The following is a 72089-nucleotide window of genomic DNA, read 5'->3' as shown; positions in this document are numbered from 1 at the left end:
CTTGTCATCCCTGTAAATTCTAGAGGTGATGAAATATAGACAGGAAAATCAGAATGGTGGGGGAAAGGAGTGTGTGAGTTACTTTTTCAAACGTCTGAAGAGTTTAAGGCCAGAAGGGATGATTAGATAATGTAGCATGACCTCCTGATTATCACAGGCCATTGACACAAATCCAGTTACTCCTGTATTGAACCCTGTAATTGCTTTGACCAAAGCCAAAACATGTCTTTCAGAAAGGCATTTAACCTTGATTTGAAGACATCAAGGCTATGTCTACACTGGCGGCTTCTTGCATGAGTAATATGCAAATGAGGCTAAGTGTGGAATATCGCCGAGCCTCATTTGCATACCTAATGAGCCACCATTTTTTTCAGAAGTGGCTCTTGTGCAAGAAGGAGCGTCTACACTGCTCCTTCTTGCGCAAGAAAAACCCTCTTGCGCAATGCCGTTACACCTATTACTTTTCAGGAAGAACGGCATTGTGCAAGAGGGTTTTTCTTGCGCAAGAAGGGGTAGTGTAGACGCTCCTTCTTGCTCAAGAGCCTCTTCTGAAAAAAAAGGTGGCTCATTAGATATGCAAATGAGACTCGGCGATATTCCATGCTTAGCCTCATTTGCATATTACCCGCGCAAGAAGCCGCCAGTGTAGACATAGCCCAAGAGAAGAAGAATCTACCACTTTCCTCAGTAGTTGGCTCCAGCAGATAATCACTCTCACTGATAGGGCACATATTTTTAGTTGTAATTTGAATTTATTTGTTTTCAGCTTCCAGTCATTGGCTCTTGATATGCCCTTTCTTTAGAAGGTAAGAGGCGTTTACTACTCAGCATTTTCTCTCCATGAAGGTAATTAGACACTGAAATCAACTCATGCCTCAATCTCCTTTTTGATAAGTTGAACAGATTGAGCCTCTACCATTTTCTCCAGTTTTCCCTGGAATAATTTTTGTGGCTCACTGCCCTTTTTAATATGCGTACCCCAGATTCCATTACTGGTCTCACCTCTGTCAACAGAGATAGAATCATCTCATGACTTCTACTTGCTACATCCCTTTTGATATAGCCATAGATCTCATTAGTTCTTTTTCTGAAGCATCACATGGGAAGCTCATGTTCAGTTGCTTGTCTGCAATGACCCCTAAATTCTGTTCAGAGTCGCTGCTTTCCCAGATACAGTCGCCAGGCTTGCTGACTGGTGATGGTGGTAGGGGGAGGGAGAGAGCAAAGGGCGCAGTTGCCACGGGGTCCAGCAATTCAAAGGGGCAGAGGGCTGGCTGCTCCAGCCCCACCCCTTCTGCCTGAGGCCCTTCCTCTTCTTGGGGTGTGGAGCCAGCCTGCTGCCCAACTTGCTAGGGTTTCGCAGAGGCCATTGGCACCTCTGACAGTGCTCCACTTCTTAGGTATGGGTTACATTCCTTGTTCCTAGAGGTGTAACTTTGCATTTGGCTGTATTAAAATGTACTTTGAATGAATGGGTCCAGGTTACCAAGAGGTTCAGGTTGGTAGGTATCACTGCCCAGTTCTTGGATGAATCATGGGACGTTTGAGAGCAATTTACATCAGTTCATTAGTCCTCATATTTGTCAGGTATGTTTTCATCATGGTAGTATTCCTTCATGGATGGCATAACTGGCCCTTTTTCAACAGGAGAATTACAAACAGCAATGGTGAAACAGAAAAGCCCCTCATTTTTTGTGTGTGCAAGAATATTCCTTACTTGCATTTGAAAGGAGAACAGCCACTACCCTAGAACATGTCTGAACAAAAGCCCATTGCAAGCTGGTCAGGCCAGGAAATGTGGCCTAAATTTTCAAGTTCAGCTGGTGATTTTGCATGACTCAATTCTTGGCTCCCCAACTTGAGATCTCCTGAAAGACTCTGATCTTCAGGCACGGTTGAGCGTCTAACCTACAAAAACCAGACCCCTCTAAGGTGCTTGAAACTGGGCACCCAAGAAATGAAGCATAAAGTCGCTGGTCACTTGATTATCTAGTCCCATTTCATTTTATATCCTTTTACAGCTCCTAGCACAGTGAGATCCTGATGCTAATTAGGGCTTCTGGAGACCTGAACAACACAAATAATATTAATTTGTAAAGAGCAAATAAAGAAGGGCACAATCAATCAAACTGAACAGCCTTTGGAGTTCCAGTGAATGTCTGCAAATCTTTTACAAGTACTCTCAACCAGATCTAATCATTTATTTAAAAAGAGTCTCTAACAGAATAGTCTGTCCTGGAGGATGAAAGCATGTCTCAGCATGGATTCATTTAGAAGGAGGCATAAATTATCAGGTTCGGCATTACTTAAACTCAGAGCTGCCCTTTGCCTACTTTATATAAACACTTAAGTGAAATGTATGTAGTAATCTGACTGCACAATACTTCACTTCCATTTGAGCTTATGGTTCTAAGGGAAATAAATTTGCCAGTTTCAGTTAGCAATGAGCTAATCTGAGAAGGGGTTGGAGTTCACCTGGGAATGCTACCCAACAGACTGGATACTTATGCAGAGCATCTCTGGGCTACCAGACTCTGGAACCTGAAAACATGCAGAGAAAACTCTAGAGGGTGTGTCTAGACTACAGGGTTTTATTGACAAAAGTGGACTTTTGTAATTTTGTAATTCTCCTGTGTCTACACTGCCGCCGAGTTCTGTTGACATAACGTTGACAGAACTCAGCCGTTTTGTCGACAGTGGTAAACATCATTCTACAAGGAATAACGCCTTTTGTTGACTGAGTTCTGTTGACAGAAGGCGTTATTGCATTTACACTGTCCTTTGCATCTACACTCTCATGTTGACAAAGCGGCTTGCTTTGTAGACAGAACTGGATGTAGTCTAGACGTTCTTTGTCGACAGATACTGTCGACAAAGCCTCTGTCGACAAAAGCCTGTAGTCTAGATGTATCCTATGTGAATGGTCCTTTTTACTTGTGTTTTTGGCCCTTCTAGTTCTGGTTCTGGGTAGAAAAGTCCTTGTAGATTCAACTCCTGGCCTCATGCTGGTATTCATGTTGCATAATGCACTGCTGGAACTAGGAGGCTTTCAGAATCTGTCACATGATGTTTATTCTTTTTTAACCTCTCCCCAGAGGGAGAAATTGTGCATTCAGTGTAGAGAAGACTGGTTAGAGAAAAGCATCTTGCACTTAAAATGGAAAGGGATGATGTTTGTGAAGGTTCTTACTTCTTGCTGGAATTCATTCCAGGGTCTTGGACCAGCCTGCTGAGAAATCTCAGTCTTCTGCACAGACAAAGCTTTACTCTTATGACAGAAAGTTCTCATTGTGCCTAACATTTATTTCCATAGTTCTAAGTGATCTTGAACTTGACTTAAGCCATCATGAAGAGCCTGGACTAGCCTGCAATGTTATGAACCACTTGGAATTTTCTAATGGTGGATGACTTCTTGCCCAGATATTACACCACTGTAGTATGGCTGGGAGATGATAAAGGTGACCTTCCTTGTTTTGCACAACCACTAGCTGCCTTCAAGTTCCTGAAGGCGAGTTCTAAAGAGGATGGAGACAGGCTGCAAAGGAGAATCAGTCTGTAAGTCAAACACTGTACTTGCACTGACTGGGAAAAAATAATACTCTTTATCCGCTGAACCATTCTGGTTTTGTGAGCTGTGTCTAACATTTAAGAGAGGTGATATAACATGCTTGTAGTAGAAGCAACAATCAGACCTCACACCTATGGTATTGTAAAGTCTCAGAGGGGTAGCCATGTTAGCAGGAGCAGCCCTAGACGAGCTGCTAGCAACCGGCGCCCTAAGCAAAATGCATAATCGGCGCCCCCGCCTCCAAAGCCCTCAACGGCCATTTATCTTGGCACCCTACACGACCGCCTAGTTCGCTTATATTGACAGGCCGCCACTGCATATTAGTCTTTAACTTTAGGAACACTAGAGACTAACAAAAATATATAATACCATTCATGAACTTTCATGGGTCAGACCCAGATGAATTGCTGGTTATCATGTGGCTGGCTAAAACGGCTTGTCGTTTTAAGTTGAAAAAAATTGTTTCTTTCCTATATGAATTTATTTCATGTACAAGTAACAACAGCTCTGGAGACTGAAATTTTCTAAGGGGAGGATCTTTAGCTTGTGTAAGTTCTCATAAATCAACTGACAAGTATGTGAGCATATAATTATACACAGCATCATAATTCATAGGTGCAAGAGGGCCAGTTTAAGGTTGCCATGGATGCCTTAATTTTGATTTTTGACTACTTAAATTTTCATCCTTAATGATCTTTTAAGATGGTGTGACAGTGCACATGCACCTCATTTCCAGTAAAATTCGCTTGGAGAAATCCTGCACTTGACCTACATAATGGTTACATATTTGGTTTGTGTACTACTTAGGGTATGTCTAGACTGCACTGCTTTTCCAGGATACTGGAGGTATCCCAGAAAAGCAATGAAGGAACATGTCAACTTTTTTTGGAAAAAATTTCGAAAAAGTAGACATGCTCTTTTGCCACCCCTGTAAACCTCATTTTATGAGGAATAAGGGATGTGTCGAAAGAGTACTTTCTTCCAAAATTTGGCACTGTGTAGATGCGTCAAATTTCGGAAAAACCTCTTTTGACAGTAAAGCGGGAAAAGATACCTACTTTTTCTGACTTACCATTGCAGTGTGGACCTAACCTTAGGCATTAGTGCTACCTTAGTCTTGGGGTGAATTTCTTGGAACAGGTTAGGAGATTAATTTTCCCTCCCGTGACAATTTTTCAAAAATATTTCTTGTCCTAAATTCGTCTAAAAAGTTAAAATCTTAAATTTTTGTGATCTGAAAATACAAATAATTTTGTATTGGGACCCTCAATTGAAATGGTTTGTTTCTGATCTTGAAGTTATATATATTTCTGAAAAACTCTAAATGAAATTTCTCAAGAGGGGAACTTCTGCTGGTGTGAGAGACAAGTTTTGAGTGTACACAGAGTGCTTCTTTAGGTCTGTGTAAGGGCGAAGGCTTGTCTCTCTCACCAGCACAAGCTGGTCCAATAAAAGTTGGAACCAACCTTGTTCCTCTAATATCCACGGACTGATGTAGTGTCGCAAGGCTGATACGTCCCATCACCTTTTGGGAAGGAGCATGTCAAAGCCCCCTGGTCAAGTTTAAAGGGTGCCCCACATTTCAGGACTGTACAGTTCTGTTTTTGTGTCCTTTACTATCACCTGGATAGAAGGACAGCACGGCCCACTGGCCAGAATCACCGTAATAGCCACTGCGGTAAGGGTAGTGTGGCCCAAAGGCCAGAGTCACTGTAAGTAGCAGGCTAGGCTATCCTCCCAGGATGGGTGGTGGACAGGATTGGGGGACCCAGATCTTCTGCACCAGGTCCCAGCTCAGGGCTCTGTCAGTGGTGGGTTCAGTTCCCACCAGCTTGGTGGGTATCTGGCAAAAACACATCACATCTTTATCCAGTTGGAACACTGTTTCCCCCTCAAAGTTTCCCTGAGTCATTTCCTATCTGAATTTCTGGAGTCTTTGGTGTCTGGGATCCTTTGGAGTGAGGGCAGCCCGCTCTTAGGACCTAGCGATGCGCTTCCTTCCCATCCTGTGGTCAGCCCAGCCTCAGCACATATCAAACCCTTTACACCTTGGCTCCAGCTGGCACATGCCTCGGCAGGGCTGAGCATGGCATGGCCTCTTCTGGGTTAACCTTCAGTGTACCAGTGTGCCTGCCAGACATGGCTACAAGTATATTTACATTTCTGAATAATTTCAAACTAAAAATTACAACATAAACTTGTCAAAATAGATATTTTAACAATTTCAAAACTCTTAAAAAAATTGGGACTGGAAATTATTTAAAACTGACCCTTATGAACACTCTTTGGTTTCAACAAACTGGATTTTCCAATTTAAAAAAAAAAAACTTTTGGAAAATTCTTGCCCTGCTCTAAATCTTATCTCTCTAAGGCTATGTCTACACTGCTGGCTTTTGCTGGCAAAGAGTATGCTAATGAATCACTCATTAGCAACTTCTAGTGCTTCATTTGCATAATCTCTGCCCGAGGCTTTTTGCGCAAGAGGTTTTTGAGCAAAAACTAGCAGTGTAGAGGGATCCATTTTGCGCAAAAAACCCTTTTTGCACAAGATCTGTATACCGCCTTTTTTAAGGCATAAGGATCTTGCACAAAAAGGTTTTTTTGCGCAAAACGGATCCATGTACGCGCTAGTTTTTATGCAAAAACCTCTTTCGCAAAAATCCTTGGGCAAAGATTATGCAAATGAAGCATGAGAAGTTGTTAATGAGCACTTCATTAGCATACTCTCTGCTGGCAAAAGCCTGTAGTGTAGACATAGCCTAAATGACATGTTTGCTTCTTGAAAAACTGCCCCCTAATATCCCTTTTCTCACCCACATCTATATTGCATCAGATTCATCTTGGGTTTGCTGTCATTCTAGTGAATATATTGCGTATGTTGCGATGCGTTAAGAAGGTTCGAATGGCATTTGCCTAATCTTTGCCAGCCCTATTTTCACTTACTATTTTGGCAGCTGTTTTACCTACTTTTCTTTTGTCCTATCTTCCCATTTCTATACAGGAGGAAGCAATTTACAGACTGCCATACAGCCAACTTAGATTTATTTACAGATACATTTTCTTTGATTAAATTGCAAGATTGGTTACTGGGATATTTTAGGAAATTTCTCACAGCAAATTAGTCGAATGAGTGAAGATAGAAGAGCAATTAAGGTCAAGTATCTCTTCAGATGGAGTGACCAGAGTTTAGAATTTGGCAAATCACCCTGAGAATACCAAGCAGTGAAACCATGTTCTTTTAATACAGACTCTCACTGCTCATATATAAAGACCCTACCTGCGAATCCTTACTTAAGTAAACAGCCCTGTTGACTTCAATGAGACTATCCACGTGAATAAAGTTATTATTGCATTTAAGACAGACACCTTTACATTTCTGATATGTAGCACCTGTGTATTCTGCAGCAAACAAACATTTTAACCAATAGGTGTCTTAAGGTATGTCTGCATTGCCCCATAAGTTGGATTATGGAGGGCTGTGAATAGTGGTCGCTGTAATAGTGCTGGTGATGCACCAGTACCAAATAGTGTCACACCAGTGTTCCAAGTGTCCCACGAATATATTGCAGACACAACCTAAAAGGTTGCTAGTTTATTTCTCTTCAGCTGGTCGCTATTACTATGTACTGGGAACCTTTTAATTTGTGTCCACAGAGTCTATGTGGGCATTACCATACAGCACTTTGGTATGCCCTGCTGATTATACCTCTTTAGTTTGAACTGCGGGATGGTGTAGATATGCTCTTCAATATTTTTCTGATGAAGGCTTTATAAGACTAGTGGACACTGTACCAGACTGGGATTCAGGATACATTGGTTCCACCCCTAGCACTGCCACTAGCAACCGTGTGACCTTGGGCAAGTCACGCAACCTCTCTGTGCCTTCATTTCCTCTTCTGTAAAATGAGTATAATAATAATGACTAGAACTGGGAGAAAACTTTTGGTCAAATAGTTTATTTACTGAAAAATGCAGGTTTTGGGCAAAGCTAATAGCCAACACAGATTGAATTTGGTTTGCTGAAAAAAAAAAAATAAAAAAACAACAACCCATAATGGTTTGTTTGGTATTTTTAAAAAAATACTTTGACTTTTGGTTTTGAACTGACACATTTGTTTTGAAATTTAGCTGGATTTGTTCATTTGTTTAAAAAGTTGCCTTTTCAGCAGGGTAACAAAATTAAACAACAGATTGGAAATTGAGATTTGATTTGACCTGTAATTATTTTATAATTATTTTTCAGGTTGGCCATTGAAGCAAATGATCAGTTCTTTCAATTCTAATATTGACTTCCTTTGTAAAGTACTTTAAGATCAACAGAGGAAGAATTCTATGTAAGAGCCAGGGATGATCATGATGATTGCAGAGATGATAAAACATTATTGTAAGGGTAATGGAAGATTTCTTAATGCAGAAGGATGGAGAAAGCAGGTGACAGAGTTGAGGGAAGATCTAGATTACAGAAGAAAGAAAGCTATCACGGAGTTGATGTAAGCATATTATTCCTACGGGCAAGAATAAGTGAAAAAGTTCTTTGTTCTTCTGATAAAATAATAAATCTGACATCTGAAAATGCTTTACTGCTTCAGAGTAAATGGAATTCTCTTTAAACATTTCAGCTTGACATAATCCCCTGTAAAAATATATTATTCCTGATTTGATACATTGTATCATGGCAATTCATGACATCACACTGTAAAATACACGGCTGTATAAGTCTTCCTTTTCTCTGGCTTCCTCTGGCACTGATGTATTCTGCATTATTAAGCACGTAGGGTGAAATTAAACTCAATACAGAGATCCCACATAATGCCTTCAGTTCTGCACAATGCTTGTGATGGAGCTGTGTTTGAAACCACTACTAGCGTGATCATCTATGAGGACCTTTTAACCTATTGTTCACCATTAAAGTAACTAGAGGTAAGAGCCACATGGTCCATAGTCAAAAAGTTCCATTGGTCTGAACTCCCTGTGTAAGGGGACTGCAGCTGTTTTTACAGCTTCTAGAAAAAGCTTCTGACACAAAACATGCCCTAGCCATGAGTATGGCAGTTGTACTTCACTCTCCCCAACCCTCTTGCTTCACTCATATAAAGCCCAGCTATTCAGGTACTAGGAGGGCAAAAGTGCATTTTGCCATAAAAGAATCTTCACACAGCATGGCAGACTGCATTGGGAGGGAAGCAATGTGTTTATACATTTTTTAATCAGTGATTTTCCACATTGCAATATGTGTTTTCAATTGTTTGTAATGTTGGCAAATGTAAACCATTGGGAGTGAAATTTCTCAGTGGGAGTATGCCTAAAGTATTTTGGAAAATTTCAGCCAAAACCTTCCACCTAAGGAAAATATACATCTTTTTCAATGTTTGAAAAACAAGTCACCCTTGTCTTTGAAAAGCTCTAGCACCCTGATGGTGTGGAGCAGAAAGCTGCAACGTGGCAGGAGGGGTGGCTTTTTTATAGGTCTGCCAATGCGAGGTGGGGGTACAAAGGGGCAACCGCCCCAGGTCCAGGCAATTCAAAAAGGCTCAGAGTTCCTGGCCTACTGCAGCAGTGGCCTGGGCCCTTTAAAACACTGCCAGAGCCCTGGGGGAAGTGTGGTCAAGGCAGCACTAAGGGCTTTGGGGGGCACCATATAGCACAGTGCAGGTGGCACCGAGGGCTGGCTGTCCCAGCCCCGCCCCTTCCATCTGAGGCCCCTCCCCCACTTTGCCCAGGGACCTGGCAGGTCTGTCAGCTCCCCTTACTTTAGTGTTCTTTTGACAAGCTGCTCAAATTTGGCTAAGTTACAACCTTTGAAAAGTCTCCATTCACACGTGTTCACTAAGAATTTCTGAGGGTGCATCTTCGCTGCACTGTTTTTCTGGAATAACAGCTGTTATTCTGGAAAAACAATTCTAGCATTCACACAGCAATTGCATTACTTTGAAAGAAAATTGAAATAATAGAAGGCTTTTTCTGATGTTGGTAAACTTCATTCCATGAGGAATAACGCTTCTTCAGAAAAAGCTCTTTCGGAAGAGGGGTGTGTGTGGATGCTGCACTGCTGCTATGTCGAAAGAGCTCCTCACCATAGCCATTGTCAAGTTCTTCCTCCCCAGTGCCTCCTGGGGCTCTAAATCAAGATAGCGCATCCACATTAGTGGAGCCTGCCTTGGACTAATTTGGAGGCTTCCCTGTAGTGTGGATGCTCTATTTTAAAATAAGCTTTTCCGGAAGATATCTTCAGGAATAACTTTTTCCAAAATAAGCTTGCAGTGTAGACTTACCCTGAGATCTTCGTAGCTAAAATATCCAAAGACACCATGTGCACCGAATAATCTCCATCTCCTCACATCTATGGTTGAGTAGACACTATCTGCACTATCCCCACAGAGCAACTACCATGCTCCCTCCAGGCCAGGTCTATTGAGCTAAGCCACATGTTCTCTGTAATTGGTGCTCCAAGCCCTGGGTGGAACAGTCAGCAAAATCTGTGAAATCCATTGGAAAATAGTCTCTCTCTATCCCTTCTAATTGTTTATGTATTTATATTTGGAACAGATACTAAGTGTCATGCTGGGTACTTCACTAGAGTCCCCTGCATGTTGAAAATTAGAGTTGTAAAAATACTTGCACTTGCTGCAGTTTTTTTCCTCTTTGCCATTCTTCATGAAAAACAAAGTATTTTGATGATTTTTGCCATTCTCCTCTTGCTTCCCTTCCCATGGAAACAGAGGGCAACTTTTGAATGAAAATGTTGCCAGGCTAATTTCATGGCACACTTCCTTTTGTACAAAATGACCCTACTTTGTCCACAAAGCTTTACTAGGGTATTGTGATTGGTGTAGAGCCTGTGGCATAACTGGGGCTCAAAAGGCACAGAAAGTCCACTTGCAGGGATCACAGGGCAGGGGCACGGCCTCAGAGCCATTTTGGTTAAGAAATTCTAATACGTTGCTGGCTGAATTTGTGATTTTTGATTTTGTAGAATTCGTGAAACTCCCATTTCTTCTTGGGTTATAATTCACAGTGAAAATTAATAGTTTGACATGGCTACCGAGAGGACTAGAAAAGGAAATAAGTCTTGAGTCTGATGAACGAAGGCCTTGTGTGAGGAGCAGAGCAGAGTTACATTTGACTTCTCTGAATTTGTCTTTGTAAGATTGTGTCTGTGCAGCAACGCCCCCACCACCCTGGGGCATAAGGAGGGTACTTGAACCTGGGACTTGAAGGACAATGTTCTACCACTTGAGCATACATACAAGTTGTGAAAATGTCTACAGTCATTCTGGGCTGTATTAACTGGAGTGTTGTATGTGAGCCATGAGAGATAATTGTCTTGCTCTGTTCAGCACAGGTGAGGCTTCTGCTGGAGCATTGTGTTCTGTTCTGGGCACTGGACTTTAGGAAAGATGTGGACAAATTGGAGAGAGCCCAGAGGAGAGCAACAAAAATGATAAAAAGTTTAGAAAACATGACCTACGAGGACATATTAAAATAGGTGGGCACATTTAGTCATGAGAAAAGAAGATTGGGGGTAAGGGGGAGCTGTTAAGGCTTCAAATATGCTAAGGGCTAATATAAAGAGGACCATGACTAGTTGCTCTCCATGTATGCTGAAGGTAGAACAAGAAGTAATGGGCTTAATCTGCAGCAAGGGAGATTTAGGCTAGTTATTAAGAAAAACTTTCTAAGAATAAGACTAGTTAGGTCTGGAAGAAACTTCCTAGGCTCCCCATCACTGGAAGCCTTTAAGATGGTTGAACAACCAGCTATCCAGTTTACTCATGCATTTAGTTTGGGGGAAGTAGTGGGCGCATGCCCCCTGAAACTGTAAGCCTTGGGCAGGCAAGGAACTTGCCCACTTCAAACCTCCCTCCCCTGTGCAGCACTGTTGGCCTGAATGGAGCTGTTCCCACCAATCTAGAAGTTAATCTATGCCTGTGGGTTTAGATGGTCCTGACTCAGTGCAGAGAGACTGAACTGGGTGACCTCTCAAAGTGCCTTGTAGCCTGACATTTCTAGAGTTGTATAAGGATCTGATTCAAAGCACATTGTAAATAATGATATTCTTTGCATTAACTTCAATGGACTTGGGATGAGAATCTGTCTGCTGGCTTTGAGCATTACCAGGCTCAATTTTCTATAGATTCCCACCACAAATAGCACAATTGAATAGTCAACATTATCCTTTTTGGTTGTGGGGATATTCTCAGCATTACTATTGCTATCGTAGGGCCATGGCAAGAGGTGATGGGAGTGCTAGTGTAAACCAGGCACTTGTGTTCTTGTGATGTTAGTTTCTAACCAGTCAAACTTTTTAGACATCAAGATGTAAGGATCAACATCACATAAACTTCCACTCTTCTGAGTGCTTCTCTGGACTGATCTCAAACCCCTCATCTTTTGAGATTTGACCATCACTTCCTGAAGGATGATTTCTTATTTAATAAGCTTTGCTATTAGTACCTGTCATACTTTAATTTGTATTCAATTTATCAGCAAGATAGAACCAATTGCACATACTTATTGTAAGAGAGAGCAATATTAAATCCTGATTATATTTTATTGTTCAACATGTGAATGTGAGGCTCTATAAGATCACAGCTCATGATGTAAACATCCAGGGAATAACAGAGTTGTTTGCATCGCCAGCTTGCTTTCTTTGAAGACCATTTTTAGGGGGGAGGAATAAGTTGATATTTGTCAGACACCTTTGAATTGCAGGCCTAGACTGTTATATTTCTTAGGAGAGGGGGTAATGCACTCTCTAGACTCCTATACCAGTTTTTCTTGTGTTGGAAAAATTAGTACAATTTTAAAAAAATCACTGATATCGCTGAGATTTTTTCCATGTGCGTTAATTCCCAGTATCTGCTACTTAAAAGGCACAAAGTTTCTTAATCTTACAACAAATGAAGTGTTATTAGTTTGACGTTTTGCAAGATGGCAAGGTTTCTCCTTTCTTGTAGTTTGATTCAGGGGAAACTGGGAGGAAGGGGAAATCAAATAGGTTGAAACATTTGAAATCTGCATATGCTTGTATGTGTAGTTTTTTTCCCTCTGTGTCAGGCGTGCAGTAGGTAAAGGAGCAGGGCAGAGCCATGTTAAGTGTCAATCATCCCCAGAGCCTCCAACAATGAACAAGGATTAAGCAAGAAGCTGGGGAGGAGAATCTGTACAGTTTTTAATAATTCATACACATTGCATCTATTTTACTATTCTCTGCATCTAAAAACAAGACCCAAGCTGTGCCTGCAAGCACAACCACCCTGGTGTAATAAGAGGGAAAGTATTTGTTATGAGTAGCTGCTTTTTATATCGTATTTAACACTTTCCCTCCTTGGACCTTCAGTCCTCATCAGTGCTTAGCGATGGGCCAAAATCAGAACCTTTTGTCAAGACTGTTCAGAACTTTGGTAGCTTGGAGTAAAGTAAGGACCTGGAGCTGAAGGCCTTCTGAGCCTGCAGAAGGATAATGAGGTATTGCAAAATGACCTCACTCCTTAGTTTTCAGTCTGCTGAATCATAGCAGATGGGCTAAACCAGAACCATATATTAGCAGCCTCTGCTGTATCATTCTCCTTTTCAAGAGTAGGCTGAGGCTAGTACTCCAGTAAGTGTAAATTAAAGGTAATATAATTGAAGTTGGTGGTATTATGATGCTGTAGAACTGAAGTGAAAGAAGAATTAGAATCTCAACTTTCCAAAAAGTGGGAGCATTGAGGTTAGAGCTTTTGGGCCCCTTTTATGGATAAATTCAGAAATCACCTGAAATGTTCAGTGTAGTGTAGATGCTTTCATGTTCTAGATTTCTCAAAGCACTTTATAGTGCAATGATAGTTATTGGTAGCACCATGATTGTACGCAAATGCGGCAGGTATAATGCACCTTGTTCTTTTACAATCTTGGATAAGAGAACTTGATTCATTATTGAAAGAGGGAATGTCGGTCAATACACCAATCTCTTCAGGGATTACCATAGGACCTTTAACTGCCACTGTGACAGAAATCAGCCAGGCAAAAGAATCTCAGTTCAACATATCATCAATTACACCTCTCCCTGACTAGATAGCTGCACTAGCTATATCAGGTGTATGAACTTAAATTCTGTTCAAAAGCTTCAGAGGGATAGCTGAGTTAGGGTACGTCGAGACTACAGGCTTTTGTTGACAGAAGTTTTGTCGACAGATATTGTCAACAAAGCTTCTGTCGACAAAGAGCGTCTAGACTACATTCAAAACCCTGTAGTCTAGACACAACCCTAGATGCAATAACGCTTTCTGTCGACAGAACTCTGTCGACAGAAGGCGTTATGCCTCGTAAAATGAGGTTTACCAGCGTCAACAAAACTGCTGAGTTCTGTCGATGTTATGTCGCCAGAACTCAGCGGTAGTGTAGACGCAGGTATAGTTTTGTCGACAAAAGTCCACTTTTGTCGACAAAACCCTGTAGTCTAGACACACCCTTAGTCTGTAACTGGAAGTGAAACTTCAGTCTAAAGTCTATACGATGGTGTTTCCTGCCAAATGAGTTATATGAACATCTGAGTTCTCACCCAAAAGTTATATTCTGGCATTTCACTTGCTCATGAATAAATAGGACCAGGTACCACTCAGCAGAGCAGTGTTGCAAGAAGCAAAAAACACTTGATACTTCTTCAAAAATTAATAAATGCAAAACTACTTGGTCAATACTATCATTCCAAGAAATGGAGTTCCAGCCTTGATTGGTCCTCATAAGCCAACAAAATAAATAGTCAGCCAGACAAGGGTGATAGGAAATATTTACCATGTAACTTGAAAACGTTCAAGTCTGAATTTTTCACTTCATGTGTTGTGGCTATTGGAAAATGGTCCAATCCTGTGAAATATGGGAATTGTCCCATATAAAAATCACAATGCTGTATTTTAAAATTTACAATTTAACTGTAATTGGGTTAGACATTTGTATCCCAATACCTGAAAACTGAATGTTTTGCATTGTTTGGTTTGTAACTCCATCTCACAAAGTATTTGGTACAACATGGACTTGACTAAAAACAAATCACATGGGTATTTTTCACAAAAGAATAAATTTGTCGGTCTGTGTTTCATAGTTTCACACCATCCTTTTGCAAATAAGCTCTCATAACATAGCGATGGCACTATAGGGTGAGGTTTCAGACACATTCACTGTTGGCCTGTTTTATTATTTGTTTATATTGCTATTACACAGCGGAGCTCTAATGATGAACCTGGACCCCACTGTGCTAGGTATTGTACAAACACAGAACAAAAAGCCTTTTAAGACTGCACTTGAAAGGGAATCTTCTGAACTGTTATTCATGCTAAAATTTGACACTTTACGCCGGGGTCTTAACAAAGACTCTAGTTATCTTACCCATTACAAAGATAGCTTCCCCAATTATCACCTCTAATATCATTAGCTCACAGGCATTTACCTTCCCCCCACCCCGCATCCCCCTTCTGTTCTGAAATTTGATTTGTCCTTTTCATATGTGTTCATTTTTTTAATTGTATCCTTTGGTATATATGGTTGTGCCAATTTTCTTCCACTATTTGATCTGAGGAAATTGGTCTGGCTCACGAAAGCTCATCATCTAATAAACCATCTTGTTAGTTTTTAAAGTGCTACATAGTCCTGTATGTTGTTTCAGCTACACCAGACTAACACGGCTACATTTCTATCACTATCCTATTAAACTAGTAATACTAGTGACTAATGACCTACACCTGCAGATTTTTAGGAGAATTTCTACTGGAATTACTCATATATTCGATGATTTTTTACACATGCACCATTTTTATATACACATATAGCCCCCACAAGGAAGCCTGGAAGGAACATGGAATTCTGTTTAGAGAAGGTTAATGATTCATAGAATCATAGAGCTGGAAGATACCTCAGGAGGTCATCAAGTCCAGCCCCCTGCCCAAGGCAGAACCAATCCCAACTAAATAAACCCAGCTAGGGCCCTGTCAAGCTGAGACTTAAAAACCTCTAGGGATTGAAATTCCACCACCACCTTAGATAACCCATTCCAGTGCTTCACCACCCTCCTAGTGAAATAGTTTTTCCTAATGTCCAACCTAGACTTCTCCCACTGTAACTTGGGACCATTGCTCCTTGTTCTGCCATCCATCACTACTGTGAACACTACTATGGCCTCTCTCCATCCTCTCTGTAACCTCCTTCTCAGGTTGCCAGACGGTTTAACTAAAAATAGCAAACACGCCCTGCTCTCCCACAAAAAAAAAAGCACCAGGGAAAAAATTCTGTTGAGGGGGAAAAAAGGGGGGAAGACCAAAGTTGTTGAGAGAGAAAAAAGTATCATGAGAGTTATTGAACAAAAATAAAATAAAATAGCATTAAAACAGCATGGCCCCTTGAAGTGCGAGAGGCGAGAGGTTGAGCACTAAGACCCAGGGAAGGCATTGCTTCCCCTTGCTTCCCCTTGCTTCAGGTCTTTAGGCTTTTTGCCAGTGGCCATCTTGTTTTCTTGATTGAGCCCCCCCAGGTAAGGAGGGAGCCCGGGGACAGAAGGGGGCCAGGCGTGGTGAAGAGGCCAGAGGCTGGGCCAAGTTGCCGAGTGTGTCATAGGGTTGCCAAGTGTCTGGTATTTTCACCTCCTGGCAGGGAAAAAAAAATCAGAAAATAAAGCGTCCGGTATTTTCTGAATTTTTTTACTGGACAGAAGGCCAAAATACCGGACACCTGGCAACCCTATTCCCTTCAGGAAATTGAAGGCTGCTATCAAATCCCCCCTGTGGATTCAGGTTCAGGTCACTGTTCATTTAGCACAGTTTAAATGGGAAAACTAACTTTTTCTCACATATATTCAGTTCCACAATCCCTTGGAAAGAGTGGAATGGAGATTAGAAGGCAAAAGAGTGAGTTAGATCAGAGTTGGCAGAGAGCTACTAGCAGCAAAGTCTCTTCATTTTTTTGTGGTGTATCACAAAGAAGGTTCTTTGCAGCCACAGTGGGTCAGTGTTTGTCTTCGTCAGGCCTGGGCAAAATATAACCCGTCGGCTGGATTCAGCCCACCAAGCCACTGGATCCAGCCTGTGGACGCTGCAGGGAGATCCAGGCAGGCTCCTGCTTTCCTTGACCTTCCCGCACGCTGCTCAGATATGTGCCTGCTGGGCGGTTTTGCCTTTAAATCTATGAGACTGGAGGGGACGGGGTGAGGCTTTAGGAGCTGCTTCTGCCCCCCGCACAATCCTATTGGCCTGTTTTGGGCCAGAAACTGGCCAATGGGAGCTGCTTGTTTCAATAACAGGCAGCCAAGAAGCACCATGCCCCCTCCCCTCTGGGGCTTGTAGTTATTCACAGAGCACATGGGCGTAGCCTGTGCAGGGATGGGTCAGACAGGGAGACTGCTTCAGGAAAGTGCTGGGCTGCTAGCTGGTAAGTCTCCTGGCCAGAGCCTGACCCTGGCACCCCAGTTCTTCCTTCCCTCAACCCTCTGGCCCCCACTTCTGCCTCCTACTTCACATACCCAAATCTTCTGCCCCCCCAGCCTGCATCCATATCCCCCTCCCAGATCTGGCACCCCAACCCCTGACCCAGATCACAGTCCTCTCCTGCCCTAGCTCACAACCCAGACCCCCGCACCTCAATTCCCTACACCCCCTCCTGTACACCAATTCCCTGCCTTAGGTCACAATCCAACCCCCTGCTTCGCAATCCAGTGCCCCAGATCAGAATCGCCTCCTTCACCCAAACTCCCTCCCTTACCTCAAGCTCCCTTCTGCACCCAACCTCCATCCCAGACCCCACACCTTCTCTATTAATATCCTGGAAGAGTGCAGCGCTCAACCACTTTCCAAATTCTTGGAGTGCCCCCCCCTCAAATATTATTGCCCACCCCTGTTCTAAACAGAAGCTCTTGAGGGTCTGAAACTATTTGTATAATGGGAGTGCTGAAAGCCATTGAACAAAACTGCAAGCCCGGTATATGATGGAAACCACTTCAAATGGGGGGCGGGGGAAGCAGCAGCAGCCTTCGCTCCAGCACCTATGGAAGCTTGGCATGGATCACTGCATAGGAAAATGGGTAACGTGTTAATATATGTACTGATACCATGGAAGTGGGGGACTGGTGCCACTGGCTTTCACCAGGTCTGGGGAAACAAAGCTCCTTCCCCTTCTAGCTGTGTCAATCCACTTCATTTCTGACCTGTTCTCATTGTAGTTGTGGGCTTCTACAAAGAAAGGTTGGGCAATTTGTGCTGAGTTGTGTGACTCATACGAACACAGAAATGGTTACATGTCCATTATTACAGTATGACTGTCAAGATCACTTTTGTTTATATATCTGTAATAAGCCATGATTTCAACCCAACATTTAGCAAGCAAAAAACAGTGCAAAAATAAACCATCCGGGTCAATCTGTAAAAGTGACTTGAACAGGAGCATTATTCTCCACTGAAATGCGGTCCAGCAGTGTTATTGGCTAACTGTATCTTGAGACAGACCAGGTACATGAGGTACTACCCTTGCTTGGGCCAACTTCTATTGGCAAAGAGCTTTCTCTAGCCCTAAAATGTGTACTTTGTACCAACAGAAAAGATACTAACTCACCACCTACCTTATCTCTCCATTATTCTGAGACCAACACTGCAAACATTCTGGCTACATCTAGACTGGCATGATTTTCTGCAAATGCTTTTAACGGAAAAGTTTTCAGTTAAAAGCATTTGCGGAAAAGAGTGTCTAGATTGGCACGGATGCTTTTCCACAAAAGCACTTTTTGCGGAAAAGCATCCCTGCCAATCTAGACGCGCTTTTGCACAAAAAAGCCCCGATCGCCATTTTTGCAATCGGGGCTTTTTTGCGCAAAACAAATCTGAGCTGTCTACACTGGCCCTTTTGTGCAAAAGCTTTGCGCAAAAGGACTTTTGCCCAAACAGGAGCAGCATAGTATTTCCGCAAGAAGCACTGATTTCAGACAGTAGGAAGTCAGTGTTCTTGCGGAAATTCAAGTAGCCAGTGTAGACAGCTGGTAAGTTTTTCCGCAAAAGCAGCTGCTTTTGCGGAAAAACTTGCCAGTCTAGACACAGCCTTTATGTATCTTGACAGAAAGGGAAGAGAGACTCCTCGAGGATATGCAAAAGGAAGATCCTTCAGCACAGATGAGCTAATGGTAGTTTAAATCAGGATACTAAGGGCACATCCACCCAGCAGGGCTAAATCCGAAATAAGTTACACAACTTCAGCTACATCAACTGCGTAGCTTAAGTCAAAATAGCTTATTTCGGCTTTTAGCGCTGTCTATACAACAAGAAGTCTGAGGTAGAGCACTCTTCCTCCAACTTCCCTTACTCCTCGTACAATAAGGCTGTATCTACATTGGCACCCTTTTCCGGAAAAGGGATGCTAATGAGACACTTCGGAATTGCAAATGCTGCGGGGATTTAAATTTTCCCCACGGCATTTGCATGAACATGGCTGCCGCTTTTTTATCGCTCGGGGCTTTGCCGGAAAAAAGCACCAGTCTAGACAGGGATCTTTCAGAAAATAAACCCTTTTCCGGAAGATCCCTTATTCCTCTTAAAATCAGGAATAAGGGATCTTCCAGAAAAGGCTTTATTTTCCGAAAGATCCCTGTCTAGACTGGTGCTTTTTTCCGGCAAAGCCCCAAGCCGGAAAAAAGCGGCAGCCATGTTCATGCAAATGCCGCGGGGAAAATTTAAATCCCCGCAGCATTTGCAATTCCGAAGTGTCTCATTAGCATCCCTTTTCTGCAAAATGGTGCCAATGTAGACACAGCCTAAGGGTTACAGGAATCGGAGTAAGAAGTCCCCCAGCTCAACATTATTTTGACATTATATTGCGAAATAACACTGCTGTGTAGATGTTCTCTAGGGCTATGTCTACACTACAAGGTTATTTTGAAATAACTCCCAAAATAACTATTTTGAATTAGCATATCCACACTACAGGGAAGCCTTGAATTTAGTCCAAGGCAGGCTCCCATAATGCGGACAAGCTTCCTCAACTTAGAGCCCCAGGAATCACTGGGAAGTAATTACTTTGAATGACTCTGGGCGTAGTTATTTTGAAATAAGAGCAGGAGAGCATCCACACTAATGCTATTTCAAAATAACCATTTTGAAATAGGCATTATTCCTCGTAGATTCAGGGGTTATTATTTCAAAAAAACCAATCCCATTATTTCAAAATAATTTCAAAATAATGGGTTTGCTGTCTGGAGGCTCGCCTTGTTTGTTTTTTTTAAATAACTGGAGTTATTTCGAAATAACTCTGTAGTGTATACATGCCCTAACTTACTTAAAGTGGTGGAACAAAACCTGTCATTGTCAAAGAGTTAGTTACCCAGAAAAGAACATGGCTCGTGTATGGTGGTCAGGGAACTAAAGGTGGGTTATGAAAAGCTAAATCACCTTTCTTCTCTTCATATCCTGACGGGGTTTCAGATATAACCTTTGCTGTGATCCTAGAGATATTTAGCTCATGGTTGAATTTTGTATCTTACAACCTGCCTTATTAAAATATATATTGTGCCTTTATGAATCTTTAATAACAAGCACTTAGTAAAGACTTCATAATAGCTTCTATTAAGCTTTTATAAAACATTAACAGTAGTATGATGAACTCATTCATGTGGGTTTTTATATGGAGCCTGGAGAATGGAGCCTGGTATACGAGCAGAGTTCTTTGGGGATAGGAAGACAATTAATCGATTTTTAATTGCCATCAGGACGGCAGGGTCTGTCTGATCACTGTTGACTTAACACCATTTAAATAAAAAAAAGTGACTTGTATTTCATTCACTGCCACGTCATCCCCTGGGAAGAAAATTGGGCCTTTGGGTCTGTTTAGGGATAAGCTAATCACTAGCTTCATTAGTGGCTGTGAGCACAATTCCAAGGAGGCACCTTGACTCCTTCTTGTCTCTTTGGAGTCCAGCTTCAGTGCACTAAAGGATAGAGTTTGGAGGGGGATTGGCAGTGCTGAAGGGACCCTCTGTATTTGCTCATTAGCTGTAGTCTGCACTTTTGGGACGTAATTTGTAATATTTTGAGACAGGAAGAGTTTTATGATCATCTGGTCCCCAAAGCACAAGGTGTTTAATTTTACTGCTCAGCAAAAGGATTCTTTCTAGCATGATGGGGGAAGAGGGGGGGACAGGAAGAAGTATGGATTCTGAACTAGATTCAAAGCAATTTTATCATTCTGGTCTGGCTTCCAACAGGTGTAACATGTATTTCCTACTTCCTCATTTGCAAAGTAGAGGAGGTTTTGGGGCGAGCACACAGATGCTCTCAATAGAGGGAAGATGCATACCCGTGTACTCACAACGTATTGGACTTTTAAACTGATACTTTGTTCTGCCAGATAATAAGAATGGTCATAGAGGGTCAGACCAAAGGTCTATCTAGCCCAGTATCCTGTCTGCTGACAGTGACCAATGCTAGGTGCACCAGAGGGAGTGAACAGAATAGGAAATCATCAAGCGATCCCTCTACTGTCATCCATTTCCAGCCCCTGACACAAAAATATATTCAGGCATCTCAACTAATATTTTGTAACTAAGTTTAGAGCCTAATTCATGTTTTTCATGCTATCAGCCCCGTTTGTTTTTATAATCTAGTGTAACTTTGCATGGTTTTTGCATTTTGGAACAGCTTTCTTTTGTTAAGACAATCCAGACAGAGTCTGGTTGCAGTCAATGGGAGGTAATTGCTGTCAGAAAGAATGAACTTGGATTTGAGGCAGGGACAGAGCTGTAACAGTCTGCGTCAAGTGGGAAAGACCTTATAAGCTTCCTCTGCCGAACAATAACACTGGTGGCCAATGTGCAGGTACGTGGAAAGAGCTCAGTGGCCTATTCTCTTATTCTGTTTGGCATAAGTTCTGGTCCTGCCCTGAACAACATAGTTATGAACGCCTCACAATTTCCATTTCCCACCACCAGGGGTTCCCTGGGACCTCTAGAACAGGAGCCCCTGCCTATAAGCAATGGGAGCAGTTTTGAGGGAAGGCCCTTCTCGTCTCTGAAGACTTTGTGGCACTTATGAACTGTCTACTCCTATCTCATGAGTCACTCAGGTGGTCACATCTCTCTCTTTGGGACCCAATGATTGATAGGGACTGAACCTAGCAAGGTTTAGACAATTGTCCCTCCAGTTACTGGAGCTCGCAGCTGCTCACCGACACTGCGCTCGGTGGGCCATATTGTGGAATGGTGGCAGAGTGGAAAGAGGGAATAGAAGGAAAAAGAAATCTTACCTTGGCCTCACCAGTGGCAGCATGAGCATATGCAATTATAAGATAGCTGGCAGATGACAGAGTTAGTTAATGTAACAAGCCCTGTAAAACATTTAGCCACATTCTAGTGTTTAATCAGCTGTGTAAAGTGCAATATCTATCTTTCAATTTTATGCCATTAAGGGAGACAAGATTTTGATTAGGTACTTAATCTGGGCAAGAGGAAAACAGGCCCACAGCAAGCCCACAATAGGCAGCAGAAGGGATGTTGGACGAAGGATTCGATAAAGGAGAGAGACAGAAATTTAACATAAAAGAGAATTAGTGCAGCTCCTTTCAATCTAGTGCACAGATTTTTATGGACTAATCAATTAGAGACTGTCGCTGCGCTGCTGGGAAGTGGTGCCGTGTTAGAAGCTTTGCCATATTAATTCTGTTCATTACGCCGAGGTCAGACGGAGTGCTTTGGAGAAGCCCCTGCTACTGAGCAGGTCACATCCCTCGTGTTTCTTGATGCAAATGGGGCAACTGGGCAGAGCTGGAAATGAGTCAGGGCCCTCCAGACTGTGCAGTGATGGGCCAGAGAGGAGCTGAGATAGAAAGGTGGCAGGCTCATCTACTCCTACTAAAATTCCATGGCCAATTGAAAGTACTGGAGTAACTGACTGATGTACCTGGCCCCAGGTTCTAATTTCTCCTACAAAATCCCAAATGAGAGCTGACCAGGTCTTCAGTGGAAAAAAATAATTGCTTGAAAAAATGCTTGTGTGTGTGCATGGCTGAGAGAGAGAGAGAGGTTTTCTAAAACGTTAAACAAAAGATCCTCTACTATTGGCTTCTGGCCTGAGAAGGCTAAACAGTAGGATTATTGGCCCCTTTAAGACAAACTGCCCCATCTGTCCTCCTCCTGTGTCCAGCATACACCTCTTCATTGGCTCTTTCCAGCCTAGTCTTTCACGGAGCCCTCACTTCTTCCATCTCAGGTGATCATATGGCCTCCACTCTATTAGCATTTGAGCACTTATTACCCTTGTGGTCTTACAACACCCCATGAGGTAGGGAAGTGCTAATATCCCTATTTTGCAGATGTGGGGGAGAGGATGGGAATGGAAATGCTGTGGCAGGGACACTAAGGCAGTGTCTAAACTACATGGCTCCATCGATGGAGCCATGTAGATGAGGGTTGTAGGCAAAGGGAAATGAAGCCGCGATTTAAATAATAGCGGCTTCATTTAAATTTACATGGCTGCCGCGCTGAGCCGACAAACAGCTGATCAGCTGTTTGTCGACTCAGCGCACTAGTCTGGACGCTCCCGCACTGACCTGAAAGCCCTTTATCGACCTCTCTGTTTTGCCTCCTAGGATGAGGTTTACCGGGGAGGTCGATAAAGGGCTTTCATGTCGGCAGGGGAGTGTCCAGACTAGCGCGCTGAGCCCACAAACAGCTGATCAGCTGTTTGTCGGCTCAGCGCAGCAGCCATGTAAATTTAAATGAAGCCGTGATTATTTAAATCGTGGCTTCATTTCCCTTTGCCAAACAAACAAATCTACATGGCTCCGTTGATGGAGCCATGTAGTTTAGAGGTACCCTAAATGAGTTGCCTGGGATCACCAAGGAAAGGGCAGGCTTGAACCCAAATCTCAGGCTAGCTCTCTAACCACTGGCTTATCCTTCTATAGGTATTTACTTCCATGTATGCTGTCCTTGGAGTCTCCCTACTGAATGACTACAATGCCAACTTTGTACCACAGTATGCTATTTAGTCACTGTATAGAACTTAGGTGAAAATTTGGACACTCTCCTTTTCTCCCCAGGTTTCACATACACCTTAGAGTGGCCTCTTTTTTCCTGCAGTATATCAGACACAGGGTAATCAGGATGGAGGTTAGTAAACCTGGGAGCCATTTCATAGGGTTTGTCCCCACTACATTGGATATCGACACTACAGAGATTGATCCGCCAGCTGTCGATTTAAATGTGATAAATCAATCTCCATCAACTCCAGTACTTCACCAGGATGAGAAGAGTAGCTGGCATCAACAGGAGAGCAGCCCCTATAACCTTACCACATGCCAGATACAGATCACAGCTGGAGGATTCTCTGCATCTTGGGATCTTCAAAGTATTTGAAGGCTTCAATATCTGAGATATAGGTGAGAGGATTATTCTAGGAGGGGTGGGTGAGATTCTGTGGCCTGCACTGTGCAGGGGGTCGGACTGGATGATCATAATGGTCCCTTCTGACCTTGGAGTCTATGAAATACCACAGTAAGTATGTTAACTTCAGCTACACTATTTGCCTAGCTGAAGATAGATAGGTAGATCAATGGTGGGGGTTAGTAGAGAAAAGGCCACAGACTGGGCTGGCCTTTCAAGCTATTTGGCCTTAATCTCACTTGTGCCTTGTCATCCATTTCCAGGTTTGAGTTGGATCAGTGTTGGGTCAGGTAACCAGATAGCTGGGGCCAGAGCTTCGTGGAAGAGGAAGCTCCTGGGTTTGAGGAAACACAGGCTTAGTTTTGGGAAAGAATCATTGAGCCCAGCAAGGGGCAGGAGGAACTATGCAGTAAAGGAAATAGGTATTTTAATTCAAGTTTTGAAATTTGAGCTGTGATCTACTGGTATATTTGAGTGAGTCTGTCTCTGTCTGTCTGTTCAAGAACTCTTCCCAAATGGTTAATAGCAAGGACCAACATATTTGGTATACAGCTTCCTCTTATCATAACTTTAAGCAAGGTAAGTGTTTGGTTGTGCCAGGAAAATGGGATGCTCCTGGAATGGGATTGCTTCTCTGAAAACCACACAGAAAAGAGACAATCACCAGGCAGGTGATAGGGGACCATGGGAGCACGCCCTCATCTGGGATTGCTTACCCCCAATCCTCCCATCTCCCATGCATTCTTTAGAGAGAATTAAGGGGGCTGAAATTCTCTCCCCCGCAATTCATACAGGAACATTGTTGGCTGTTTCCATTCATTAAAGAGTGAGGGGAAGGTGCACAGTTTGCTGCATTCCTTACTCTGTCTGGGGAGTGCAGGGGGCAGATGAACCCAGACTTGCCCCAACTGGGGGGACATGCACTCCTCCCCCAGCTGAGCCAGCTGGAGCTGCAGTGGCCTTGGCTTCTCACCTGGCCCAAGGTGCTGTGATGGGAGACGGCTGGGGAGGTAGCAGCAGGTCCTGAGGCTAGGTCAGTGAGAATTTGTCCCTGGCTGTTTCATAGGGAAAATCAGGTGACACTGCTGTGGGAGAGCATATAGAGGTAGCACACAATTTAAGACAGAAAAGTTTCTGTGACTTAAAATGGGCCCCCAGCAACTAACCTTTCTTATTCTGCTCCCTCTGAAGTGAGGGGAAGGAAAACCAGCCATGACTGTCCTTGCTCCACCCCTCAAAAAATCTCCAACCCTGAACTTTGAGATATTGTGCCACTTGATGTATTTTGTTCATGGTTTTCTTTAAAAGCAGAGATGGGTCATAGCCCAATCTGAATTCAGGTAGGCTGCTTGAGTTCTCACATCTGCCCCGTTCTGGAGCAAATGATTCTTCTGGGAGAAGGGGACATCCCCTGCTGAGGAATTATGGTTGATTACCCTGTGTCCGATGGTACTGCAGGAAAAAAGAAGCACTCTAAGGTGTATGTGAAACCTGGGGAGAAAAGGAGAGTGTCCAACTTTTTCACCCATGTTCTATTAATTGACTAAATGGCATACTGTGGGACAAAGTTGGCATTGTTAGTCCAAGGTAAAGCCAGAGAAATGCCACCAAAAACCTAACCGAGTGAGTGCATGCTTACTCTTGTGAATATAGAATCTGGTTCTCTGTGCAAAAAATGGATTAAATTTAGTTGGATTCTTCCTTAACCACTACATGCTCCTATTACTTCCATTCTGTCCCTCCAAGAATTAACGTGGAGTCTGGATTGGTTCTCTCTTCCCACATGAGAACCTTAAATGGCCAAATACCTTCCCCTCAAGCAGAAGTCACAGGAGTCATTCTGGACATACGAAAATGTAACCATGGAAATAAGCTCATTGTAGGTTTGGGCCTTTAGACCGTGGTTCCTGCAATAGTTTAGGATAGAAATTAATACTCACTTCTCTGTCTGAGGCAAATCTTTCCTTTTCCCCTCTGGTCTCCACCTCCAAGTCCCTCCCCCCCCCCCCACCACACTTTTTTCTTTTTTTAAACACACTGGCTTGTACTGGGCTTCTCCTAATTATATTAAACCGTAGAATTACCTTTGTTGTACTAACTACAGTGGCTCTTTCAGACGCTTGTCTCCTGAGGATGATGTGACGGAGCATATTAGTTTATGGTAAGCTGCGGAAAACTTGAACTCCCTGACTGTTCAATTCATGCAGAGTTATGACAGGTTATGCCCACAGGCTACGAGTTAGGGAAATTATTTTCTGTTCAAACATTTCATTTCCCTGCTACTCTATAATTTTCTTTCTTTCCTTTTATTTTCCTGCAAGGGAAGCAGTGAGATATAAAACACTTGACTGCTGCTTCCCTGAATCCATGTGTGAGGCTGGGAAAATGAACCATTTTTTTTCTCTTTTAATCATATAGCCATTCTGTTTGAAAACCCGATGTCTTTTACAGGAACCAAAGTTGAAAGCATGAAGTACAAAGAAGAGCGTGTTTATTTAATTCCTCTGGGTCTGCAAGAATTTGACACCTGAAAAATATCCCTAAAGGACCACATGAAAAGGGATAAGTGGTGCTGTGTCCCAGCTTACCACGAACCTTTAATTATGGCCTGATTCTGCATCATGGAAACCAATACGAGTTTTGCTGTTGGTTCCAATGGGAGCAGGATCAAGCCCTTAAACATTAACATACTGCATCAAAGGAAGAAAGCAGCAATTTTTGACTGCATTAGCCTTTCTGCAGGGCCCCTTTGGATGTGATTAAACTCCCAGAGCATCCTTTATATGTATGCACTTGGTATGGACCAGTCAGAGACAATTGCATAAGAATGGCCGTTCTGGGTCTAGGACGGGCCATCTGTTCTGTGTTCTGACAATGGCAAATGCCAGGTGCTTCAGAGGGAATGAACAGAACAGGTGATCCACATCCATTCCCAGCTTCTGGCTTCTGTTTTTGTGCTTAAATTGTAGGTAGAGGCATAGAGAGAATCTTTTTGGACAGAGCAGGTGACAGTGGAATATTGCAAAGACTTCTCATTTCCAGGTCCTCCGCATTGTAAGGAACCAGTGCACCTGGCAGTGCATGCTCAGTTGTGGAGGAACAGAGGAATTCCTCATCAGGACTGGAGTGTGCTGTCAGAGTGGGGTTGAGAAGCCTGCGTGGTAGCTATTTGATTTGGACCAGTGAGCCTCAGGTTGGATCTGAACTTACATCAACCAGAAAGATCCCTGCTGGCAGGTCAATAAAAGAATAAAATCCTGTCAAATGTATTTTCCCACTGTCAAGACGCATTTCCAGAAGAGAGCTGACACAGTTTTGAATTTGTGTGTACAGTGTTGTAACCGAATTGGTCCCAGGATATTAGGGAGACAAGATGGGTGAGGTAATATCTGTCAGTGGACCAAATTCTGTTGGTGACAAGCTTATGCAGAGCTCTAATCCAAATAGTCTGAATTTGCCATTATTGGAGGGAGAAGTCTGCCCGAAGAGGCCAGGAAATGAACTGGGGGAGAATATAAGAACTAAAAAAGAGAGACCGCATGGTATTCCATTAATGTTATTAATGCCCTATCAGATTTTATGGAAAAGATGCTCTCTGTATCTGAGTTTGCCACTATTTCATCCCATTTATCAAGGCTGAAATAGCTGGAGTCACTTCAGACCATATTTATTATTATTATTTGCTGAATGAATGCCGTGATTATGGGACCAAGGGGAATTAGAAGAGATAAAATGTCATCTCTCAGTCTCTGCCCGCCTTCCCCGGGGAGCAGTGGAGAGGATGGCTTCCTCTCTGTCATTCCTTATTAGATTTCCCTATAATTTCTATTAATAGGATTCTGAGATCGGAAATTTATCTTTCACAATTTGAATTGTGATATTTAACAACTTGTTACAATGTACGCAAGGGGATATTTTTCTTTTGTGCTTCCCACTGTGCCCTTCATTCCTGGCTGTTGAGTTACTAGACTTTAAGAGGATGCTTTGGGGTCTTTTGGATATCCCCCAAATATCCAGTGGACTCATGCTGGCTCTGTTCTGGTGGAAGAGAAAAGCTAGTTTTTATGGCATTTTGAGCCATGACACCTTTGTAAAATAGCAGATCTGGAAATAATATTACTGTGGTGATCAGTTGGCTTGGTGTAATGCAGGGACATTTTTAACAGTTGCATTACTTTTGGGCTGGCTGGGGAGAAACTGTGTATCAAGATACTCCAACCCTTTAAGTACAGGCTCATATTTAACATAGGCCTGATACTGATGTCATCTCCAATTGGTGGCTACAACCACAAGGAATGTTGGGAAAGAGGAAGAGTATAAAGGCAGCACCCTTTCTTACAATGGAGAAATCGGGCAAGATCTTTTATGGGTCCCTCTCTAAGGAGTGGAAGAGGAAGAATCCTAGAAGATTCTGCTGCAGCAGTGGCTTTTAAGTCACCAAGGCTGTGTCCAGACTCAGGGGTTTTTTCGAAAAAAGTAGCCTAGACTGCAGCTGCATTCTTTCAAAATTAAATCGAAAGAACGCGGCTTTTCTTTCGACGGCGGTAAACCTCATTTCACGAGGAAGAACACCCTTTTTCGAAAGTGCTCTTTCGAAAAAAGGCGTTCTTGAATGCCAACAGGGCTTTTTAGAAAGAGAGCATCCAGACTCACTCGCTGCTTTCTTTCGAAAAAGCAGCTTGCTTTTTCGAAAGTACTGCTTGCAGTCTAGATGCTCTTTTTCGAAAGAGGCTTTTTCGAAAGATACTTTCGAAAAAGCCTCTTTCGAAAGAGGCTTGCAGTCTAGACATAGCCCAAGAGCTGAGCGGCTGCACAAGGGAAGACTTAGGAAGGGGAAAATTGGAGCCTGCTCTGGAGATCTTGGGGGGACAAGAGAGTGAAGATTCCTTCCACCATTGACTCTAGAAAGTGAAGAAGTGATTAAATGTGTGTAGAACCTTGGAAGAAAGCCACTGGCCCTGAGAGAGATGGAGGAGAATGCCTGGAATTTGTTTTGGACTTCCAGTTCCTTCAGAAAGGGATAGAATTTACTCACATAGAGGTCTAAACTAAACTCACTGAGAAGATAGACCATAGATTTAGTACCATTGGGAATAGTGATTGTCACTCATTGCTTTGGTTACAACGGGAATCTGAGCACTTTTGCATTCAGTAGGGATGAGTTCTACCAGTTCAGAGAAAACAGGGACTTTTGTCTGTACCTTATATAAAATCTGAACCCTTTGTGCTTCCCAACAGAAATACAGAAAAAAAAAAGTTGTAAGAGAGCAGGGGGCTGGACTTGATGACCTTCTAAGGTCTATGGTTCTATGATTCTATGAGAGGCAGTTCTTGTTACTGAGTAGAATGAGCCAGGAATCTTGAGACTTGGTAGATTTCAAACCTTTAATTCAAACGTGAAGATTTTAAATCACACACATTTCAATCAGGCCTCTGCACAAACACCCACTAAGTGCCACAGTTTGTGCAAGTAACCTTTTCCCAGCAATTACACACACACACACACACACGCACAGATAAATATTATGAATGAAAAACACCTGAATGCATACAGAGGTGTTTGCTTTTTATGTAAATAGATGTCTTCCTGCACAAATGAGGGATCTGGTACTTTCAAATAGCTGCTCTGGCAAATTCTGAGGGTACAGTTTAAATTTGTAACACTGATCTGATGGCATAGAGAGAGCTGTTGCATTTTTGGGTCGTCCTTTGGACCTCCCAACATATAAAGGTTTATTTACTAGGCTTGTTCTCACCCATAGTGGTAATGCCATAGTCTGTGAACTGTGCTGTTGAAACCAACAGGGTTACTCATGGATAAGATGGAAGCAGGTTGGCAGAATTTGGTAGCTAGTTTTTGGGGTGGGTTATTTGATGTTGTGAGCAAAATTTACTTAGTCACTTGCTTACATTTTTGTCCTATTTTTACACGAGGTATTTGGTCCTATTCCAGATTTATATGGACTGTGCTTAAAACTGATTTGGACATCTCAGAGTCAAGATTGACTCTGCAAGTAAACAATGCTGAAAATGAAGTCTGAATTTTGCTCAATCACACTCTGCCTGCCCTTTATTTTTCCATTCCTTTAAATCTCTCTCCTTCTACTAGCCCAGATAGTACTTTATACTTCATATGAGATGATGAAAAACAGTGACTGTGTAAACAGAGTGAACAACAATAACGGAAAACAAGTATATATTGGGAGCCTGGAAACATACTTCCCTGTCTTCCTGTGTGGGAACAATAAAACAAGGAATAAGAACAGCAGTATTATGCCAAAGCAGGGCTGAAAAACAAGTGTACAGTCAACTAAACTGTCTGTTCACAGAGAACAGTGACTAATTAACCTTTCAGAGGAAGTATGAACTGAAATAAGAGGCAGAGGGTGGAACAAGTGAGAGTCAGAACAGCATCTCCCCAGTTTTCCTCTGTCAAAAAAAAAAAAAAAAAATCTAGATGTTTCACTTTTTGCAGTCTGGAACTTTCCTGGTCAGAGGTATCCCAAAGGGAGGTGCCTAGGAAGCATTGGAAAGATCTTCAAGGTTACTCACTTTTGAGGACCCACCTAAACATCTTAAAGGGGATGAGTTCTCCAAGTGTACAGTCATCAGACCTTAGCAATGAGACTACTTTAAGGTGCCTGTCCTAGGTAGCTGGTCTCTGTAAGTAGACCAGGCCCAAGTGCCCCTGTGTCAGAGCAGTTATGCCCAACTAAACTAATAAAAAGAAGTAGGGTTACACCTGTATTAAGGATGTAAAAAAAAAATCTAAAATAACTGATTTATTTCACTGATTGACCACTGGCTGAGGGCAAGAGGAGGCTTTTCAGGCCCGGTCAGTCTGCCGTGACCAAAGTCCTGCCAGGTGGGCCGCCATGAGCGGGGGGAGGGGGGGGCTGCTTCTGCCGGCCAAACCCTCCAGCTAATCGGTCTCTGGTAAGCATGGCAGTCAGGGTAATGCTTAGTGGGGATCCGTTTAAATGGGCAACCTTTTACATCCCTAATCTGGATGGCTATCAATGCCTGTCAGAAGACAGGAAGATGAGGTGTAATTGGGGCAGGGTGAGCCTGGGGGAGAAGGGAATGGAGCTAACTCCAGCCATGAGTTCACTGAAGGAAACTGGGAGGTGCTCATCAGGGAGATAGGTCTGGAGCTGGTGTTCCAGAAGGGGAGCAGAATGGTCTGAATGATATCTGGCTGTGAGAAAGGAGCTAGCTGGGACTGGGAAGCTGCAAAGAGCAGGATTACTAGAGAAAGCCTAGGATAATGGATGGGCTGAAGAATTGAGTTTGGTCTCTTATGTGCTTATGTTTGGACAAGTAAACCTGCATAAGTGTCTGGGTGTGTCAGTGAGTACTTGTTAAACCGAGGAGATGTCCTACCCTGTCACAATGCCTTCGTTTTTAAAATAGCAGAATTCGAATTCAATTTTGCTGCAGTCTAGAATTGCTTTTGTTGCAGTAATGATAGGGATTCAACTGGTCCTTGGATCAGATGGATTTAAAAAAGAGGGGAAAAACTGTGATACTTTTTCCTTTTGGTCAAAATGTGACCAACTGAAAACTTTTCGCAGCTGTACTAGGAGTGCTTGTCTCTGAAGCGGAGAAATGCTACCTGTTAATATAAGCTTCCTCTCTATTTTGTAAAGTAATAATAAAATAAAGTATCAAACAAAGTTTGACCTTTAAAGAGGTTTTACGATAAAACCTGAAACTTGTCAAAATTGGACTTTGGTGGCAGCTAGAAGAAGTAAATGCTAGAGACAGGGGCAGATGACTGTTTTGCGGGGTCCAGGGCAGCATAATTCCACGGGGCCCCTCCTTTGCCATGGCGCATGCGCGGGGCTTTCTGAAGCGCGGGGCCCTGGCCTATATCCGCCCCTGGCTAGAGACAGGACCTTTCACTGAGAATTCTCTGTTGCAAATCTCCAACATAGGAGTACAAAGACATATCTAGAGCCCTGCAAATCCATGGATATTTGCTTTATATCTGTGGCTCACTTTTGCAGATATAGATGTGGATACAAATGTTGTATCTGGAACCCTGCAAATTTGTGGCTATCTGCTTTATTTCCACTGGTATCTGCATCTGCAGATATCAGTGTGGTTCATTTTTGTGGCTATTGATACAAATTTTGTATCCACACAGAGTTTTGTTACTATCTATATGAGCAGGTGTAGTCAGGGATCTATTAGTATCCTGAGACTGAGCTCTGAAAGTGGACACTCACACCAGAAACATTCTCTCCTTAGATGAATTACTTAGGTAAACCAAAACTGAGGAGAGGATAAACTCTGTGCAAGAGACCTGGAATGAGTGCTAGATGATAAATAGGTGACCCTGAGGCTCCTTGTTAGGGTGTACAGCTGCCTTCTCATTAATGCTAGTGACTCTCACTTATCCTACCAATGAAATTAGACGTATTATAACCGTAGGTGGCATCCACAACCAGCAATTTCACAAACTTTCTATCCTGAAGAAAAATCTCTCCCCCTTCCTTTTTGTTGACCTGCAGCCTTTACATATATTTGAGCTTGCTTAGTTACTCACAGTTCATTTCTATAGGAAAGTGGCTTACAGTTTTATTAACAATTAAGATTCTCCTCTCATTCCTTCTGAAAATCCCTGGCAAAGGGGTTCTTTAGCAGACAGCAAATGACTTCTGGTTAGAGACACTATAAATGATACTCAGTAATTAGCAAACCAAACATCTACCAGAAGTCGGCTGCTGCTATTCTGTGTATTACATCTCAGCTGGGCACTGCTGATTAAACTGCACCTAGGAAGAAAAACAACCACAATAAGGCTGCCACCAGCCAGTGCAGAGAGTCAGTGATAGAAAACCACAGAGAGCTCACTTAAAGGAACATGCCTATTTTTTTAAAGGCCATGTCTAAACTGTGGTGGAACTTGCCAACGGGGTTTGTTAGATGCATTAGAAGGGCCACATGTTCAGGTTCTTCTTGTGTTTGTACTTCACTTTGCTGAGTCCTGAACCAGGATCTCAAGGGCATGGGCCATAGCATTGGGTTTTTAACAGGCAGTTTTATTTTCTTAAAGCCTTAGGAAGTCAATTATGGAGAGTCTGGGATTTCAGCTCACAAATGGCCTTCTTAGGCAGGACTGATTTCAGGCATTCTGTGGCCCTGTACATACAACATGGGGACAGCTATGCTGGGCTTCATTACTGTGTCCTTCACTTGGAGTGGTGGGTTAGCTGCTGCTGTCCCTGCAAGAAGGAAGCCCTCTAGTACTTACACTAGCAGCCAGGTTGGATTACCTTGGGTGAGTGGGCCAGGCCCACTGTTGTTTTCACTTCCTGCTATCCACTGTGCTCTGCAGGAATTGTGTTAGCAGACTGCTGAGCAACAGTTCTTGCAATGAGCACCTTACTGAGATATCAGGGGCAAGTCATGCCTCTGAGCCCATTTTTGCAGACTGCAGGCTTGGCCCAAAATTGCTGTGTTAGTTAAGCTCGGTTCTAGTTTTAAAGCCCTTTTGGTAATTGTGAGGACTAGAATTTTTTTTAAATGAATCCTGTAATTCTGATGTGATCACGTGGTTCCAGGAGCTAGGGCTCTTGGCACTGCCTGTATTGGCTTTGCCTCAGTCTGGCTCCGCCTTGTGACAAAACAGAACTATAAATGCAGACGTGTTTCACTCTGGATTCGTGAGGATCTTGAATACATGGCTGTGGATTAAATACTGTTGCTGCTAGGCCATTTCTAACACTGTTTCCCAGATCACTGTGGAGAACAACTTCTTTCTTAAGAACTCTGGTTTGATTGTGTTCTTGAACCATGCTGCCAACAACTTGTTTAGCCATTGTTGCTAATTGGGTTTAACCACACTATGGAAAGGGAGTGTACTGCCTACCAAAATGCCTACACACTATTAAAGTCCTCTCAAATGTGTCCTTGATATAATAATAATAATAATTAATAATAAAACCTTTGTTAAAGGATTACATTCTCTGCAAGGCACTAGCCCTGATCCATTTCAAAGGACCAACTTGAACACTTTTTATGGGTCAGAGACTTGTTTCCAATTTTGGCTTAAAGCTGTGATGAGAAGTGGAAGTGCCAAAAAAATCTCATCAGAAAGTATTTCCAGCCCAGCTTTGCAGCTACAAAAGGGTCATATACTTTGGATGAGGTTCAAACAAACATCCAAACTTTTAAAATCCTTACATGAACTAAAGCTGAGTTCTTAACCTTTTGAGATTCCCCTCTGTCCTTAGTTATTAAACCTTCGGACATGGGATACAAAGAGCAGATGACCCAAAATGTTTTCATTGTGTCTTATTCCAACATCCCTTGCTTTTCCCAACACACATGCAGGTGTCTCCTTCCCAATGCTCTCTACTAAGAACCTCGCCTGCTCCTTACTTCATATTACTATCAGAGACATGCTTCTCTAAAACTGGAGTAAGAGAAACTTATTTTATAAGCAAGCCCAATATTAAACAAATAAATAATTCATCTTCCAGCATTATTTATAATACAATAGCGTCACTATAACATAACACATGCAGTCTTGCATTGCCCTATTTAACCCTTTTACTACCAAGCATATGTCCTGCAGTGAGTTCAAACTGAACTCCCACTCATTGGATATAATTTCACGATGTGCCTACAAGGTACACTGAGCAGCAGTAACTCATTCCTTTACCAAAACTTTGTATAAAACTCGACATGGAAGAGGTTAAATTATTATAATAGCAATTTAAATGGATGTTCTTACCTACACAGGGAAACTGACTGCATATCTATAGAGGAAAAAATTGTGCTAGAGATCTTCTAGAATAATTTTGTGTGGGTAGTCAATTATGAAATAAAAGTAACTTTATTCTGGACTAGTTACTCTGCTTCCAAAGCACAGTAATTATTCCAGAATAAAGTCACTTTTATTTTGGAATAGTGTCTCATGCCAGAGTTATACTGGCATAGCTGTAGTCTAATAATTACTTGTTATAGCCGCGCTGATCAATTTCCCTGTGTACACAAGCCCATAATCTTTAGGAGAAGAATAGTTTTGTGCTCTAAATACAGAGATCTGCAATTGCAATACTGTGACTTCTATCTTTCCAAGCTCAAGTAAAATCTGTAGTTGAATGTTCGTTTTCATTTTTCTAATTAGTATTCTCAGGCTGTGTGCCCTGTACTTAACAAATGCACACTTGGAAATATAATTCTGTGGTGGTTATAATATAATTATTTTAGTTCTAATAGATTACTGCATTTTTTCTTGAGTTTTCACAGAGTTCATAAGGAGGCTAGCAGCGTATCTTTGATAATTCATCTAAACAATTTACAAAAATTAGTGTTTTGTACCAACTCTTCTTACAATTAGGATTGATAGAATTTTTTCTGTCTATGCTGTTTTAAAGCCTTTTAATTTTTGTCAAAACCAAATACTCTCAGAGCAAAAACTGTCCAGTTTTTATCCAAAACCTGAAACCCATTGAGTTAGACATGCCACTGTGGTCCTTCCTGGGCACTGTAGTTCAATTACCTCATGTCTCCATTCCCCTCAGTGGCCTGGAGTACGTTTCCCATGATGGGCTGTGGCATGACACTCAAATGACACACCTCCACCCCTCATGAAGAGGGAAGCTGTAGTGCATCACAGGACACACAGTCCTATCCCGAAGCCCAGCCTCTGGAGGATAATGGCGATGGGGATTAGTTGCAGTGGCATTTCCAAGTCACACTAGGCCATTTATATTTCAAATTATTTTTGTTTTTTTTTAACTGAAAAAATCACTTTTTCCCACAGGGCAGAGGGAATCCCATTTGCTGACTAGCTGTGTGTGAAGTTGTACAAATCAGGCATCTTGTAACTGATTACATGTAGTAAAGGAGCAACTCCTGTTTTTAAGAGTGAGTGGCTCTCCATGCCTCAGTTTCTCTAAAATCAAGGCAATATATATTGGGCTTACATTTGTAAACCAGGCCCTACCGTAATGATGTTCTTTAAATGTTATATGAAATGTGATGCAACAATACCAATGTTATGTGGAGTCATCCAAACTAAATTAGGCCCACTTAATATCACTCATGCATATTAAATGCTCAGCTTTACTGCCAGTAACCCTCAATACCCCTGCAGGCACTGCCAATTGCAATGCCTTCCTTAGGAGGGACATATATTATTAGTAACTCCTATTTTAACCTTATAACCAAAGCCTCTGGGCTGTGATTTTTAAGAGGTTTTGTTGAGACTCCCGTTTTTAAGAATTTAGTCCAAAAGAACAGATTTCTGTTCCTTTGAAAGCCCTCCCTTTCTGCATGCCAGGTGAGCTTTATTAAAACTATATTTAGATAGTGATCTGGGACTGGGACGAAACATTTTGAGTTTTCAGCAGCTTTTTCTTTAGTGAAATAACAGAACACCCCAACACAAGTCTAATGAGAGAATATCCTTTCCTTAGCGTGAGAGTGTTTTCTAGAGTTACATGATACCATTGACATGATTCTGAACCAATGCTCAGAGAAATCTCAATGAAGCGCTGTTGTTGCCTACAGAGGACGTTTCATTTTATTATTTTAACAGTGTCTAAGCCTGGGAAGGCATGCTCCTCTGCAATGGTAATTACTAATCGATTTTTCAATTATGATACAAAACACACAAAAATCTGGGCCGAAAGATCTGGGTTTTTTTGTACAAACCACTTTTTTTCAGCTACTCTCCTCCCCGAAATAAAATATTTCCCCCTCCCTCAAATGAACCTATTTGTCAAATTTGCCCCCAGATCACAAATAGTTTCAGGACACTGAAAATGGATTTTTTAAATTGAAAAGTCATTTTTCCCCTTCAGATCTACTTGCCCCATCCTTATGCTACAGCTTCCTTTTGCCTCGCTTCTGCAGAGCCAAGTGGGTCCCAGTCTTGTGCCTTGTCTAAACAAGAACGCCACACTGTATGGTAACGTGCTTTAGCCAAACCAGTGCCAAAGCCTGGATGGATACTCTTATTTTAATTTAAACATGGTTTATTGTGGTTTAACTTAAGGTCATTGCAAGATGGTCAAAATAAGCATCCACACAGGACTTTGTACTGATTTTATTCACTCAGGTTGCAAGCCTCTGACCCTACACACTCAGGGTATGTCTACACTACCCTCCTAGTTCGAACTAGGAGGTTAATGTAGGCATACTGCACTTGCAAATGAAGCCCGGGATTTGAATTTCCCGGGCTTCATTTGCATAAGCGGGGAGCCGCCATTTTTAAATCCCCGCTGCTTCGAACCCCGTGCAGCGCAGCTACACGGGGCTCGAACTAGGTAGTTCGGACTAGGGTGCCTATTCCGAACTACCGGTACACCTCATTTCACGAGGAGTAACGGTAGTTTGGAATAGGAACCTAGTCCGAACTACCTAGTTCGAGCCCCGTGTAGCCGCGCTGCACGGGGTTCGAACCAGCGGGGTGGGTTTTAAAAATGGCGGCTCCCCGCTTATGCAAATGAAGCCCGGGAAATTCAAATCCTGGGCTTCATTTGCAAGTGCGGTATGCCTACATTACCCCGCTAGTTCGAACTAGCGGGGTAGTGTAGACATACCCTAAAAGTGAACTTTTGTCGACAAAACTATACCTGCATCTACACTACCACCGAGTTCTGTCAACAGTAAGTCAACAGAACGCAGCAGTTTTGTCGACGGCGGTAAACCTCATTCTAATAGGAATAACGACTTTTGTCGACAGAGTTCTGTCGACAAAAGGTGCTATTGCATCCACACTGTGTTTTTTCAAAAGAGAGCGTCTAGACTCTCTGTCAAAAAAGCAGTTTGCTTTGTCGACAGAACTGGCTGTAGTCTAGTCGCTCTTTGTTGACAGTATCTGTCGACAAAGCCTCTGTCGACAAAAGCCTGTAATCTAGACGTTCCCTACTGGAGTACAAGCCACCCCAAAAGGACTGTGTGGGGAGGGGAAATGAAATGGGAGCACAGCCACGGCACTCCCCATACTGACCAGTAATGGGGTTTGGTCGTGGATCCCAGAGGAGTAAAGCAGTGAACATGCTACCCCTTCACTTTGGGATGTCTGGGAGACAGTGCCCCCAATATTTCTGCTAAGGCACAATATCAGTTCCATTTTTTAAAAGCTTCCATTTATCTGTTTTTTATTGTGGTGGAGAAATGTTGCCATGGGGGATACCAGCAGAAGGTGAGAGTACATGGGAGCAAAGGAGTGGCTCAAGGAACTTAATGACCCAGTACACAAGACAAATGATCTGTGAATAATCTTTTTTTTCCTGTAAGCCTGGACTATGGTTGGTCTTACAAAGACATGTGACCATGCCATCATGATTTTGTACTTTTCCACAGGGGTGGGGGGAATTGAAGAAAAACTTCCTCCCTTTTGGAAATTCTATATCAGGAATGGGAAGCAAACAATGATGGTCGGCAGCTGGCTTCCCAGACTGCCCCTACCCCAAGAAGATACATGAAAGATCTGGAAATAAAATAACTCTAACGATAGGTGGAGAAGAGCTGCTAAATCCAGGTCATACAGGACAGCTCTGGAATGAGAAGGACTTCACCTGAATTAAGAACTAGGGTGAGAAATTGTGATTTGTAACAACTTCCCTTAGTGTATTAAGCTGGTAAGTTTTGTTTTGGCTTAGTAACTTAATTTGATCTGTCTGTTATCACTTGCTACCACTTAAATCCTACTTTTTATACTTAACAAAAGCACTTAATATTAAACCTAGTGTAAACAACTGTTACCTGGAAGAGAACAACTGCTGTTCATATTGCTTTGATTGATAAAGAGGGCACACTTATGAGCTTGCTCTGTGTAAAACTTTTATACAGAATAAGATGGATTTATCTGGGGGGTTGATCCCATTGGAGTTGTGCACTTGGGTGTTGTGTCAAGTGCCTGTGACGGAGCCTTCCCAGAGTGGAGCTTGTCTCTGTGTCTGTGTGGGCCTGCTGTGGGCTGTAACACCACCCCTGTGCCTTTGCTGGGAGAGAGCAGAGCTTCGGGTTCAGCAGGAAAGTGTGGTAGGGTGCCCAAGAGGGTACGTAGGCGGGCTCAGTAGTATAATCAGCCCATCAAGTGACAGTCTCAAGGGGGCCTTGATCCAACCTGTCACATCTCTTTCTCCCCTCCTCTTCTTATGCTGGCAGCATGGCTGAGGCTGTTAACTTGCGGTCATGGGCAGGTGGCACAACCTGAAGAATTGTATGGGCTGCTCCCAGTTACAATGGAGCATGAGCCCAGCACACAGCTTGCCTAGTAATGATGGACCACCCTGGTAGTCTCACACGAGGCGCTCTTCCCCGCCACTGCGCAGCCTTCTGGGCCTTTTGGGATTGTTCTCCCCTGTCCTTCAACCCAGGTACTTTGTACGTATTTTTCTTCTTTGACTGGCTCAGGGAGAAAACAAAGAGTGGAGTCCAAAAGAGACAAGGCTCTCTAATCTCTCATAAAAAGGCAGTGGAAATTTGAAAGGAAAGGAAGATGATAGTATCGCCTGCGCTGAGACGGTAATTATGAGTCCCGGGAGGAAGTGTATAAAGCCTTATTGAGTGGAGATAACTGAAGCAGCGAGAGGGGCCAGTGCTGTGCGAGGAAAAGGCTGGAGGAAACCCTTATCAGACCTGTTATCCTGTCTCTGTCATTCCCATACAGATTAATGAGCTCCAGGATGCCCTCGGCCATGTTCAGACTGGGCTCTGTTTGTCCCGAAATAGAAGGGCTTGTCTCGTGCCAGAGTGTCATATTCCCAGGCTAGCAGCGCCATTGTGTTTTATTACCCCATTGTATTCAGGGGTTACATCCAAACTTTTCCTCTTAGATCCTTAATCGTTGTTTTGATGAATGGGTTCCATGAGACAGCGGCTGCCATAGATCACACGTATGGATTCAAGCAGTTGCTAAATGCTAGCCAAGGCGAGTCCTATTCCTCCTTCTGCTCCCACTGGGCAACACTGGCACGGATGATGGTGCAATACTTCCTGAGGTGTGGGATAAAGGGGAGAGTGTGACCACGCTGGTCAGCTCTAGCTAACAGCGCTGGGCTTCCCCTGGGGGAAGCAAACTTTGGCCAGTGTCCCTGGGGTGGACATGGAGACAGACACAGGTAGGTTCACGTGTTCAGGAATTCCCCCTGCCCTCCTTGACTCCACCTCACACAGCTGCCCCTGCCGGAGACAAAATGATATATGAGTGCAATACAGAGACTAGGAGGAACACTATGAGCGGGTGATTATTTTACCCCCTGCCCTATCTTTCAGCTCCCTCTGCAGTTCCCATTTCAATTCCTGGATGCTGTGCCGTTTCCCCCAGTTCAGTCCTGGGAATTATCCATATGTCTGACAAGAGACTAGGTTACTAATGCACCAACACAGCTGTTTTGACACTTTTGATGAATAACATTCAATACTATTAATTGGAACAATTGCTTTTCATTTAACTAAATCACTAGAATTGCTAAACTAAATTGAAACGGAATGTAATTTTGCCTTGCTCTCCTTTAATATGGGCCTCTAAATGTCTTCTCCCTGAAGAATTAGTAACTTAATCACCTAACAGTGATAACTGTTTCATAGCCCTCAGCTGGAAGGCTTTCCTGCTAAGCCACACTGCATGGGGAACAGAGTGTTATAACAGGGACCAAATCCCATCTCTTTCCTTTCTCTCCTCTCTGCTGTAATATTAATCATACTGAAAATGATTCTCTCCTTCTCTCTCTTTCCGCCAGATCTTTACAGATCTTCATAATTTCACCCTCCCCCCCTTAAATCAATCACCCAGTATGTCTAACAGAGTGCATGATGATTATATCTGTCCATTATGTTAAAGATGGATTTTTGCTTCCATTGATTGGGGAATGAGCTCTTGTTCTTTTTTTTTTTTTTTTTTTTCAAATGAGCTCATCATATAGTGCACACAACACAAACACAATTGTAATTATAATACTAAGGCCAGCCTGACAGTAAGCCTAAAGTATGCCACCACAAGGCAAGCATTCCACTACCTCTTTGTCTGCGAAAAAGATTGAGCTTCATGCTTCAAAGATCTGAATTTTTCCATTGTTACTATCGGGAAGTCTCCTTTTTCAGAATGGTAAACACCCTGATGGTGTCCTTCAAGCTCATAGATTTTAGTTTTACAAAAAAAAAATAAAAAAAATAATGCACATTCCCTAGCTGAGATATCTCCTGTGTCCATCCTCTGCAGGAGTTGATGATGATAATGTTAATAATAATAAAACGAAAAATGTTTTACCTGCTTGACATAAAAAAGTGATTTGCCCTGGATGAATGGAATTTTGCAGGGCTGGGTGATTATAAAGTATTTGTTGCATTATAAATTAGTTGGTGCTTTGCAAACAGATAAAGCACATTCCCTGATAATCAAAATAAGACTAGACTTGTGAGACAGAGGCTGTTAGGAATTATTGAGGAGACCCATATCCCAATACCTGGCACGTGCATAGTGTTTGTTTTATAACATTAATGGTTTAAGCCTCCCAACATCCCTCTGGATGGTGTATTTGCCTCCATTTTATTGGTGTGTGTGTGGGGGTTAAGGGGGTGGGGGCGGGAGAGGACGACAGGCACAGAGTTAAAGTCCCTTGCTTGGAGATCACAGTTAGTCAGTGGCAGGGCCAGGATTAACACTCAGATGCTCCTGACTCCCAGGTCTGTGCTCTTTCCTCTAAATCACTCTTTGTTTTCCTGCCAGCCGTGGAGCCAGTGGCTGCTTTATGAGGTTGGCAGGCTCTGGGAGGGGTACCAGGCAGGACTCTAACTGCTGAAATGAAATAGTTCTGTGTTCCAGTTAACATTGATGTTCTGCATGAATAGCTTATAACAGTGCATTTATTGCCTGCAAAAGGAGACTTGTCTTTCCACATAATAGGTACAGCAGAAGCACAAATTCTCCCAAATCTGACTTCTAGGGATGCACAGTAATTCATTCTCCAAGTCCATTCCATTTTTGGCCCTTGATGCCACCAGTTGAACTTGTTGGTTGTTTTTAGATATTGAGTTTTGTCACTAGAAGTCTGACAATGCAAAATCACAGCCTAACAGCCACCAGATGATGTTTGGGTGCTGCCAATTTCAACTGGCTTTGAACAATCACCCTGCTTGTGTAAAAGTCCACGACCAAGCTCGTGAGCCATCTAGACTTTACTGGAAGGCTGTACAAGTCGGGGCCTCTGATACTGCATGGACTAATAGCAGCAATTCTCAAATTGTGGGCGGGTCATGATTCCATTTTAATGGGGTCATCAGGGCTGGATTAGATTTGCTGGGTCCCAGGGCTGAAGCCTGGGGTAGCATCCTCTTGGGATGGAATCCTGAGCCCAAGGACTTCAGGCCCTGGGCGGCAGGACTCAGGTTACTGGTCCCTGTGCCCCCCCAGCTCCTAGGGCTTGGATGGGCCCAGTCTTCAATCCTCTCCCCACACCAGGAGTCCTGTAGGGATTTTTGTTGTTAGAAGGGGGTCGTGGTGTAGTGAAGTGTGAGAACCTCTGCTCCACTGGACTCATCTCTTTACAAAGATGTTTGTTAAAAGCTGCCAGTTCTGGAAGCAAACTGCTTTCTGGCATGCAGGGACTCTGTTCAAGTCTGCTTTTGGGGATGTGCCAGAATTTCCATTCCAGACTCTTATCCCATTATTGTCAATAATAGGATGCTCTTCAGAGTGCAGCTGTGGGGATTCCAGCAGGATTCAAAGCCACCGGTGTCTGAGAAGGTGATTTTCGGCATGCATGTATTTTGTGCAAATCGTGGTCTCACTGCAGCCAACAATATTGCAATCAATCTGACAGATTTAGACCATTATATTTATGAATTATCCAGTGATAAGACATTTTCCACATGTTTAATTTGTGAATGTTTGAACCATTTTTTGTGAATAAATTTTAATTTTGGGTTTGCTCCCAAATTGACTGCTATGATTAGTCACTGTTAATCCAGCCTTCCATCCAGTTACATGGCCATCATCACTGCCTACAGATACTTACTATTTGTGCACTGGTCTACCTAAGCGATCTGTACACAACTTACCTGAGAATGTGTGTAATAAATTGTACAATGAATCTGTTGGGTGACCGATTAAAAGGGTTCCATAGTGGCCATGAGAAAATTATCAAAGCAAATATTCAGTGCAATTAAATAACAGCAACCCTTCTAATGCTTTTGCTTTCCTTGAATATTTCTGTGAATGAAATGCGCGTACCCCAATGCTGATCAATAAGCCAAGAGATGAAGTCAGGGATATCAATGAGGCAAATCAACCAGGAAAAGTTTGGAGAAACATCTGTCCCTTCAGATGTTTATCTAGGCCAAAATTCAGAGTCCCGAAATTCATTGGGTGGTGGTGGTGTATTTGGAGTTTGTTTTGGTTTTAGTTAGAGTTGGATGACTAGCTTACACTTTCTGGCTGTGTCTACACTGGCCCCTTCTTCAGAATAGCCATGCTAATTTAGAACTTTGGAATAGGGAAATGCGCAGGGGATTTAAATATCCCCCGCGGGATTTAAATAAACATGGCCGCCACTTTTTTTCCGGCTTGGGGATTTCAAGTAGGAATAAGAGATCCTCCAGAATAGGGCTTTATTCCGGAGGATCGCGCCAGTCTGGATGCTCTTTTCTGGCTTTTCCCCAAGCCGGAAAAAAAGCGGCAGCCATGTTTATTTAAATCCCGCGGGGGATATTTAAATCCCCCGCGCATTTCCCTATTCCAAAGTTCTAAATTAGCATGGCTATTCCGAAGAAGGGGCCAGTGTGGACGTAGCCTCTATGTATATGCATTCAAATTGAATGAATGTATAATTATTTTTGTGCCTTCTGAACTGAATTATGTATGCAAATTAGGTACACAATTGCACATCCAACTAGCCTAAAAATATGTGGTAAAAAGTCTCCTCTCCTCCCTCCCATTAATAAAAAATCTTCCCCTTTCTTTCTGTCATGCACATGCCCTGTGCAGGTATGTGCTTGTGCACACCTGTTCACTTAGCCTATGGTTAAAACTAGCGGTGGCTTAAGGAGAAAGCTCTTTGGATCTGGAAATCCCCTGTGAATATGGCAGTGACTGGCACATGCTCACTTTGACTCTCAGCCACTCTCCTCCCAAGCTATTTCTAAGTGCAAACTAGTGCAGATTAGTATCTAGAAGGGGGGGGGAGGGTGGAGAGGGTAAAGCACATGATGAAATCGTGTGATTAGAAATGTGGGCTCCATTTAAGCAGCAGAGGGCTGGAGAGGTGCAGCTTGAAAGATGAGCACTCTGTGAATTGAGGGCATCTTGGGAGAAGTAAATCTGCCTCCTGCAACACAGACTGAGCACTGGCCCAAAGACCCCGGGTAAATAAGAATCAAACTTCTCTACAGGACGTTTATATGGTTGTGATTTATTGGTGCTCTCAAACCCTTTGAACCTTTGCAGTCCATAGGGGGAAATGGTGTGTTACGGGGGTTTAACTAAATAAATAAAGAATAGAAAGAAATACATGCCTATAGCTACAGGAAAAATGTATTGTGCTATTTGTTCCAAAAGCCTTGACATGTTCAGGGTTTTTTTCCCCCCCTGAATTTGATTTTTGTATAGGATTTTGGTCAGTCAGCCAGCACTGTAGGAAATAAAACAACTGTTTGACAGATTCTTGCTTCTCAGGCCCTTTCTTAACACCATGCTTCCCTCCACCCAGTAAAGAGAACTTAACGGCAGGATCCTGACGGGAAAATCAAACAAACCTGCCGAGCGTAGCTGAGGAGTAATAGAAAACTCCTTGGATCTCTTGGTCTTGCCAGTATAAGTTTAACACACAATCTTGTTCCTTTACTGCATGTCAGACTTCTTTTTCTGTTCTCTGCATCCAGTGTATTGTGTCTTTGATTTGTACTCATGTGACCAGCTGCTAGCTCAGACTGCTGGGGAAGGAGCAGAGATTCCCATCCCTTTTTTCATTGCTTCTCTAACCCTCAGTATGCTCCTCTCTCCCCCCAAGTCAAAATGTGTCTTACAATTCAAATTACATACTGATATTTTTTGTACACCAGAGCAGCTTGTAGCTTCAATCTCAGCGACTTCTTCATTGAAATTAACAAGGGAAACAACAAAACAAGGAAACTCCAAAGTGGCCTGAATTTTGCTCCATTGAAGTTAGTGACATAATTGCTTCTAACTTGAGTGGGACCAGGATTTCACTCTGAGTGCAGTGTGCTCCTCCTTTGTAACATACTGCGTCTGTTACGCCTTGCAAAATGCCAGCTGCCTTTGCAGACAGGCTGTAATGAAAATGTAAAGGTAGAGTATAGAGAAAACATCATATCAATTGCAAAGCTACATATCTCTCTATTACAACCATTGTGCTTGTTTTTTGCCAGTCATCTTGTGGGTGATTAGGTCATAACGCTTTATGTGTACTCACCTGTCTATGAGCATGAAAAAGTTATGTGATCCATGTATGTCTTAGGCATTATGATTAGAGCTGCTGGAAAGTATTTAATGCAGTTTTTTTCCCCATGAAAAAAATGACTTTTTGTTCCAAATGAATACTTTCACTGTTCATTTTGGCTGAATTTTTCATTTTCTTGAGAATTTCTAAAATTTTCCCATCTCATTTTGGTGCTACGCTGCCCCACCCCCACTTTCTCTCTCCTTTTTATCCCCTTCTTTTACACACTCCATCCTCCAACCAAAATTTTCATTAAACAATAAATTATATGGGCGTTGGTATGAAACTAATATTTCTCGAGAAACTTTTCATTTAAATATGTTTTTCCCCAACTGACTCTAATTACACACATATGTTTTGGGGTCTGCAGTTTCTTTGCATCTGTAAGTCAGGAATAACAAATTCAATGGGGTTACACAGTGTTGTAAAACTTGCGTAAGAGAGATTGAGTGTGAATGTGTTGGTCCCGTTGAGGGGTCCCATAAGGCACAGTGCAGAGGAAGTGATCCTGTATGGAGCAGAGTTCATGCAAGTTCTTCTCTCCTTTGGTACCCCCCTGCGCATAGCTCTGAGGCTTCGCTTGGGAGCCTGATACTATTTTTGAGGTGTCAGCAAAACTCCTAAAGTTTGCAGGAAGTCAAGGGTGAGCCAAGACTCTTGGGATTGAGCTGTGTAACGTGGTTACTGTAACTTCATTCTCCCAGGTTATTTCCAACCTCCGTTGTCAAGGAGCTGAGAGGAGCAAAAATGACAAGTCACTCTGACTACCATGTAACCCCAGAGCTCACTCAATGTACTATGGGGACAACCTATGGGAGAATAAATGCCATGGCAAGGGCTGAGATATAAATATAACTGGGGGGGGGGGGCTCCTTGCCATTGTCATCTTGCTCTGCATGCATAGCTGCTCTCATGCCTCCTGTGTGGCAGGCTGCTATGCTGTGATCCTCCTGCATCCTCTGTACAGGCTCTTGTCCAGTTTTTACTCCCATGCCTGGTCTTTCCAAAGTCAGCTTCTCACTGGCCACCTCCCTCCTGCTGCTTCAGTGCTCATGTGGCCCCTGGTCCCCTTGGCCCTGTCCCTTTTCTGTCCTCACGATGTCGCATCCTTTTTCTTGTTCTCTCAGTGCTATGGAGTGCTCTACTCTCTGGGTCATACTGTGTGTTTCACTGGCCAAAACCTTTCCTTCTACTTCAGCCAGGGCTCACCACAGTGTTTTCATATGTAGTTGGGGGAGCCAAAGGGCCCAGGACTCCGGGCGCCATCACTGCCACAGTAGTAGTGGCCATGAGCCCCAAGCCCCTTTGACTTGCAGGACTCTGTATCAATTGTCCCCCTTCCCCGTGTGCAGAGCAATTGTCCCCTTTGCCTCCCCCCATCAGTGGGCCTGGTCTGGGAACATCTAGGTAAACATCCAGGTGGCCTGAGGCTGTGATGATACGATAGAGTGAAAGATGCTCCCCATGGCCAAATGGGTAAGCATGACATTAGGTCTAGAATGGCTTGGAGAGCTGATAAAAAGGCTGTCGATTGTCTTCCTCCCATCAGTTTCCCAATCAGATCTTTCCCCTGGTGGTAGAACGCAAAGGGCAGGAGCAATAGGTTTGTTGCATGTTGTGTATAGGAGGCCATCTCTGCCTTGGGGAAGAGGAGGGTGTGGATAAGAGACAGCCCTGCCCTGCACCAGTGTTGTTAATCCGTAATTTCTGAAAGACAGAGACCTTCCTTTGATGTATCATTCTGCGTAGTGTACTCTGTCCTCCTCAGAACGAGGGAATGCGTGCTGGCAGTTAATGAGAAATGCTGGAAGCTGTGTCCCAGGAGATGATTAAACCCCATGAGCCAATTAAAAGGAGTGTAATTGTCCCTGCTGTGCAAGTTGTTAAACAAGCTAGAGGTTATTGTCCTTGCAGTCAACGTAGTGGAACAGCCAAGAAAAACCTACCAGGAAATCACTGCCAGGGCAGTTTTGCTTTGTCTGGTGCGTCTCTTAAAGAAGTGCAGGGCCTGTTTAGGAGGTGGTAGTATAAGGTGGTAGTAGCATTTAGGAGGTGGTAGTAACATTACTGCCCCGAGTCTGATTTCTGGGTGATAAGGACTTGAAGCAAAGAGCACCAAGAGAGGCTGAAAAACCTCTGAGGGGCCTGAAAACTGAGCTGCCTTGGTGATATAGGACGTATATCTTTCTATGCTTCTGAACATAATGGTCACTCACCACAGGGAACTGACCATTCCCAGGAATGGTCACTTTGTGGAATGCCACTGACACACTAAGAAGCCCAGATGCTCGGGTGATCTGAGCAGGACAGGAGGTTGGTGTCCAGGACTGACTCTGTTTTCATTCAAACTGCTGCGAGAACTTTCCTGAAAAGGCGAGCGCTAAAGCAAAATGCATCTACCACTGTAAACTATTCTCTGTGCACAGCGTGTCCACAGACATGGCGAGCAATTGCATCAAATTTCTGTTAAACAATCAATCATTTTTTATTTATTGGCTCTGGATTTCTCACACACAATCAAGTGTTCATTATTTTTGGTATGAGCAGTATCAGATACTTCTGATTGGTCAAAATACTTGCATGCTAATGTTTCTTTTCCCTTATTAGCTGGGTGTGCAAATGTAATTGTTCCTTTCCCCACCCACCCTGGTCTTCAGCCAGTAGAGAACCTGAGTGTTTCAGCACCAAAAGCATGTGTATCTTGAGCTGGAGGAGGAACTCTTAGCAGACTCTCACACCCTTTTGTATACCAGCCACGAGAGGGTGACATGGTACACTTGGCCTGTACATTATATTAACACCTCCAATGTGAATATTTACACCTGGGGTTTTAAAACTTAGTTTTGTAAAATCTTGCTCATGCAACACTGAAATCCCCTTTCAACAAACATTTACTAGTTGAATTCTATAGGATAAATATTTGGATAAATATTTGGGGAAAGTAAAACCAAAAAGGAAACAATCATGTGGGGGACGAATTTACTTAATCTAGGCATGAATAGGTGGAACATCTTCTTTCTTTAGTGAAAATCTAGATAGTTTTGCAAGATGGATGCAACCTGTGGGATCAGGCATGACAATCAGAATAAGATGCTGGGATGAGTTTTGTAGCCACTCAATGACCAGAATTCTCACTGGGATAGAGTAGCTATAGTAGATATACCATAGCTGTGGGGCTGGAGTCAGGTTGGGAGGGGGGAATCTTTGTTAGGCTGTGCACTCAAGCTTCAGTCTGTAATTAGGAAAATGGGTACGAATTCATTTTAAAGATAAAGAAAAATGTCCAAAGGGGAGAAGGACTCACAACAGCAAATATTACCAAATTCGACCAAATTCAGCTTTGAGCTAAGCAGACGCAACTCCATTGATTTCAAAGGCTGCATTTGCTGTACTGAACCTTTCCAGCTTCCTAAAGAGGGGGAGGATCTTGTTGGAGAATCTTCATGGATCAGCTTCTCATTCGAGGTCACAGCCCCATCTCCTGTGCTTTTGTTTGCCATTATTTCAGGTGATAGATGCACTGTTAACTAGGAGCACTGACAGAGTTTGGAATGATGGGGGAACTGAGGCATATTGAACATGCTGCCACGCAGCTAACTCATGCTAATGTTCAATAATCCAATCCAGCTGCTACTCTCTAATAGTTGCAGGCTTGATAGAGCCCCCTCATTGAACTGGTGTGTTTCTTATGGGCCTGCCCACCCATCCTTCATGAATTTTTATTAAGCAAAACTGTAAGCGGATTGATTTTTACTCCTGTATTGCATTTTTATTTAATTCCTTTCAGTGGTGGAGACTCCATCATGTTATCTCAGTGTAAATCATGCCAGGGCAGCATGCCAAAAGAACAGAAAGACTCCAGGAGTATACTTGCATCCAGTGTAAATTTCACTCCTCTGACCATTTATTAGCAGAGATTCATCGATTATTTATTTTTTATGTTGGGTCAGACCCTAACAGCCCTTCTTTTAAATAAGGGTGGAAAGGCTCTTATTTTTCTTTCAATCTGGTAGAGATATAGTTTGGGTCGATTTAGGTAAGGCTTTATCTGCCTGGAGTTCACAAGGACCAATGGGAACCAAGGAAAACATTGATTTTACTGGTTTCTTCATAAAAGCCATAGCTGGATGTGGGGTAGCAGGAAGCGTACAGAAAAGGAATGAGCAGAATCAGGACTGTCAAGCTGTCTACAGTAGCTTGCAAATGTGAGTACCAATCCCAGGGCAGAATGTTACAAACCCCAATAGGTTGTGTGTTCTATACTTAGGTTTCACCAACCAAATATCAGCTGTGAACTCCAAGCACTATGGCAGCCTTAGTATGGGGTCACAGACAGTCCACTTGGGTACTCCGATCTGTCTTGCCACCTAGACAAGCTCACTTATGTGATAGATGGTCCTTTACACCAGAAATCATAATACTCAGATGACTCCCAGCACCAAAGGACCAATCACTTAACCCAGGTTAACAGCGCCTCAGATCTCATACCAAAGACACCACTTATAGCCAATCCTAAAATACACTAACTAAAGATTTATTAAGTAGGAAAAAGAAATGTTTACAGAAGGGTTAGGCTAAGGTTCCAATAGAAGCTGCTGTAATAAACAAGCTCTAAAAGTCCTTTAGAGCTAGCCTAGGCCAATAACTGGGGTTCTCTTGCTTTTGCTCAGGAAACATTGCCCCTTGGGCTATGTCTACACTACAGGGTTTTTGCGCAAAAACCCACAGAGCATCCACACCGCAGCATGTTTTTGTGCAAGAAAACTTACAGTAAAATGGCAGAACAGAGGGCTTTTTGTGGTGTAGGTTTCCTCTTTCTACAAGGAATAACTCCTTTTTGTGCAAGAGTTCTTGGGCAAAAAAGTGTGTGTGGATGCTCAACAGGGGTTTCTTGCTCAAAAAGAGCCTATCAGAAAAAGCACAGGTGCAAAAGCACAGGCACTTTCTTGAGCAAGAGTGTCCATGCAGTGTGGATGCTCTCTTGTGCAAAATCACTTTGCTATTGCGATGTGCTTTTGAGGGGTGGATGCGCTTTTGCGCAAGAAGTTTTCGTGGAAGATCTCTTCTGCGAAAAGCTTCTTGTGCAAAAACCCTGCAGTGTGGACATAGCCTCAAAGTTCAAGCAGTTCAGAGAGAACAATTTCTTTTTGACGAGGGTTTTTAGTTCCTTCCCCTGGAGTTCAAGCTGATGGGATATCCACCTGAGGTCTCCCCTTCATACTGGCAGAGGAGCAACAAACAATGTATTTGTTCTTTAACATTTCATAGTGGCTCTTTGGCTTCCAATGGGCCCTCTTGATTGGACCTAGCCAGATTCGTAGGAAGCCAGAATTTGTACACTAACGTTCCTTTCCTGTTTGTTGACTAATGTGATCACAGAGGATTACAGTATCAATGCTTAATATATCCTGATAACATGGGGTACAAATGTTTTCTAGGTAGGATTAATACTGGCTGCATCCTACAAGCATTTCCTAAATGCTAAGCACATTCTTATAAACTTAACATCTATTTTAAGAAAACTCACCTACAGGTGAGTCAGACTGGTTTCTATCAATGTGTTTGTCAGTGTTCAATGAGGCCTAGGGACCTTGGCATGAGCTGGAACATTTTTTCCCTACCAATTTTGTCATTTATTGCTAAGCAGAAGCTTCTGTGCCATTTCTAAATAGCGAGTGCCTTGTTTGAGTGGCCTACCTGTCTTTTCCTCATTCAAGATACTACTACAGTCTGCTACAGGAGCATTAGCTGTATGTACAGGTAAGTAGGCAGCAAGCAGACCAGATGCCAGTAGATGTCACTCAAGAGCATGTAGCAGAGTTCCAATGTATTATAGGACCAATAAGATTTCTGGTGCAGTGCAAAAGGCTTCCTTTCTGCTGCTCTTTATATCAACTCTTAATAATGCCAGCTTCCTCTGCAACTGTTTGGTACAGTGCTCAGCAGGAGGGGTCACATTCTTGGTTGGCCTCTAGGTGCTACCTTAGTGCAAATGATTAAAATAAAGAGAAAGAGAGAGAGAAAAAGAAGGGGAGAACCCTTTCCCTCTCTATGCTGTGCTCTAGTTTTGCTGAGTTACCATGCTGTATACTCCTCTCAGGTCTTGTTGTTATGTCCTGTCCATTCTTGGTCTGGAAGCTCCTTAAGAAAGGTTTCATATCATTTCGTGTTGTGAGGTGCCCAGCATGCTTTTGGGAGATGTAAGACATCACGTTAATAGCCACAAAAAGTAAAATACAACTTAATAAATGTTTTCAGAAGTTCTTTTTGTCTCAGGTAGGGGAGATAGATCCTGCAATGGGAATTGCGGAGGCAAACCCTGACACTTCTGCAGTTTGCTGTTGACTTCAGTGGGTTTCTCTGAGGCCATAAGCATCCACAGTTGGTACATCCTCTTGCAGGGTTGGAGGTCTTAACATCCTCCTTAGGCTTCTCATGTTTGGGGGAAGGGGAGGGGAAGGAAGAGGGGGTGAGGGAGGGGAAAGAAGAGACAAATCTTGAGCTGCTCCTTGTAACTCTTGAGTTACTTCTGAAATAGAAGTCTTTGAATGGCGAGCAAGCAAACATGAATATCTGAATCAAACCTCCACAAAAGATTAATAACCATCAATTGTTGTGTCCTTGGAGAGATGTATTTCTTTGCTTTTTGTTTCAAAATCACAATTTAGCAAAACATTTGCACTACTGTGGACATCTTTTATACTTTTTTAAATATCTAGGGCAAAACAAAAAACTCACGGGCAATTCTGTAGCTGATCTATAGTGAGTAATATTCTGACAAAAAATATCTGTGGACATTTCTAGTGAGCTCTCAGAAAGTCAAGAAAACAGACACAGAGCAGCAGATTTCTGCATGTCTAAATTGACATCAATGGAGCTGTGCCAATTTTACACCTGGGTCTCTGGCTGTAATGTGCTGTGTCTCTATTGCCACACAGGGTAGGGGGAGAATCAATTTATCTTTACTGAGGGACAGAATCAGGAACAATATCTTACTGCTTAATTGTTTCCTAAGTTTTTAGCTAAGGTAAAGATTTTCAAAAAATAAATAGTGATTTTTTTATTGTGTCTGAGTTTTTGGCTGCTCCTTTGGAAGTGCACGTTAAAGGAGACTGAATTTTAGAAATTGCTGAGCACTCCCTCCACCAAAAAGATCTGCCCCCTTTAATATGTGTAATGTATGGTCTAAAAAATCATTTTTGAAGACCTTGGCTTAGCGGCATACAATTAAAAACACTTTTAAAAATATTACTTAATATTCTCCTAACCAACTTATTTCTTGATATGTTCTGTTCATTTCAAACAGACACATTCATCAGTGTCTCAAACTGATTAGCCAGAGATCTTGCTGCGTGTTGGAGGGTTTGCAAGAGAAGAATAAAGCTGTAAACAAGAGGATCCTTAGTGGTGGGTCTCACTTGACCTGTCTTGTCCTGGTAATGGACAAATTGCCATCCCCAGTCCAAATACTGAATGCTGTAGAGGACTATTCATTTAAAATATGAGATGATCATATATTGCAAATGTTCCCAGTTCAATTTAGCAATTCTTGGAGGGAAAATAGAGGCATTAGAATTAAAGAAAGAGAGAGAGAAAATATTAAGAGACTTTTCTTCTGATTTATTACAAGCCCAGAGACAAAAACAGTCCATCTCAGATGGGCTAATGAGCTTGCCGTTTATGGTTGGTGAAGGTGGAGGCAATGTTTCTAATGGGAGCCATGGCATTAATCAGAAAACAAAAGTGACAATCTACAAACCTAATGACATTCCAGATGATTTGATTATAACATGATGATTGTTTAAAACTGTCACTTTTAATTTGGTTAAAAGAAATAATACGAGATGGATCCATAACTTAGTGATCTTCAAAGAATATCTGAAACATTAAGGAGAAGAGTCTTAGGCCATTAGAGATGCTCTGCATTTAGGGGACATCAGAGTAAGAGAAATGGATTGACCTAGTCCATGGTAAATCAAGTTGGATGATGTTAAAGTGTCTTGACCCTTTCTTAACCTTGTGCATTGCTGGAGCTTTAGAATGAACTCGCCACTTTCACCCCCCAAGAGCAAAACTCAATAACTAGCTGGCTAGGATGGAAGAAGGAAATGTTTCTAATGATTAGAGCAGGGGACAGTGAGTCAGAAGTTCTAGGTTTATGGTCTTTACTCTGTCACTGAGTTGCTGTTTGACCTTCAGCAAGTCACTTACTTTCTCTGCTTCTTGACCCCTTTGTGTTAAAAGATGTTATATTTTCCCTTCTAAGTCTTGAGGTGTAAGTGTCTTGGGCATGTCTATGCTAGAACTTTAAGTCAACCTAGATGGTAAAGACACAGTATGCACAAAAGCAAGGGCATGTCTACACTACGGACTTAAGTCAATCTACATAAGGCTGACACATAGCCACTGTGTGTCCACTCTACCTTTCTGTGGGTGATGAGTGTCTTCACCAGGAGCATTTCCACCAATGGGGTGGAGAGCTCGAGCTCTCAGCTCCACATGCAGCTCCCTGCTGAAAGCCCAACCCCCACCCCAGGTGCTGATCTCCGCACTGGAAGCGAGAAGGGAGCAGGGAAGTGAAAAGCCCCAGAGGGCAGCTGGGCTCCCCGACGGGTGCTGCAATGGAGCTGAGGGCCCTGGCTCTTGGTTCCCCACAATTGCCCCTGCTCAGGCAATGGAAGCCCTCCTGATGAAGGTGTGCACCACTGACAGAGGTGGCCTCAGTAATTGAAGTTCTACCCACCTTAACAGGCCCATTCATTTTCTTTCTTTGAGTGACCCACAAGCTTGGATCCATTGGCTCGGATCTCTCCAGCAATGTATTGTGGAATTAACTTGGAAAGTCTAGCTGTTTAGCTTGGATTTTGAAGCCATCTGCACGTATGTTGTCTTTCCAGTCTCTTGTATCCACATAATCCTACAGTCTGGCAAGCTCCATAATAAATCCAGACAGATGAGTGTGTGCACCATCTTCATTAACATGACTGTGCAGGCTAATGATGACCCCCCACTGTTCTCCGCTTGTTTTCTGTTGATTGTTATGTAATGTTTGGCAGCAGGAGGTAAATTCTTCTCCAATTTCGAGACCCGTTACAGCATGTGAACCCCACTGTGGGAAGTCACGGTGATTGAGCTTTCGAATCAGGTCCCATGCTGATAACTATAAATCAGGCCTATTATGTACTCCAACCCACAGCCGGAAACCTTCAGACGGGATGTGGCACAGCGGAGTCTTGGAGCTGCATGGGAGTTTATTTTGTAACTCTCAACAGTTGCATCCTTGAGGGGCTGTTTGTTAATGTGGTTGGGTATTTGTGCTCATGCAGATAAAGGGTGGCAGCTGTTTTGAAAGCTGAAAGTCTAGTTGATATAGAGCATCAGGCTTTGGGGTCACTCCTGATCTGCATGTATGATTTTCCTCTGTTTTGGTGATGCACCAGGGATGGTTGAACCTCCAGATCTAGGAGCACTGGTAGCTATAGAGACAAGGCTTTGCAGAGAGGAAAAAGGGTTGTAACAATTCACATCTATTATGCACACTGGGGCATGGGAGCCCACTCACCAGTGGGTGACTCATACTTGGTTGCATAATATCAGTGTAGAAGTAAATAGGATTTTCACTTGGCACTTGTTCCCAGCCCCTGTGATCAGGGGCTCAGAAAGATGCTCCTTGACAAGTGTGTTGCATTTTAAAGCACCAAAAGATATCTGTCTTTAAAGTATTCCAGGCAGCTTGCTATGGGTGTGCTAGTGAAGGAGAGTGTGTCTATAATCTTCCACACCCTTCATGAATCTCTTGCACAAGTACAAAGCGCAGTGGCAATCCGTGAAGTAGGGGAGGACAATATGAACTCACAGGGGGTATGTCTACACTACCCCGCTAGTTCGAACTAGGGTGGTTAATGTAGGCAACCGAAGTTGCAAATGAAGCCCGGGATTTGAATTTCCCGGGCTTCATTTGCATCTTGCCGGGTGCCGCCATTTTAAAATTCCCGCTAGTTCGGACTCCGTGCCCGCGGCTACACGCGGCACGAACTAGGTAGTTCGGATTAGGCTTCCTATTCTGAACTACCGTTACTCCTCGTGGAACAAGGTGTAGGAAGCCTAATCCGAACTACCTACTCCGTGCCATGTGTAACCGTGGGCACGGAGTCCGAACTAGCGGGGATTTAAAAATGGCAGCGCCCGGCAAGATGCAAATGAAGCCCGGGAAATTCAAATCCCGGGCTTCATTTGCAACTTCGGTTGCCTACATTAACCACCCTAGTTCGAACTAGGGTGGCAGTGTAGACATACCCAGGGTTAGCATGACTAGTGCTCGTGTTCTTTCTTCAAATGCTGGATAGTTGGGTGCAGTGGGAATGGTGCTGCTAGATGTCCTGTACTTCATTCACACAGTTGGGTTTGATACAAGATTCAGCTGTCAAACGATTTTTAAAAAATAATCACAATTAATTGTGAGATTAAAAAAGTTGTTATTAATAACAGTTTTAATTGCACTGTTAAACAAGAATAAATACCAACTTGAATTCATTATTATTTTGGATGGTCTCATATTTTGATAAATTGATCTCAACACAAGTCTACAGTGTTCACTTTATATTATTTTTCATTACAAATATTTGCACTGTAAAAAGTAAAAGAAAGGGTGTTTTTCAGTTCACCTCATGCTAGTACATTGCAGTACAATCTCTTCAACAGGAAAGTGCAATTTAACAAATGTGGATTTTTTTTACAGAACTGCATTCAAACAAAATAGTGTGAAACCCTAAAGCCTACAAGTCAAAGCATGAAGGGCTATATGAGTGTTTCGCATATCTGGCTCATAAATACCTTGCAAAGCTGGTTCTAACAATGACATGAAAATGCCTGTTTTCATTTCAGATGATGTTGTAAATAAGCAGGCAGCATTACCTCCTATAAATGCAAATAAACATTTTGTCTTAGCCCTGGTCTGCACTAGGGAGTTATTTCAAAATAGCCCCCCTTATGTCGAATTAATAAGTGGAGCGTCCGCACTACCTGTAATTTCAAAATAACGGGCTAGTTATTTCAAAATCTGTACTCCTGCTTTCCTCAGGGAATAACGCTAATTTCTAAATTGTTATTTTGAAACAGCGCTAGTGTGGATGCTCCAGTGCTGCTAATTCGAAATAATTGGCCTCCAGAGCCTTCTCACAGTACTGTGGCTACTCCTGCCAGCTCCACTGCTCTCCTTCTCCTGTGGAGCTTAAAACTGCAGGCAGCAGGGCTTCTCACACATGGCCAGCTTTGCCAGCTCTGTGCCAAATGGCAGCATCTGAAGGAGCCATGAGTGACCCCAATGCTGGAGAGCTCCAGCCTGGACTGGTGAGGAGATCCTGGACCTCATCGTGGACCTCCTACCTCCACGATCTTTGCACCAGAAAGTGAAATGTGGATGTGTATGGCCAGCAAAGGCCACAACCAGACCCTGGACCAGGTCTGGTTGAAGGTCAAGTTGCTCCAGAAGGCCTACTAAGGGTCAAGGAGCAGAGTGGTCACTCTGGGGCAGCACTACACACCGGCCACTACTTCAAGCACTTAGATGCCATCCTGGGAGGGGAGCTGGTCTTCTGTCACCCTGTCATTATGGAGTCCAGGAGGGACATGTCTGGCATCAGTCTCCAGAAGGGCAAGGTTGCAGACAAGGAGGAAGAAGAGGAGAAGGCCAGCCAAGTGACCATGCCCACCATCCAGGACATGCTCCTCACCCTGGAGTCAGTCCCTCCCCTCCCAGGATGTCTACAAACCTTCGGACGAACCCGGAGAAGGCACTTCAGGTGAGTTCTGTAACTTTCCTTATATACATGCGGCAGCAGACAATGGACTGCGAGGTGCTGCATGCTCCTCACTTGGCCTGCTTGGCCTGGGGGCTGCACAACAGCCTGTGCATGTGGGTGCACATGGAGTGCCAGTCTGGAGCACTCAGTACCATGATGCTCTCACATAGGATCCTCTCAGTCCATCTCACAAGTTCCTGGAGAGGCCTGCCTTACTCTGGCCTCTGTGGTGGGACACCTTCCCATGACAAGCCACTACCAAGGAGTCTGGGGTCATGGAACCACACAGCAGTGGAACCGCACACAGCACAAGGTCATGTCCGCACTCAGATAGCATTCGCTCCTGGTCAAGTGTGGCAGTACGGAGGGGGCTTATCCCATGCATGGGAATCTGTCGGGGGGAGGAAGTGGATGGGAACCCAGTAGCACTGTCCCTGGGAAGTAATGTCTGCTGCTCACATACACCTCCCCCAACATCCAGCCCCCAGCGGGCAGGGATAGAAGCTCTCTTTCTGCCAGTTCCAGGCCTGGCATGTATGGGGCACAGAAGGAAGCTGAGCTGCCTCATCCCCCCCGTCCTGCCCGCAGGCTCCTGGCCTGGTCAGCACATTCCCATGCTTGCTTGTCTCCTGGACTTGGGTGTAGCCATGCTCCCCTAGGATGTCTGTGCCCTGGAAGGAAAGTGCCTGCTGGTTAGGTAACATGTGGCCTTGCTCAAAGCACATTGCCATCATCTGAAGCATGACCTTTGATGTTGGCTCAGAGATTAGGGCTAGGCTTCATACACAGAGTCTCCTAGGATGACTGCCCTTGTAGCTTATCTTCACAGCTGGGCCAGCTATGACCTTGGCATGTCTCTCACCTCTACACCATCTGCACAGCTCCCTGGGATCCACAGGTGGAAAAGAATCTGTGAGGACCTGATGCTGGAGCAGATGGCCTGCCAGCAGTCCCTCATCCGGGGGCTTGAGGAGGAGTGTCAGGAGCAGGCCACTGACCAGGATCAGAGGAAGGTAGCCTGGGACCAGCTAGCATGCCAGCACAAGGCCATGTGCTCCTCCCTGACCTCAGTGATGGAGAGCATGGCCTTGTGCATGGAGTGGGGCACCAACCACCTCCTCACCCATGGCTTCCCCTTCTAATCCTCCCCAAGGCCACCAGGGCCCCTGAATATGTGGTGCTGGCACCTCTCAGGCAGCTGAAGCCTCCTGGCCAACCCGAGGCAGGTGCCAGTCCTAGCCCCATCCCTGAGCCTCCCTCTCCACTCCTTCTCCCTCCCCTCCCCCATTCCAGGTTCTTTCCCCAGTCCCTCCCCTGTTGTATACCCCCCCCAATAAACAGTCCTTTTGTTTCAGAAAAGGCTTTATTATTTCAGGGGAGGAGAGAGGGAAGGGAGGGCAGGGGGAGATAGGGGTGGGGGAGGAAAGGCACATGCATGGAATGCAGGGGCTCCTTGTGGAGAGTCACGGGGTGAGTCTCACATATGGCCTTGGATGAAACTCTCCCTTAAGCCCTCCCTGATCAGCACAGCTCCTTGACGTGCTTTCCTGATGGCGGTGATGTCAGCTGCTTGAATGCCTGTTCAGCCTCTGCCCCCCACCCTGGCTGAAAAGTCTCCCCCTTGCTCTCACACAGGTTGTGGAGCACACACAAGGCTGACATCATAAAGGGGATATTGCTCTTGCTGAGGTCCGGCTGGGTGAGGAGACTCCTGAACCTCCCATTTAAATGGCTCAATGCACACTCTACCCCCATGTGGCATCTGCTCAGACTGGCGTTGAAGTGCTTCTTGCTGGGGCCAGGCTGCCCATGTAGGGCTTCATGGGCCAGAGGAGTAAGGGGTAGGCTGCGTTACCCAGGATCACTATGGGCACGTCCAACTCCCCAACTGCACCATCAGAGTCAGGGGAAAAAAAGTGCCGTCATGCATCTTTCAGAGCCGGCAGGAGTTGCAGAAGATGTGAGCGTCGTGTGCCTTCCCCAACCATCTAATGCTGATATCAGTGAAGCGTCCCTTGTGCTCCACAAGGGCCTGCAGCACCATGGAGAAGTCCCCCTTCCTGTTTATGTAGTCTGAGGCATGGTGGTCGGGGGCCAGGATGGGGATGTGTGTATTGTGTATGACCTCCCCGCAGGTGGGGAAGCCCATTGTGGCAAAGCCGTCCACGATGCTGTCCACATCCCCCAAAGTGATGACCCTCTGTAGCAGCACCTGGTTGACGGCCTTCGCTATTTTGATGAGCACATCCCTGACTGTGGATTTCCCCACGCCAAACTGGTTTCTGATGCACTGGTATCTGTCCAGCATGGTGAGTTTCCAGAGCGTGTTTGTCATGCACTTTTGGGTCTCAGTCGGGTTTGTCATGCACATGGTGGGTCTCAGTCGGGTGTCTTGTTGCCTGAGAGCAAGGGTGAACTACTCACAGATCTCAAGGAAGGTGGCCTTCTGCATGCAGAAGTTCTGCAGCCACTCCTAGTTGTCCTACACCTGCAGGACAATGTGGTCCCACCAGTCCGAACTGGTCTCCCACCACCAGAAGTGGCATTCTGCGGTGTCCTGGGGACTGAGGAACATACGCAGCAGCAGGAGCGCCAGGATATGAGTGATCTGAGTAATCAGGGCCTGTGGTCCAAGCAGGTTCATGTCCTATTGGAGCAGCATGTGGGCATTCTGAATGAACTGCGCCATGAGGCACAGCACGAGCCAGCCACCCGCTGCCACCCAGCCCTCCGCCTCTTCCCAGGACCAGGCTGGCAGCTCCCAGGAGCCTGCTCGGGGCCATAAGAGGCGGGCGCCCACCTGGTCTAGTGCGGAAATTGTGGACCTCATCGAGGTTTGGGGGGAGGCCTCCAACGTCCACGACCTCCGCACTAGGCACAGGAACCCGGCTGTCTAGGGCAAGATAACTGCCAGCCTGGCCACCAAAGGCCACATGCGAACCCAGGAGCAGGTTTGCATGAAAATCAATTTGGTCCAGTGAGATCCCCGACCCTGAGCCCTGAGCTTAGGACATAAGAATGGCCATACTGGCTCAGACCAAAGGTCCATCTAGCCCAGTAGCCTGTCTGCCGACAGCAGCCAGCACCAGGTTCCCTGGAGGGGATGGATCGAAGACAATGACCAAGCCATTTGTCTCATGCCATCCATCTCCAGCCTTCCACAAACAGAGGCCAGGGACACCGTGCCTACCCCCTGGCTAATAGCAGTCCATGGACCCAACCTCCATTACTTTAACTTCTCTTTAAACTCTATTATAGTTCTAGCCTTCACAGCCTCCTGTGGCAAGGAGTTCCACAGGTGACTATGTGCTGTGTGAAGAAGAACTTTCGCTTATTAGTTTTAAACCCGTTGTCCATTCATTTCATTTGGTGTCCTCTAGTCCTTCTATTATGGGAACTAATGAAGAACTTTTCTTTATGCGCCCTCTCCACACCACTCATGCTTTTATAGACATCTATCATATCCCACTCAGTCTCCTCTTTTCTAAGCTGAGAAGTCCCAGTCTCTTTAGCCTCTCTTCACATGGGACCTGTTCCAAACCCATAATCATTGTAGTTGCCCTTTTCTGATCTCTTTCCTCTTTTTAGGTGAGGAGACCACATCTGTACACAGTACTGAAGATATGGCATACCATAGTTTTATACTTCCCCTCCTCCTCCTTCCCCTGGCTTCCCCCTTCCAGCTCCCTACTCCCAGGTTTCCCCCTCTCCTCTTCCACCCTCTCTCTTCCCCTCTCCCATCTCCTTTTCCCAGTCTCCCCAGAGGTTAACCCCCCCCTCCCCCCAGTTTTGTTTCTATATTTGAACATGTGTCCTTAATTTTTACATCAGGAAAGAGGGCTAGGAAGGAGTAAGTGGAAGGAGGTGAGGGAGGAATGGAGCACGAGCCCCTGATGGGGAGGACTGGGGTAGCTCTGTGGGCTCCTTGGGGTGGAAGCTCTCTTGCATGGCCTCCTAGATCCTGACAGCCTCCTGATTGACCCCCCCGGATGGCAACCTGCAGCAAGTGCAGCCGGGCTGATGGCCGAGGGCACTCCAAGACAGGACTACTTTGCTGTCCCTCATCGAGGTAGACAAGCAAGTGGGGAACCCTGAGAACTGTCTGTCCGGGTTGGTGGTCGGGTCCCTTTAAGCACAGCCCTTGGCTAGCCTGAGGCAGCAGCTCCACACCCTAAGTCCTAACCTGATGCTCTGCCGGTACTGGTTCTGGCCAGCTTTAACTTCAGTTCAGGGTTCACTCAGGGTACGTCTAAACTACATACCTCTGTCGGCAGAGGCATGTAGATTTGTTTGTTCAGCAAAGGTAAATGAAGCCGCGATTCAAATGATCGCGGCTTCATTTACATTTACATGGCTGCCGCGCTGAGCCGACAAACAGCTGATCAGCTGTTTGTCGGCTCGCCGCTAGTCTGGACATTCCCCCTGTCGACATCAAAGCCCTTTGTCGGCAGCCCCGGTAAACCTCATTCCACGAGGAATAACGGGGCTGCCGACAAAGGGCTTTGATGTCGACAGGGGGAACTTCCAGACTAGCGGCGAGCCGACAAACAGCTGATCAGCTGTTTGTCGGCTCAGCGCAGCAGCCATGTAAATGTAAATGAAGCCGCGATCATTTAAATTGTGGCTTCATTTGCCTTTGATGATCTGTCTAATCTACATGCCTCTGACGACAGAGACATGTAGTCAAGACACAGCCTCAGTGTGGACATGATATTTTGAATTAGCAAAACGCTAATTCAAATTAGTTTTTAGGTCTAGATGCACTAATTCGAATTAGCTTATTTCGAATTAACTAATTCGAATTAAGATAGTTCAAATTAGTGCTGTAGTGTAGACATACCCAAAGTTAGTTATTTCAAAATAATTTCCTAGTGTAGTGTAGACATGCCCTTAGTGAGTGGCTGAATGAGAAGTAGGACTGAGTGGACTTTGTTTTGGTTTTGAGTACAGTTATGAATTTTTTTTAAAAAAGTTGTACATTAATAAGTTGCATTTTTACGATAGAGATTGCACTACAATACTTGTATGAGATGAATTGAAAAATGTTTTGTTTCTTTTTTACAGTGCACATGTGTAATCAAAATAATATTGCGAAGTGAGCACTATACGTTTTGTATTCTGTGTTATAATTGAAGTCAATATATTTGAAATGTAGAAAAACTTCCAAAAATAATAAATAATAATAAATAATAACTGTAAATAGGTATTCTATTAGGCTAGGTCTACACTGTAGGTTTTTTGCGGAAGAGGATATGCAAATGGGACACTCATTTGCATATCTTCTTCTGATCCTTTTTGTGGAAGAGGTTTTTGCGATAAAAAGCCCCCTGTAGATGGGGTCATTTGTCGGAAAAAAACCCTTTTTTGCAAGATCCCTTATTCCTCGAAAAATGAGGTTTACAGGATCTTGTGAAAAAGGTTTTTTTTCCTGACAAATGACTCTGTCTACACGGAGCTTTTTATTGTAAATACCTCTTTCACAAAAAGGATCCAAAGAAGATATGCAAATGAGCACGCTATTTGCATATCCTCTTCCGCAAAAAACCCATAGTGTAGAATAGCCTTAGGCTGTGTCAAGACAGTCAAATCAGCCACTTTTCCGGAAAAACTTGCCAGCTGTCTACACTGGCTGCTTGAATTTCCGCAAAAGCACTGACTTCCTACTGTAAGAAATCAGTGCTTCTTGCAGAAATACTATTCTGCTCCCGTTCGGGCAAAAGTCCCTTTTGCACAAAGCTTTTGCGCAAAAGGGCCAGTGTAGACAGCTCAGATTTGTTTTCCGCAAAAAAGCTCCAATCACAAAAATGGCGATCGGGGCTTTTTTGCGGAAAAGTGCGTCTAGATTGGCCCGGATGCTTTTCCGCAAAAAGTGCTTTTGTGGAAAAGCATCCGTACCAATCTAGATGCTCTGTTCTGAAAATGCTTTTAACGGAAAACTTTTCCGTTAAAAGCATTTCCAGAAAATCATGCCAATCTAGATGCAGCCTCTGTGTTTAACTGTGTTATTACAACTGTTGCAATTAATCACAGCTTTTTTAATCGAGTTAATTTGTTTTGCATAAATTGCATACGAGAAGTGTGATTAATGACAGCCCTAATACAAGAGTTATGGGACAAAAGTCTATGGCACGTGTTATGTAGGAGAACGGCACCTAAAAATCTATGAATCCTAGCTTGCTTCCTGCTCATTCTTTAGCTCAATCTTTTGGCAGGGCTTGCTTGTACACATGCAATGTACACATTTCACTTCCCACTTTACATTTTAGATTTTCTCATGAGACTTGCACTTTCTCCAACATGAGCAGTCTGAATTGTGACATTGCTTTGGGAAAAATTTCTAATGATTTAGGCCACGTAATATGATTTGAAGCATGGAAAGAAACTAGCATACAGTAGAGCTGATTTTTGCTGTTGAGGAAGAATGAATAGTGGTAATTCTGCGTTGGTGAAATCAACAGGTGTTACCTTAGCTGCTATCTAGAGGCCCTATGTAACTGTTTCTATATTGTGCTCTGTCCCCATCTTGTGACAAAGGTAGCTGAGCCGGCTGCAGTCTTAGCTGACAGACTTGGCTCTCTTAGCTCAAGTAGTAGAGAAGTGGTGAGCAATCAGTGGCCCATTGGGGGATTCCTGTGCACCACTTTTTCTCCCTTCCCCCATGCTTCTCGCACACTTGGCATCCTGCACTTACTTCTCCTCCTCCCTCCCAGGACTTTGGGATCACCATAAATCGGCCGATTCACACCCCATCCCCACTCCTCCTCCTCCTTGCCAGAGCTTTAACTGCTTTGCAGTGTTCAAGCTCTGAAAGGGAGGGGAAGAGCAGGGATGCAGCGCAAATCAGCATCTCTGAAAGTGCTGGGAGGAAAGGGCAAGAGCAGGGATGGAACACCATTGGGAGAGGAGGTAGGGAAGAGGCTGGGCAGGCATTTATATTGTAAAGTAAGTGTAAATGTTTTTTGTGTGTTTATTATTCCAAGTTGATGACAGATCTCTTAATATATGAATGATTAAAGCATTGCTACTTCTTTTGAACTACTCAGCATGCCATATATTCATGTATTTCACCTTATTCTTGGGGTTATGGTTAGTGCACATGACCGATTTCAGTTTTGCAGCCTATGGAGATGAAGCAGGGCCACTCATGCGGCCTGTTCACTAGCCTTGGTTGCCCTGTTCTGTACTAGAAGCTCTTGCATTTAGATCCAGAGAGGTGCAGCATTTATACCTATATCGTATGCCATTGTTCATTGGGGTGAGCTCCTGTTGATGTCGGCTGGGCTTTGCCTAAGGGCTGAGCATAACGAAGAAAGTCAGCATTTGGCCCACAGAGAGGCACAGCATGTGGTAAACCTTGTAGGTTGGTTGTGAGGCTTAATTAATGTGTGTGTAGCGCCTTGAAGCTGTGTGATGAGATTTTCAGTTGGTATAATTTTGGCATGGCTCCACTGAAGTCCTCAGAGCTATGCTGACGTATACAAGCTGAGAATCTGGCTTGCAAACACTGTCACAAAGCAGTAGCAATAAGTGAATGAAGCAGGTCCTATTTGAAGGTTATGCACAGATATCATAAGAAAAGAGCTGACCGCTAAGTATACCTAAATAGTTGAGTGACAGGGCCTTGAAATAAAATTTCTGTCTTATTCCTGTTTAATAGTCAAAGATTAGCAAGCATGCAGGTGGAGATATATGGTCTAGACAGCATGTGATGGGCTAATGATGAATGTGAGCTCGAGAGGGGCTTCAGATTTGTGTCTCACATGCATAAATATCACATGTGGCTTGACAAGGACAGTGGAGGTCACTGAAATGTATGTGTTCACATTCATGGCCGTTAGAGAGTCAGTAGTACACGAGCAAGTTCCCTTAGGAAAGCATGGTCAGATGGTATTCCCAGAAGCCTTTTCCAGCTGACATGAGTTTTTCAAATCCATCCTAACAATATGCTTTGATTTTGTGGAGCACATAATATGTTGATAAGCATTGAAATGTTTCTAAATCTCTCCTCCTTTACTACTTATTTCTTTTTCCCTTTTCTTTTTTGCTCCATCCCCTCCACCACAGTGTTAATATTTCTTACTCTTAAAGTTAGAGGTGAAAAAGACTCATTAGTTCATCCTGACCTTTTGTGTGAAGGAGTATTCTGTTTGCAGTACATTTTAGTGCCTTCTCAGTTTAATTTTGGATCCCCTTCCCCCAAAGAAATTGAATTACAGTAAAGTTAAGGTTGTAGGCAGATATATCAGTAACTTTAGTGTATTACTTTACAAGATCATAAACTTGTTTTAAAAAAGGAAACTTTGTCTTTCAGAAACCCAGGAACTGCAAAGCTAAGGTTGTACTTCTCAAGCAAGGTACCCAATTGACCGTAAACGTATATTTTCTTAATTTCTGAGGGGTTCTTAAACACTTGTGGTTGCAAGGATGTCATGTTAACATCTGAACTTGGAGACAGGAAGAGAAGACAGTCCTACTAATCTCTCAGAAGTAAGCAATCAGTACTGGATTATTGTTTATCTTTTGTCATTGGCCATTAACAAACAAAATCATTAATAATTAAAACTGCCTACCAAGATCAACCACAGGCTCGGTGTGTGTGTGACTGCCAGACTGTAGGATGTTGTCAATTAATGAACATTTTCCTGCTATTTTTTTCAAAAATGGCATAATGAAAACAATTGTCCAAAGGTGTTCAAAGTAGCCACAGCTGTTGTATGTCATCACACCCGGTGGACGCCTAGAAGTGTTGTTCCAGATGGAATGCTTACTTTTATTTGTATCACTTCTTCCATGATCCTCACAAGTTGAGAAATAAAGGCCCACTATTAATTCTGTCCCATGCAAATTAATAGGGCTCTGTACTGGAAGATCCCACTGCAGAATTGGCATCTGTTTTTTGTTTCTGTTTTGTTTTGCTCATAGGCCCTTGTCTGTATTAGACTTTCCTGATGTAGCCACGTGGGACCAAATCCCAATGCACAGAAATAAGATAGAGCCAAGTCTGACCTACCACAATTAATTACCATAGTGTAAATTGCAGTGGTGCCATGTCTAACTTAGGAGTATGCACAGTATTGTTCTAGTAACACTGGTGCATATTTTTCTAGCATAGAGAAATGAAGATATCCCAAGTTGTTCCCATTGCTCTTCAAGGGTGAGGCAGAATCATCACAACACTTGACTACATTTGTTTGCATGTAAATACTAAAGGTTTTACTGATATTTTTGGTTGCCTGGGATCCATTTTTCACAACTAAGCAGACAAGAGAAGTACTTGAATGAAAACACAATTCTGAAAATGATTGAAAGCACCACTGCTGGCATGATATGTGTTTGTTTTTTGGTTTTGGTTTAGGTCAGAGTTTCCTAGTGGAAGTCTGTTTTCCTGGCCTTCTCATGTTCCAGTCCACAACACAAACATTCTTCAAAAACCCAACATTTATTAAGTAAGGAGGACTGCAATATCAATGGGAAGTTATCATGCAGTAACCTTCTATTGATCTGTGTATCGTAAGTAATGAAATCAATGGAAATATTATTTATTAAACATATTGATTAGTGAAGGGGAAAAATCTTGAAAATGAAGAAGACCAGTGTTTTCAAAGGATGTAGCTGGGAATCCTTTCTTAATGGTACCAGAAAAATAATTGCAATATGAAAATCTGAAGCCTTTTTACTAAGCAACATAAAATTATTTACAGCCAGGTGAAATGTTCATGTCATTATTTAAATCCAATCTCTAGTCAAGGGTACAAATGTTTTGGGTAGGGATGTCCAAGTGTAGACATTTACACGATTAATCGATAAGCCTAGGCTATTTATGAAATAAATATAGGAAAAACAACTATGTAACTCTAGTGACATGACTTTGGATACAGAGATCAGTCCCCAAATAAGTCTGTGCCTAGGCTTATCAGTTAATCCTGTTGACTACATTCATTCTTCCCCCTGCCCCGCGGCCGCTATATCAGATCTGCCTGCTAGAGAGGCAGCAGTGCAGAGGGTGAGCAGGCAGGCGGAAGCCAATATGCGCAGGACTTTTAAGGTGGCTCTCCGCATGTGCCAACTCTGCGGATCTGCCTGCCTCCACCCTTGCCGCCTCCTACGGAGGTCCTGAGGGAAGCCGTCTTAAAACAAACTGCCCCGGCCCATGGTGAAGTTATTGATAGTAAAGCCATTGCTGACCAATTTTTAATGGCGATCACACTGTGATAAATAAATCTCTTTGAATGTATTTGGCATCAGGTTTAATCCTCCACTCACTGTGTAGAATTACGTGCAAAACTTCCATTGACTTCTATGGAAGCAGGAACAGGCCCATATTACAACAGTGACTTCAAATAGAATAAGAACTGGCCAGTTCCATGCTGGTTTAAAGTCAGTGTGCATAGGATGCATCACAATGTAACAAACAGAGAACAATGCTATTATGTTATGGGCCCAAAGATATTAAAGCTGCTGAACAGTGATTTCCTTCAATAGTTCAAATCATCTTGGCACTGCACCAGTTCCTAGGGAAACTGTGCAAGGGTCTAAACTGGCCGTATGGCTCAAAACAGGTCATCATTCTTCTAAGATCTGGGTAAGAAGCCAGTTCAGGAAACCTGAAAAATTTTGAGCAGCCACCCTGTCCTCCTTACTGAAAAACAACTCGTTGGAAAGCTCATCACATACAACAGTGTCTGTCCATTTATTTCAAAAGCACGAATAGTAAAATCAACATAAGATTTTGTCAATATAGTGTTACAAAGCAGAATGAAAGGAAATAGGTGACTCAAGGACCAAAAATTTACTGGTTTACATAAATAAGAATACATATCTATTTAATTTATGAAATAAATATAGGCAGGAGAGTTATGTAGCTCTAGTAACATGACTTTGGCAGGCCTAACTATAGCCAAGTGTTGTTCTTTTTCGTACATAGATAGGAAATCTGAGTCATAAAAGATTGAGCTGCTCAAGGCCACAGAGGGGAACTAGACTCAGGGTTAGGATAGGAAAGTGGGATTTCTTCATGACCAGGCCTGTGCCTAAATCACTGAAATAAATCTCCATTGACTGAATATCTGTGGAATTGCCCTCACCTGCCCCACAGCTAGATGTGACCTTGGTGACTGGTGAAATAATGTCACACTTTTACTCAGTAGAGTGTCTTTATATATGTGGAATGATAGTAGGGCCCTATTTAGAGTTTAATGACAAGTGCGACAATTTTTTTCCAGAGAATTTCTAACATTATCCACACAGGAAAAGGATTTTATAATGGTTCCCTCTGCTGATAAAATGTCACATTTGTCATGCTCAGATAGCAGAGAATCAATCCTCTGGCTACTCAAGGTGAACAGGTAGTGATGATAATAATCACTGAGGCACAAAAGGTAAAATTTTCAGTGGTGCTGAAGTGACTTAGGATCTTGTCAGTGAAAATCAGGTTCTTAAGAGCCTAAGTCATGTTTGAAAATTGATCTTAGGCTACTACATCTCTTAAGGTTAGAGTTTCAAAGGTAATTAGATAATAAAAGCTGTAGCTAAGTATCTAACACAATTTTCAATGGATGTTAGATACCTATCTGCATCTTCAAGTGCCTAAATTCTTTTAAAAAGTGACCTTTTGGCACTTAGGAAAATTATAGCCAGAGAGATTAAGGACTCAATACACTGCCTGCAGGAAAATCAATAAGAGTTTCCCTATTCACTTCAGCAGGAAGTTAGTTGGTATTGGTCCTGCCTTGGGCAGGGAGCTGGATTTGATGACCTCCTTAGGTCTCTTCCAGCTCTATGATTCTATGATTTGGATCCATCCCTGGGCCACTTGTCAGTGGTTCAAACTGGAGCTCCATATCAGATGTAGCAAAAGAATCCAGGGGTTCCTGTGGCTAAGGTACAAGACTACACCTCGGTCCATTAGTTTGTCTTTTACTCTGAATTATCTTCCAGAGTGGAAGGCTATGTTGTCCAAAGTTCCTCAAAAACGTTTTTAAATGTAATTTTTAAAATTAAGGTGCCATATAATGAGAGGAGTAAAATTAATCTAAGCTGAATGTTCCTGGGCCACTAAATGAATGTTGTGGACCAGCATTGCACAAATGCACATCCTGACCTTAGGTGGGTGAGGTAATATCTTTCATTGGACCAACTTCTGTTGGTGAGAGACAAGCTTTGGGTCTGAAGTTTTCAAACTCTGTATAGTTTGAAAGCTTTTTTCTCACCTACAGAAGTTTGTCCAGTAAAAGATATTACCTCATCCATCTTGTCTCTCAAATATCCTGGGACCAATATAGCAACAACACTGCATAAATACTGACCCACAGACCAGATTGGTCTTATTGACTCACTAGAGCTGAATTTGTACACATTGTGGTTTAAACATTGCTACTTATACAAAGGCTGAGATCAGAATGTCAAATACCAAAATTTTCTTTTGAAATCCCCACAAGAAGGGATACATGAAATCATAGACAAGAGCAGTCAAGCTGAATCAGATCACAAACTAGTGCAGCATCTCTGAATTGCCTTTGTTTTATTCAGCTCCCCTAGGCAGAATAACTAAAGCCCTTTAAAATAGCATTAGACATTTTCTTAAAATTGGCTGATTTCCTCCCTCTCCCCCACCAAAAGACAGTTATCTTTGAAAAGCAGGATTTGTAAGCTTTGCAAGATGCTCCTTTTTTATTTTCTGAATAATTATGAGAAATTGGACCACCTATGAATTTCCTCATATGATCCAGTCCAAGAACCTCTGTGGACCCGTTGGCTGTGTTTACATTGGCAAGATTTTGCACAAAAAAGATTTTGTACACTGGCCGTAAGTATTTGAGCAAGAACACTGACGTTGTAATGTACAAAAATCAGTGCTTCTTGCGCAAATACTCTGATGCTCCCGCTCAGGAATAAGACCTCTTGCGCAAGTATTCTTGCGCAAGAGGCCAGTGTAGACAGGCAACGTTAATTTCTTGCGCAAGAAAGCCCAATGGCTAAAATGGCCATCGGAGCTTTCTTGCACAAGAGAGCATCTATACTGGCATGGATGCTTTTGTGCAAAAGCACATCTCTTGCACAAAAGCACATGCCAGTGTAGACGCTCTCTTGCGCAAATACTTTTAACAGAAAAACTCTTCTGTTAAAAGTATTTGCGCAAAATCTTGCCAGTGTAGACGTAGCCAAAGAGTATACTCCAGCCCTTTGTATAGGAAGAAGGAAAAGCCACGTTACAAATTTGTTTAGAAGTTTAAATGGTTACGTTTCAGAAGCCACAGCCTGGGTTAATCTCGCTCCACATTTAAAGACACAGTGAGGCACTAGTGGTATATTTGAAAATTGTGTTGGAATTGTACATTGTCACTTAAATTTGTATGGGGTTTCTTTGTCCTTCTTGCAGGCAAGAGGCTCTGTAATCAGAAGATTCAGTTTGCAGCCATGTAGCCTGGAGTAGGTGGCTTGAGCTGTACCTCACTGCCTTTTAAGGAGCATCCTCTTTTGTGTCTTTCTATTTTGGGATTCTTGTGTGTTATTCTGAATTCTAAGAAATAAAGTAGTGTTCTGATGCAACCTGACTGAAAAAGTGTCTCTTTTAAATCTAATTTCTGTGTGCCATGAACATAACACTCAATTAATGCCTGAAGGCAAAGCTAGTCCAAAAACACACTGTTTTCTTCTCTTCTCTTAATTATCAAGCCCGCCAAAAATCCTTCTACCATATCTAGGCCCATTCCTGCAGCCTTTATGCTTGGGATGCTACTAAAGTCAATGGGAATATAAATGTGGGAAAGAGTTATGGGAACCACCCATTACTTCTTCCATTTGTTGAAGTAATTTTTCTCCCGTGTTTTGTAACAAAGCAGAATAGAATGTGACTGTCTCATGTTTACCTATCTGTGCGTCCTTTAATGATGCCAGCCAGGATATACACACAGCTCTGGGATTGTGGGTTGGCCTAAAAGAGGCTTTGAGCATTGCCTTGACTGAAACCAGAACTGGGCCTTTTCGTTAAGTGTGTCCTGACACAACAGTTGTTAAACATGGGTGTTGGAAGTAGGGGTGTGGTGGATGCTGCAGCAGGCTCTGACTTAATGTAGTTTCCATTATGTAGAGTTTACAGTTTGGTTCAGTGGCACTTAGCATCCCCCACTATAAAAATTGCTCCAGTACCCCTGTTAAATGTTCTTTCCTTTACAATTCTGGGTCCCAATTCGGCAACGTTAACGTTAAACTTGTGGATGTATACTTTGCTGAATTGGACCTTGAATGCTGCAGTGAAGATATCTTGAGCACTCAGAATGTGCACAGCATCTTCTATTAGATCATAAATATAAAGTTAGGCCCTTTTATTCACGTGAGGTCTATTCCAAAGCCCATTAAAGTCCATGGAAAGATTCCCTTGATTTTTTTTTGATGGGGTCTTGCTCAAGCCTTTCGAGTTGGTTTTTGATAAAGCCATTGCACATCATGGTGGCTGCAGACAATAGGGTCTAACGTCAGTGGCAGGCCTCCTGATTCACACTGATGTGCAGGAAAGCCAAATCTAGGAATGTAGTTTGAATAATTATTTTGGTGAATCTGGAGACATTTATATTCACATTCATTTTTATAGCATTGTAAATGAATAAATCCTAAACCCCCACAACATCATTATGCTGTCACTGCCCCATAAACATCCATCCTCACACTTGTGCAGCAGTCATATGATATTCATTAACATCGGAGATATATGAATGTTCCATGCAAACCTAGGGAACATATGGCTGCAGTGAAATTGCATCCAAATGAAGGGGTTTGAACCTGTCAGGAGAAGAACCTCAGATGTATGAACAGTCACTGGGGCTGGTCCATTTTTAGCTAGCCTCAGGCCTTGCATACACTGGCAAGTTACAGCTCAGTAAATCAGCTCACAGCACTGCAACTGCCAAGGTGTC

The 72089-nt window shown here is 43.3% G+C and overlaps 2 long non-coding RNA genes across 3 annotated transcripts in view; both read left to right on the top strand.

Moving 5' to 3' along the window:
• The window catches only part of LOC149523477 (uncharacterized), a 20831-nt gene extending 20550 nt beyond the window's left edge, over window positions 1–281 (top strand). Inside the window, exon 3 of the long non-coding RNA XR_016347053.1 lies at window positions 1–281. This exon is cut by the window's left edge and continues 2072 nt beyond it. This is a non-coding gene — a long non-coding RNA (uncharacterized LOC149523477).
• A 43840-nt stretch (window positions 282–44121) lies between these two features.
• LOC142818862 (uncharacterized) lies at window positions 44122–70726 on the top strand. 2 transcript variants are annotated; one of them, XR_012896559.2, is made up of 4 exons: window positions 44122–44282; window positions 65489–65531; window positions 66533–66687; window positions 70556–70726. It is a non-coding gene; the product is annotated as an uncharacterized LOC142818862 (long non-coding RNA). The 2 variants fall into 2 exon arrangements; XR_016347052.1 differs by lacking the exon at window positions 44122–44282 and having other exon boundaries at window positions 65527–65664.
• The last annotated feature ends 1363 nt before the right edge of the window (window positions 70727–72089 follow it).

This window comes from Pelodiscus sinensis, chromosome 17 (genome assembly GCF_052426305.1).
Source record: "Pelodiscus sinensis isolate ZL-2025 chromosome 17, ASM5242630v1, whole genome shotgun sequence".
NCBI lineage: Eukaryota > Metazoa > Chordata > Testudines > Trionychidae > Pelodiscus > Pelodiscus sinensis.
Note: the sequence above shows the minus strand (reverse complement) of the source record. Positions and strands in the feature narration are given on the sequence as shown.